The sequence below is a fragment of the Dermacentor albipictus genome, chromosome 5 (genome assembly GCF_038994185.2).
Source record: "Dermacentor albipictus isolate Rhodes 1998 colony chromosome 5, USDA_Dalb.pri_finalv2, whole genome shotgun sequence".
NCBI lineage: Eukaryota > Metazoa > Arthropoda > Arachnida > Ixodida > Ixodidae > Dermacentor > Dermacentor albipictus.
Window position 1 is genome coordinate 78,180,834 of NC_091825.1, and position 72,089 is coordinate 78,252,922.

Consider the following 72,089-nt stretch of genomic DNA (forward strand, 5'->3'; position numbering starts at 1 on the left):
TCATAACCGGCATTTACTCATTTCCAAGCAGCATCTCAGAAATAAAACGGCACATATGTTTGGAAGATCTTTCAATACGCCGCGTTGTTTCCCGCCTCCCTTTCCTTCGAGATACCGTCTTCAGCCGCACAACACTAAACAAAGAGACTTATCTACAACCACCAACATACATATCCGGGCGCCGCAACCACTTACTTAAAGGGCCCCTGAAACAGTTTGGACAAATTTTGTAGGCGCGTAGGGTACAGCTTAAATAGAACATTCGCACCACAATTTAAGTGAAGCGTTAGGTAATAATGGAGCTACAAGCGATTAGAAGCTACCCTCCTCCCCAGCCATGCTTTTCCTCCTCAACTTGTTCGTCGAGCGAGCGGGGCTAAGCTCCGCCTTCACTGGTCCTGCGTCACGATGCGACGTCACATTGTCCACTTCCGGTTGTTTTGGAGCCCGCCCCCGCCCGCACGAAACCTCTCCGCTAGCCGCTTGGCTGTCGACCCCAAGCGAGAGCTATAGAAGCAGCGTGCGTTGCGAGCATTCTGTCGTAGCGCCGAACGTGTCTGGTATTCCGATAACCACAGGCAAGCTGGTCATTTCGGCAAATTACTGGAGGCATAAACTCAAGCTGATGAAGGAACTTTGGCGTAGACGTACGTGAGTGTCCTGATCGGTCTGCACGGGCCAGACACTTGTTGGCGCAGCGCTTAACCAGCCAAACAAAGCGCTAATATTGCTCTAACCAAGTGTAAAACATTTTAAACATTTATAAAAAAACGTGTTGATGATTACACTCCTGCGAAAAATACGCACCAGCAGCAAAAAAGAATACGCTTCGTTGCTGCTACTGTGTGTGGTTGAGCTCTATGCCACCAGGTGGCTGCACCATGCAGACCATTCACATTTGCCCTTCTGCTCATCTCGGCTCATCCCGTTACGGCACAGTCAAGCGGCCAGACCCTGTCCCCTTGCGCTTACGTTTGCCCTAATACGGAACTCGCGAAACGCTATTGCGTTAGTAATCTTCCGGTGTGAAGTGACGGCCACAAACGCGCAAATCCTGGCGCCGATCGGATAGCGGCAGTCCGATGCGCAGCAGCCAGTTCGCTCGTACGCTGCCTTGCAGAGGGACACGATGTCGCAGCTTGACATATTACCAGTCACTACGTTGTAGTCCACAAGGCAACAAAGTCGAATCATAGTGCTCGCGAAAAGACTGAGACCAACTCTGAACGCGGAGCTCTCGTCAAAATGGAGTATGTTGTAACACAAGCAGACGACACTTGCTGTGTGCCGGAAGTGCTTAAGTGTACTGAAAAATTGTTCTGGTGCGTTCTCTTTATGTTACTTTCTTTTTATAGAAACAAATTAACTAACATTTCAACTATTACGAATATAATTTGTTAACCATGAAGTTGGAAAAATTATCGATCACGTGCCCTGGTCAGCCAATCGGATAGCTCGCCCCGCTGACGTCGTATGGGTGATTTCGGTCATATGGGTAGGGGCGGCTTAAAATTCCGCCGAGCAGCGCGCTGCGATCGGCAGCGATGTGCATTTTTAAAACCTTATAATAAATTACACGCTTTACGCAGAGCACTTAGATGTGTCAATTAATGATCAGAAGGACCTACTCTAACGACTCAGTGCGTTTGTAGAAAATCGTCAAAAGCGTTTCAGGGTCCCTTTAAGATAAAAGAAATATGCGCGCGCACAACAACATATCAAAACTCCTTTTTCCCCCGTACAATACACGAATGGAACCTGCTGCCTCCGGAACTAATTGAAGTTGCTTCTGATGTCACATTCACCATTGCTCTTCAAGCATATGTTTGTAGATAAAAAAGCACTCGCCATTTGAAACTTTCTTTGATGTTTATGTTTATGTTAGCCAGCGTGCTGTGTTAATGAGTGTATCTTGTTACCTGGGCGAAACTTGTTCTTAGTGCTGTCTCATGCGCTCCCTCAGAATGTAACACATGTATGATTAGTATTGTACCCATTGTCTGAAGTGTTTAACCTTTTTAAGAGTGTGCAATTTTGTATTATATATTGGTTATCTGTCCTCCCTACTGTAATGCCCAATGGGCGAAGTAGGTATGTAAATACATATGGGTCACAAGACAATTAGCTAAAAAGGTAAATGTTGTTAATTAGTCGATTTTGCATATCAAATTATTGTGCAAGTAGTGTCCGCCGCTTCAAGTATACCGTCTCATAAAATAGAATTGAACTATCTGCCACAGACAACCATTGAAAAAATTTTGAGTATGTTCGCTGAAGAACTCCATATATTTTGTTTCCTTTATTCATCAAGCCATAGATTCTTTCAAATGGTGCATAGTGCCAGAAGGCGGAGGGAGACACAGCTTGAAAAATAAATAGTAAACGGTGAAAAAAATAGAATAACATAAAAAATATATACAATGCGGCGTTACGCCACTCAAGAAAACTACAGCACTGCAATCATAACACGCTTTCAAAAGCAACTTAAAGACAAGATGAGACTACGGTATGCGACATATATTTATATATAAGGAAACAAGCTTGTTCACGCATGTACCTAGGGATGCAACGTTGTAGTGCGTTCTCCAAAATCACACGTGCAAAATAACACTCGGATGGCCCGAGCGTCACCATGATATGGTGTTTAATGAATCTCAGTTTTGCTGATAGTGTTTGTAGCGCCTCCTTGAACAAAGAGAGATAGAATTGTTTATAGCGAGGCTCGGGTGTGGCCCTCGGGCTCTGACCTGCTGCTCTGCATCGATGAAGGGGTAAGCGATGATCATGACTCATTTTCTTCTTTCCACAAGCACAATGTCGGACACACTTAAACGTGCTACATACGGCCACAAACGCCTCTTTTGTATGATACCGATGAATTCTGATGACCCGCACACACGGACGAATAAGGATCCTTTATGTGACGCTCAAGGACACCTTACCAGATGAAGCTTCGCCACTCACACAAGGTGCGCCACAATTCACTGCTTATGTTTTCAATGATTAACACAGCCAAACACATGGCGCGTCTTCTTTAAACTGAAACAGACAAAACGATAAAAAATAGTGCATATTGCTGCACGCGTGTGGTATTTGATTGTTTGGACGAGGCGCGTGGGCGCCATCACTCGAGAAAAGAGGAGGAAAAACTAATAGGGCTCGCGCGGCGAATCTAACCGGTCAGCGCTACAACCGCTGTTGCAAACATAACCTGTAAATAGTTGCTCGTCTTACTGACTCCCTTTTTCGCGTGACAATATTGTCATCATCATCATCATCAGCCTGGTCACGCCCACTGCAGGGCAAAGGCCTCTCCCATTTTTCTCCAACAACCCCGGTCATGTACTAATTGTGGCCATGCCGTCCCTGCAAACTTCTTAATCTCATCTGCCCACATAACTTTCTGCCGCCCCCTGCTACGCTTCCCTTCCCTTGGAATCCAGTCCGTAACCCTTAATGACCATCGGTTATCTTCCCTCCTCATTACATGTCCTGCCCATGCCCATTTCTTTTCCTTGATTTCAACTACGATGTCATTAACTCGCGTTTGTACCCTCACCCAATCTGCTCTTTTCTTATCCCTTAACGTTACACCTATCATTCTTCTTTCCATAGCTCGTTGCGTCGTCCTCAATTTGAGTAGAACCCTTTTCGTAAGCCTCCAGGTTTCTGCCCCGTAGGTGAGTACTGGTAAGACACAGCTATTATACACTTTTCTCTTGAGGGATAATGGCAACCTGCTGTTCATCATCTGAGAATGCCTGCCAAACGCACCCCAGCCCATTCTTATTCTTCTGATGATTTCCGTCTCATGATCCGGATCCGCAGTCACTACCTGCCCTATTGTCAATGCAAAGTAAATAGAAAAACAAGGAGTACCAAGTTCTAGTGTTGTCAGCATTAGACACCTTTAGGGTTTACATCGCTCATGGTGCATTCCGCTCGCGTTTAATTCTTTCGGATGTTGTGGAGAACTGCCGTTATTTCGCTTTCTTTGTTATGAGCGCGTCTATCAGACACCAACGGCGCACAGTCGGCTACGACTGCACAGGCTCAATCGACTCGCAGGCACCGCGTTTTTTGAAAGTGGTTATGCCTTACTGTGTCGCGGTGGTGTAGCGGTGGGAACACGGGCAGACGTTCCTGTATTGCGGCGGCGCGCTTGTTCTTAGGATATGCCGGTTTTAAGAAAATAAACGTCCAACCAATAAAAGATGCACGATGTTGCGAAACCCTGACAAAATTTAGACCTTGCAAATCACGCACCGTATAGGTCGGATAGGGACGAAGCCACAGACCAAACAAACTGCAAGGAATAAAAATGACGGTGGGGGTCGTAACTGTGGCAACGACAGCAACAGTTTCAGGTTATCATACCGTGAGATCTCGCACACAGACAGGTACGTGATTGCTATGCACAAAAATGTTTTTGCAAGCACTAAAATTATAAACAAGTCAGCGTTGGCGTTTGTAAAGTTTTCTTTTTATTATTATCGAAGAGTTGCGAACGAGATTACCCTTTTAAGACTAGAAATGAGTGCCGATATGTGTCCTTCCACTGGGGACTTTCACGAAATAAGACACTCCTTTGTCCTGTGTCACCCCAGGTGTACGCCTTTCACATATGTGGCCGTACACCCGTGTGTACGGAATGAGAGTGGCTCACACGGAGCTCACGGTGTCGGCGACGCTGCTCCATCACCCATGCGTTGAGTTAGTTCTTCACCCGTCTGCAGCACGATTATTGTATATGTTATCAGAGCGCCGGCGATCTGCAAAAAAAAAAGGAAAAATTCGGCGAAACACATGTCACGATGACTATAAACGGCAGTGTGTTTGGCATTGAATAAATAATGTGGCACAAGGTTTTGCCACGATCGAAACAAGTTATGTAAGAGGCGTACGTGTACTACAGCGGGACTCCAGTTTAGCGCTTCGGTAAGAACACTCGGTGACATCGAGCGGCGCCGCCAGGGAGCCTACGCATGGCCTCCGAAATGCGCGGCACACCAGCCTGTGCGAACGCTCAGAGACGCCTCATGCTTTCCTTTCTCGCGCTTCTTTCTGGGCACGCTGCGTCATACAGTGGAGTTGCCGAGAAATCCATGCGTGGCCTCCGAGACTCAAAGCATGGTGCGCCGGCGCCTAGGAACGCTGGGAACTGTTTCCTCGCTTACTCAATAGCACACCCACTAGCACTTTACTGAGTGATCCACGTACGACCACCAACTCGTCCAACCGAACCTAACATGTTTCAGCACAATGCGTTGGCGGGCTAGTTAGTGCGAATCCATGAATACTTTGTTTGTCCATGTACTTGTAATCCATGTACTTTGTAGGTCCGTGAATACATTGTTTAGCGCAAAACGACACACACAAGAAAGACGACAGGACAAGGCGCTACTCTCAACTGACATCATTTTATTGCGTCACTCCTTTGTAGACCGCTCAAACCAGAGGAACATGCGCAGTGAGCACCATGCGGTGGAGCCACCAAAAACATCCGATCCAAAGAGCGCACTCATGCGACAGAATCCTCCGCTCTTTGGATCGAATGTTGTTGGTGGCTCCACCGCATGGTGCTCACTGCGCATGTTCCTCTGGTTTGAACGGTCTACAAAGGAGTGACGCAGTAAAATGAGGTCAGTTGAGAGTAGCGCCTTGTCCTGTCGTCTTTCTTGTGTGTGTCGTTTTGCGCTAAACAATGTATTCACGGACCTAACATGGAGGATCAAGAATCGTATAGTGCTACCCAGCCTGTTGCGCAGACTCTCCTGCCTTCTTCGATCGTCCAAGGACTGTTTGAATCGACCTCTGGGACCACAATGCAAAGGGAAAAAACTCTGCGCACCTCGCCGCTCAACCATATGGTTAGGCCTGGCGATACAACCGGCATGGCTAGGCCCGACGAGAAAACCGGCGCGGGGCCACCGCTCAACATCAAAGGTGCGTCCGTCCCACTGCCGAAATTCAGTGGCTACCAGAACCGACACTCGCCGCAAGACTTTCTGGAGAAGTACTCAGAGCACTGCGATATTGCGGGGATCCAGCATGACCGCCGTTTGCAGTTGCTTCCAGCAGCGTTGGAGGGGTCAGCCAAACAATGGTGGCGCTTCTCAGGTGCGCATCCCGACTGGCAATCCGTCGCGTCCGAATTTACGGCGGAGTTTACCACCGTTGATGAATACAAGTTTGAACTAAAAGCAGAGCTAGATAAGCGCAATCAGAATCCGGCAGAAACCTCAAGCAATTCATTCACGTCATTGCCGAATACTACGACCGTATAGCGGAACCTGTTTCAGATGCCGAAAAGGTGGAACGCGTGCGGAGACAAATGCATCCGACATTCCAAGACCTAACAGCCAGCATGAGCTTTGCAAACCTGTCAGAAATGGCGAAGGCGGCCGGCCCAATCATGGAACACGCTTGGCATCGCCTGCGCTACGCGCCACCGCCACCATCGCGTATTGCTCAAGCAGCAGCTGATTTGTCCTTCGCCTGCTCACCTCCGCCCCCACAACACTGCAACGCCCAACCAAACCCTCCCGGCTCAACAATGAGAGAGGCAGCTGCAGCCTGCAGCAGTTTCGGCTTTTCAGTGTCCGCGGTCAACGACGCTGCTTCACGCTGGAGCCCCGAAGTGGAAGCCCTCACCTGTGCCGTTCCCTCCCGCGCCGAACACACGGGGCAACTACACTTCGGCACCGCAACAACTCGGGGGAGCGCCTCAGAACTTCGGGTTTCAAGCGACACAAGTAATCTCGCGATTCGAGCTGCCAAACCGCAGTATCACGTGTCGGCGTTGTGGCGATTTTGGCCACATTGAGAGTCAATGCGCTACTGCTAGACCACACAGCAAACCCCGTGGTTTTCACTGCGATTCCCCTGGACACCTACAAGCAGATTGCCCGGGAAATGGACGAGCGTAGCCGCTTCTCTTGCCGGCGGATACGCAGCGTCCCTGCAAGTGCTCGCAACAGCCTGAAATGAAGAGCCACTGCTTGAATTGTCAATTGGTAACAGTGTCCTTTATGCACTCACGGACACTGGGGCAAGCGTGAGCTTAATAGGTAGCCTTGCCATCGCAGCGGCGAAGTGCGCGATGGCATGGGGAACAAGCACGAACCCAGAGGCTTGCTCAGGGCTGGTCACAAACTGCACAATCGGTTCACTGTCGTATTCGTTGGCAAGGTTGGTTCAGGAAGCTGCGTTTTCTTCTTTTGCCAGGGTTGTGTCACGATATTCTCCTCGGGCGGAATTTTCTTGAGCTGAAAGGTATTTCTCTCCCCATGGGTCTTGGCGGATGGTCACTGCACTCTGACCGATATCTGCTCGTCAAATGTAAAATGGCACCAAACCGGCCATGGGCGTCGGATGTGGACACCGACCCCATTCTGTCTGTAAGACAACGATGCAATGCGACAAACGAGGTCAAGAGCCCGATAAAAATGTGGCCAGCTCTCTACAGGCACTTTTGCAGATGCGCAGGATATATACCCCAATACCGGTGATTGGCGAGTGTAGTCTAGAGAACCTTCGCGAGGAGCAAAATCAGAACCTTAACAACGTCCTTGCAGACCATAACCACATTTTCACCTCTCTTCCAGGTTGCACGTCCCTGGTGGTTCCCAATATAGACACAGGCAGCCACCCACCAGTTAAATGCAAGTTTCGCCCGGTTAACAGCCAAAAGAAACAAATATTTATGGGTGTATCCTAGATTTGCTGGACCAAGACCTCATTGAGCCCTGCTCCGGTTTCTGGGCCAGTGCTCCAGTATTAGTAAATATGAAAACTAGAGGATATCGCTTTGCTGTCGCCTACAGACCGTTAAATGCAATCACAACTGTGGCAGTATATCCCACGCACGCACAGACGGGGTACTGGCTAACTCGGCCGCGCTATGTGGCTCACGAGCCTCGACCTTGCTCAGGACTTCCTTCAAGAGTCGGTTGCTCCCGAAAATGTACCGAAGACTGCATTGCTGTGCCATGCAGGAGTGTTTTAATTTAAGCGAATGCCATTTGGGGTAGCAGGTGAACTGGCAACATTTCAGCCTCTCAAGGACAAGATGTTAGCAGGCATAAAACACAACTACTGCACGGCATTTCTTGATGAGGTGCTCATTTATTCGGAAGCGTTTGAGGACCACCTACAACAAATCGATGAGGTACTGCGAAGAATTGACTCTGCAGGTCTGACTATCAATCCCAGCAAAGTTACATACTGTGAACAGGCATTAAAGTTTCTTAGACATGTAGTCTCTCCAGGCAACTGTCAACCTGACCCGGACAAGGTGCGAGCGGTTGCAGAGTTCCTGTGCCCTAAAACTGTCAAGGAGCTCCAGATGTTATTAGGCCTTTTGGGATACAACAGAAATTTTATCCCCTGGTTTTCTGACAAAGCCAGACCCCTGACAGCTCACCTCAAGAAAGGAGCCCATTGGGTTAGGGGTGCCGAGCAACAAAAAAATTCGAGACTCTGAGGCTAACGCTGGCAGGAGAGGTGGCTGTGGTGTCGCCTGACCTGAGCAAGCCCTTTGGGGTTGAAACAGATGCCAGTGGCACTGGCATATCGGCAATGTTGTTGCAGGAAGTCGAAGGTGAACTCAAGCCTGTGTCATTTATAAGCAATACCCTCAGCGCTGCTGAACAGAACTATACTGTCCAAGAATGAGAAAGCCTCGCTGGGGTGTGGGCTGTCGATATATTACAACCGTACGTAGAATTCGCATCATATGAGATGCATTGCGACCATGCATCATTGGCTTGGATGTTTACAACTGAAAAGACATCGCGCAGAGTGCGGCGTTGGGTGTTGAGATTACAAGGGTTCAAGTGTACCACAATGCATCGCAAAGGAGAGGCCAACATCCCAGCGGACGCACTAAGCAGGTTCCCCATCTCCGCTGCCGAATCTGTTCAGCCTTCTTTGGCGGGAGACTGGTTTCCAATCGAAGTACAAGAGCCACAATAAACCATTCCTTTTGAACTAGCAGCCCCTGTTGACGTGACTCATGTGTCCCTGCTCGCCGATACCGCAAAGTTCCAGTTGGAAGAGCGCAAGGATTCACAGCTGCTGCAGCTGCTGCAATACTTAAAGTCTGGCCTGCTACCTGGTGACGCTAAAGAGTCCACAAGGGTACAGGACCTAGATGATCACAGCCGAATCTCGAACAGTGGTATGCTTGTGTACACAGTCGGTGAACATAACGTCACCTGGCTTCCACAGCACTTCCGAGACACGGCACTAAAAATGAAGCATGAAGTGGGCATTTACGCTTTATTAAAAATTTGAAACATGTGACGAGCCAGTTCACATGGCTCGGTATCCACTCCCATATCTCCCGTTATATTTGTAGCAGCCAGCAGTGCCAGGCTTTTAAACCTCACCGGCAAAAACCAAAAGGACTGATGGACAGTTCATGAGCCATCCACCTAATGCAGCAGGTAAGTGTGGATCTTATTGGGCCTCTGCCTACAACGCCTCGCCACCACAAGTACATCCTGGTGATGCTGGACAGGTTCACGAAGGTTCTGTAGCTTTTCCCATTACGTGCACCTACCTCCAAATTGATCATCGGTAAAATGATCGATGTTTTTTTTTTGGCCGACATGGTGTGCCTAGCACTATCTGTAGCGACAATGGCAAACCATTCATAAACAAAAGGTCGAAAGGCACTCTTCAGCACTGGGGAATCAAGGAGAGCCACACAGTCCAATGCAGACCAGCAGGACACACTGTGGAACGCCATAACGCAACGCCTAAACAATGCCTGGTGGGCTACTGCACTTCCCACAGGGACTGGGACAAAAATCTGCCCCAAGTGGCGTTTGCATTGCGCACGCCTGAAAGTGAAGTGACTGGCTTTACGGCTGCCTTCTTGTGCTATGGGCGGGAACTACGGAACCCGTGGAGCCATCACAATAAGGCAGCTGGCACCAAGGTGCCCTCTTCTGCGCCTCATGCCCTAACTGCTATACTAGACGTGCACCTTAGAGATGCCTGTTCCTTTGCACAGGACCACCAAACTTTGGCAAAAGCGAGCCAGGCAAAGTATTACAACAAAAAGCGCACTCTAGCTACCTTCCAAGTTGGAGACTTGGAGACTTGGTTCTCCAGGACACGCACCCGCTAAATGAGACAGCCATTGGATTCATGGCCAAGTTTGCCCCCTCGGCATACAAGGCCATTTAGAGTGACTGCAAACATTGGACACAATACCTACAGACTCGGAGACCCGGGCACAGGAAAACAGAAATGCCTCGCTAATGCACACCAGTTGAGCTCTTATCATGCGCCTTGGAAGCCCTCTTCACAGGATAAAGGGGGAGGGGGGACCTGTGAGGGTACCGGACTGACGGCAGGTGGCGAAGAGTAGCAGGTACAAGACGGTAGGCAACAGTGTAGAGTAGCACGCACGGGACGGTAGGCAACGCTGGGTGGCGGGCATGCAGAACATGGAAGGCGTGTGTGCGCGGTCGGCATGCGGGGAGCGCGCGACAACGAACTGAGTGAGTGAAGCAGTCGGCGGAGCAAGCCGCGTGCGGTGCGGAAGAACGGAACGCAGATTGCGGGTATTAGCGTGCGCCGAGGATTTCCCGAAATAAAGAACGTACTTGACACACTTCAAGGATGACTCTCGAATTGCAGCGTGCAGTATTTCCTGACATGGTTCGATTGCGAACCTATTGAACTCTGGGAACAATGCGAACGAGCAGCTTTTTTTAGCGGCACATCTTTATTATCTGACGCCAGATACATAATTAGCCTAGTTCATTTCAGCCCCTGGTAGTTCCCCGATCGCTGCTTTTTTGTCGTACGCCCTGTTCTTTTTGTCTCGCATAGCAAATGTGACACAAGCATATACATTATTTCACTGGTATTTTATCTCACTCGAATGCTACAAAAATGGCACGGATTACAGAGGCAGCACACCACTGCAATCCTACATTTCATAAACTACATTTTCATAAACACTTGAAGTGAAAACTACCTTGACTTCGCGTGCCAATGTGTTTAGTTTGCGTGTTTATGTGCGCTTGTGTGGCGTTTTCTTTTATTGTACCAACGATCTTGGGGCACTCCATGCACTTCCCAGTGGCTATCTATCTATCTATCTATCTATCTATCTATCTATCTATCTATCTATCTATCTATCTATCTATCTATCTATCTATCTATCTATCTATCTATCTATCTATCTATCTATCTATCTATATATCTATCTATCTATCTATCTATCTATCTATCTATCTATCTATCTATCTATCTATCTATCTATCTATCTATCTATCTATCTATCTATGTTTGAAAGTGTGTATCTAATGCTTTTCCCGCCTCCTAGGTAACTAGTAGTCAGTGCTCGAATGGTTAACGCATCGGGCTGCAGTTTAGCTCTAAGGGTTCTAAACCAATCATCTGTCTTGGGTATGTGCCAATGTGCACATACGTGTGTGTATAGGCAGGCACCACTGTTCGAAGAAACTCGTTGACACCGAATTAAAGCGCTGCATATGTGTGACTTGGTTTGTGCTTGCCTTCTCTTAATCTGTTTGCTGACAACGTGGGTCACTGGGTGTCTGCCTGTATGTGCCGCTCTTCTATGAAAGTCTCTTCAACTTAGGTAACTAAGCATGCACCACTGCGAAAGTGCCGCTCTACAATGATATAAAGAATCCCTCGGTGTTCTCCGATACAGAGCAGAATTGAACCGACGTCACAAGAATTTCTCAAGGACAGTAACCGGACACATTAGCCGCCCGCGCCACAAATTTACTGCGTATGTGCCGCTTTCCGATGAGCATTCCGCCAACTTGGGTCACTGAGTATGTGCCACTGAGTGTGCGACAAGCGAAGAAATAATTCTCAGAGTTCGCAGGCACCTGCCTGCCACGTTTCTCGTCTTGGATGCAACGGACGGAGTTCTCGGCAGTGCCATTAGATGACGCAGCATGTCAAAAAAAAAGAAGAGCGAGAGAAGTCGGTTGCTACATGAGGTTATGCGGGTTGCAGAATCAAGCGTCTTTCCTTTCTTTAGATCACTGTCACTATCTCAGCCTCCACATGCGCCGGCGCACATGCATTTCGGGAACCACGTGCAGTCTTCGTGGCGGCGACGCTAGATGGTGCTGAATGCTCTTAGGTAAGTCCGAAAGAGAAATCGCTTGGCGGTACAGGCCTCATAACTCGTTTCAACGGTGGCAACACGTCATTTCGCTCTGTTGATTTCATCCTAAACTCATTGCCGTCGTAGTCATCGTGAGATATGTTTCGCCGCAACTTTTTGCAGCTCTTAGACGCCCGTTGCTGCGCTGAGCGTCGGCGTGAATCGTCGGCGTAATAGAGCAAACTCGGGGCGCAGCGAGGAAAGAAAGAAGGCAATAGCGAAGAAAGCGCGAGAAAGATAGCAGAAGATTGCATAGTGAGAGCACGTGGCAGAAAGCGGAGGAGGAGAGTGTGGTGAAAGAGTGAGGACAAATGTAGAAGACTGCGATAGCAAAGAAGGCGCGAGGAGGAAAGCGGAAGAAGCCACCTTAAAGCGCTACCAGATGGCGCCCTTCTGGCACATCCACTGGCAACGCCTCCTCTAGAAAGGTGCCTGCGGCGTCGCTCACTTACCCATTGTAGCCGTCGCGCCTTGAATTGCGGTCGGTTGTCAAGACATGGCGCAACCTACTTCCCTATTTCCGCCAAGGAGGCTGGGGTGGGGTGGTGTCGCGGCGGCAGCGCAGGCCGCGCTGCCATGCGGAGATGTGCGCATGCGCGCGTGCTGCAAGCAACCACCGCAAAGATCGCTAGCTACCACCTCAAGTGGAAAGGATGAAAAGGAGAAAGGTAAGAGCAGCAGGTTTTCGGCGCACGCGGCGAGCATCTTTTTAAAGGAGGTGTTGCCACTGGTGCATTGGTGGAAGAAAAGTAGGGAAACGACAACAAATGGAGACGTACAAAACCAAAGTTCGCAATCGGGGTTCAGAAAATTTGGTTGTGGGAGTTCATAGTGCTTTTTTTTCTTTCTTAATTTAGGTAGGACATCAAGCAGTATAATAGCAAGAGCTTGGTGGCGCAACCCACCACGCCGTTCCAAAGGGTACGCTCATAACCTCCATCCCCCCATGCACTGCAGCGGCGGCGCTGGCCGTCCGGGAGAAAGAAATAAAAGAACCAGAAAGCTCATTTTCGCGCACAGCATTCGCCGCAAGCATTTCCCCGAAAAGATTACGGTTGCATAAGCTGCAGTTGCCGGGAAGTTTGTGGCCCGTCTATATACAACCACACGCGTCGCAGTCGCAGAGTATCTTAATCATCGGTGATATTTCTAAATTTTATACAAACGACTAAACATACGCCAACCATAAACAATCACCGGGGTCTGGTGGTCATGTCTTCAGCAAGCAGAAACCCGATAATTCGAACAAGTGTGTCGTTACTAATGTTGAAAACTTGCTATATGTGGCAAGTTCCATGAGCTGGCCAGTGTGCTTTGTGCGATGCCAGCATGTCACCTCGCTTAGACGTACCGAGAGAATAAGCGGCTTGTCTAGAGGAAAAAAGCCTGCTCCACTAAAGCGCATCCCGTCGGGGTCCATGGTATAATGCAAGAACTCCACCTGCGCAAAAGAAAGGGTAATTCAGATTGCGATGCATTGGGTCCAGCATCGACCATGACCGGTCGAGGCTGTGTTCCGCAAGGCAGAACCGGCCACAGCCACGCCCAGTAGTCGCCGCCAGCTATACGTGCAAGCAGCGGCAAAGCTGATAGTGAGAGGAATTGCAGGACATTTTACCCTTTCGCATGCTGAGCTCGAAAACTCACAAGCTGTAAGCGTCTCACTAGGCTTACTGATTGACTGTCGGTAAAGTGTGCACTATGTCACAAAGGAAATTGTGTTGTGTGTTCCCCTTTACTGCAGACCTGGTCGGTTATTGAATAACCGAGCCGGCATGCAGACCCGTCACGTCTGTTTGACGTGACGTCGTATGGGGCACTGTCGTCCTCTGCGCACGTCAGCTATCTGATCTTGTGAGGAGGTTTCCAGTATCCGCTAGATACGTACGTCTGTATAATGCGCTGAAAATTTTTTCGCTCGCATTTGTACACCTACAGCTCTGCTACGTCCCTTTCAATCTCATTAGCGTACAAAGAAGTCAAGACCAGTTTGATACAAGTGACGCACTCAGTCAAATACAAATTGTTCTTCTTCTCCTTGTCGATGTGGGCGGACTAGCAAGCTAACAAGATGGACATAAACCTAATAAGCAAAGAAGCAAGAAGAAATGTTAAAAATGTAACCAAAATGCAGTGGAAAGATAACAAACGTACGACAATGCTTTCGGAACTGTAAACTCTCAGCACGGATACAGATCCCAAGCACATGCATGAGACGCACGCACAAGCTCGAATGGCACTGCGAAGGTCGAGGCGCTTCCCGATTGGCGGAAATGGCCATGGTCCTACTTGTGGAATATTTTGACGCTTACAGTACTGCCCGTCATTCCGAATCTTTACCGGTGCAAAAGGAAACTAGGGATAAATTTTTTCCTAGTGACCTACAGTAAATGGTTCTGTCAAAAAATATACGCAATCCTTCCTTCGCATTTTATTGTATTACGCTAGTAATTTGCATGCTACGTGCAAGACTCATCTCACCTGTCTGAAGTACGAATCTGTCGCCTTGATAGTCGATGACCTCCGGGCAGCTTCCTTGAGCTTTTGTGCCTAAGACAAACCCACAAATGAAATTATTGACCCTCTCTTCGTGATATTTGTTACGGCATCATGTAATAGCTTCCCAATTTCTTAGCCTTTTCTGGCAGGCGAAGAAAGCTGCGTTCTAAAAACTAACAAATTCTGCGTCATTCGAGTGCACTCTCAGTGACAGAATTACGCGATATCGAAATTTCATGATTATTTTCAACATTCGTATAACTACGTCTACTTTTTCATAGTTACCTGTGAGTTAGTGTGACATGACTCTCTCTTCCTGCTGCCTACAAGTTTACAAGGTCCCCTGTGGCCAGCCGAAACAAAACACATTACAACGACTGCTTTATGTTGTCGTTGTTAATTACCGCACGCATGTACTACAGCAACTTGAAGACAAGGTAGCGTGAAGCTACTGAACTATGTGAACCACGGCTATCGCAGTGTTACAACGGCCCCCATAGTAAGCAGTGAGGTTGCTGGATATCCCAGTACATTGGAGCGCGCCCTTCGTGCATCCGCGCAGCACCGCCTTTCCACATGTCACGTGCCACTCTACGTCACTCCACTTGGCTGCTACTGCTTCCCTTCTACGACACTCTAACCTCGCCAGTCAACTCACCGAGGACACACCTTCCATCGCTGTGTCGTTAACAAAGAGCGCCAGGTGTACCTGGTCCCTTTAAGTGGATCGCTTCGCTGGTTGAAAGCGCACAGGTACAGCATTGCGCAGTTGCTTTACTTAAATGCTCCGATTGGTACCATTACGCTACTTCTTTTATTTTTCCTCAAAAGATGCTACAGCGCACGTCAACGGCGGCGATGCCACTCACGATATTTTGATTTTGATACAACAGTAGTGGCGCCATCTGTCACCGCTCTGCTTTAACGCGCCTTTCACCAGAGCGGCGATAAGAGGCACCGCAGTTCCGGTGCGTAAAATGCGTCACCACCTTAGCGAAATTTGGGCGTAGTTTAAGCAACGATTTAGCTGGAAGAGTCGCCTGGTGGCGCTCCTTTTTACGGGTATCAGTTAATTCTGCTCTGGCATTGTGACCGGCCCAGCCACGATTTTGAGTACATTCACCAGCATCGGCCCAGTCACACCACCTAGCGTTACAAACGCTGATTGCTGTCAAACCAAAAATATACCAAGAATAAGCTTCGTCTGCTTGAAGATTAGGAAAGAATTAAGTCACAAAGAATTTCGATAACGAATTCACATCAATAGTAAATGATGACTGTGTCGTTTGAGATTCTGGATATGTAATTATGTTATTGACTTCCGTACTCACTTCATCACACAATGTCTGACTAATGCATGTCAGTTCCAAGAAGCTCAGAAAGATGTAGGTGGCATAGCAGAGGCTCAGGCACACGTCAGGACGACGGTACACGCCGTTCTTCAATACTGCGTAGAAGGCAATGCATTCCATCCACAGCAATGTTACAGACGATATGCTGATGGCCGTGTTCCAGGTGCCATTGATTAAACCTTTTAGCTCCCGAACTTTGCACACGTTCTGCCGCACCGACTCAACCTTCACAGATGCCCACTGTCCACCTCGCAGAGTTGCCATTGGCATTCCGCTTGTGACGGCCTTACTGCACTTTTCGAACTCTTGCGTCTGTGCACACATGTACCAGACGAGTACTTCGCCAACCGACCTCAATACGAGGTACATCAACGAGTCGTAAAAGAAGAAAGCCGACATGGAAAGGAACCTGGCAACCAGTTTGGCCACAGCCCAAGGTTCGGATGAGCTGCTTCTAGTGGAGAATATGACCATAATGCAGGCCATTGAAACGGCTGCAGTGAATATGCACAACCTCATCACACCCAAAATCCACCCACGTTTCCATGCCTCGCGTACAGTGGGACGCTTGAAAGCTGAGCGTGTTTCGTATTCATCACAGATGCGAAAAAATTCGAGCAGTTGGCCAGAACGGAACACCATGCAGCCGAAGTTTACGAAAACCTTCGCCATCAAGGCCACATTCAGGAATGTCGAAACAGCGTCGGAAAATTTATGAGTGAGGTCAAGTCGCCCTAACTTGGCAATAATCGATCCGCCTTCGAAGTAAAGGCACACGCAAAGCCAAGCAAGAGCGTAGGCTGTGTACGCTGTTTTCAACGTTGCCTTGGCGCTGTCCAGGTGTCTTTCGCTGAAGTTGAAAATGAAGAAGCATCCAAAGAACCGGCACAGCAAACGACAAGAGGTGAAACTTTTCACCATAAAGCAGCCACTGCTCCTGCTCTTTGACGGATTCTCCATTGCGTGGTAGTTGTCAGGAGGCATGCGATGACTTGGGTTATCGCAATGGCCTGAAATGACAAATAAAGTATTAAATGCATATCGGGGGCCACCGCTCACAAACGCTACGTCATGAGAGCAAGACAACACAAGACAATCTGTGTGTGTGTGTGCGATTGTGTGTGTGTGTGTGTGTGTGTGCGTGTGCGTGTGTGTGTGTGTTTGTGTGTGTGCGTGTGTGTGTGTGTGTGCGTGCGCGCGTGCGTGTGTGATATTTGCATCACTTACTATAACCTCAAGAAAACGGCTACTAAATTACTGCCAAAAGCACGTTAATGCATATTACAGTATATAATATAGAAACTTGGCAACACTTCAGACATTTCCCAGCACTGAAGATACTGCTTCTATAGAACTCCCAATATTTGCTTGAGGTGTTTGCACAGCCGGTGAACTGACTCTTGAAAGATCTCACTCAGACCCGAAGACACTCGTGAGTCCAGACCTTTCTTGGAGTTGTTTTAATTTAATAAACAGTTTGTTACGTAAAACGGGCCATCTGGCTATATAATCATTCGGCAATGACAGGAATTATAAGAAGCACGTCAATTTTTTGTATGATTTGGCATGAATCCGTGCACTAAGCACGCTGCAGCATCTTCATTCCGTTCCATGAAAGGCCTAAAATGTTTATCTTGAGCACCTAAAGGTTTCCTCGTGACAATTTATTGTCAAATTGTGGTGACGGTGAAGAACAAGGCAATGCAGAAACTGTAAATCACGAACTTAACGCTTTATTGAACGAATTAGTGCCCAGAAAAACAAGCGACACTCAAACACCAAGACAGCGGTGAGCCAAGTCATTGGAATCTGATCTACAAATCAAGGGCATTGGCTATTTCTATAAATGATTCCTTGGACATTCCTTATATTCTGGTGCCTGCGTGTGTTCCATGAAGTACAACACTATGCCTTTCGCTCACACAATCTGATTGTGCAAGATTTTATCTCGATAAAATCGGCAACAGCATTGGTCAAGATATCGATACATCAAGGCGCATCTTTCGACGAACGGTAGCGTTCCATGAGCACCTGCTCATAAATAGTTTTTTCTCCAATATAGTCGACGATTATTTTTGTTTGCTGTGTTTCGAAGACATACACAGGTTAGGGGCTTACTGGGTCTGACTGTCACCATACAAGCATAAATTTCCCTCTCGCATTCTTGATACGAAGCACTACTTTTGCAAGTGTAAAACTAGCGGCTTGAAAAAAGATCTATCCTTATCGGTCACCATATTATTTGATGGGGGCTGAAAGATGAAGGCATTCCTTGGAAGGCTCGATATACCGCTGCCTGGCGTCACCTGATGCAGTCTTATCCCTGCAAATGTAGTAATGTCCTCTCTACTGATACGCAGCTGTCGAGTGCGTTACGCTTACCTTGGCCTCCATTTTATTGGCATCATTTCTGTGACAAAGCACTGATGCATGCGCACATCACTTAGTTGTAATGTTAGATGCCCAGCACCTGCGACTGTCGCGATGTCAACAGGTGTGCGCTTTATGTAGCAAGTCTTATAGTGATTGGCGCACGTTTCAAAAAGTGAGATTCAAAGGTAATTAATACGCATTCGCCCAATACAACTTTCTTTCTCCAGCTGTTGTTTGAGTTATGTGTTATTTATGGGGAAGCTTTTGCTCAAAGCCTAGGATTTTCGCGAATATTTCTCGCTATTCTTGCTCTCCGTTGCCTAAAATATCACAGTGCTGCCCAAAATGAGGTGTACAAGCCCATTTAGAAATCTCGCCTCCCCTCCCAGTCCTGCGTTTGTGCTTACCAGTCTGCAGGCAAACCTTTCAACACAAACCTCGTATGCTGTGTCAATTTGCGAGGCTCCGAAAAAGCAGAAGTCGACTGCTTGCGTGAGCGTGAGGCGATTCTCTGTAACTCGACGTGATCTATACACACGAAAGGCCCCTTAGATTCTACGGCAGCAAGACACCGAGTGCACGAAAGAACAAGAACGCATAGGTGGTTTTTGTTGTGCCATTGCCTCCTTGAGAGTCTAGCACGACAGAGATCGCTCGAACCACATAGAAATATGCACAGCTCGAAATCACTGCTGAAGACCAATGCGCTTCATGGCATCGTTTATTCATTCCCATCAACGCCCACGCCCGATTTATTTCGTGCACGTTTCAAGGTGTTTTTCGGAAACTTGCATTTTTTATAGCTGGTGGCAGTTTGCGCGCAGTGTCTGCGCATAGTCAGTATATGTGAGAGCCACCGTACAGAGTGAGCCATTCAACCATAAAGTTTTTCGTAAGGAGCTGCATACACTCACCAACAGCGTTCATAAAGAAGAAAACTTTTGATCGCTGGTAGCTCTGCTTATTGATCGCCCTGCCGAGAATCAAGTCACAGACATTTTGCTTTTGTTGTAAACAGAATGCTTGGCCTTAACAGCTTCAGTGATCGCATTCGCTTGCGCGCAATGAAGAATGTGCGCGCTCGCAGCTGAGAATTAATTCGGCCAGAAAAGTTCAAGTTCGAATAATTCAAGCCACGTAGCCTCAGCGCTTGAGTAAGTGATTGTCTGGACGTGAAATGTTCGTGCTTTTTCGCTCACTCCTAATTTTTCTTACAGTTTTAGTACTATCTTTCTTGTGCCGTTCATATGTAAAGAAACCGTGACACAGTCGTTCGACCATTCTCGGTTTATACCGTTTAACCTGTGTGTAGAGGAGCCCCAAAATATATTTACACAAAGACACACAAAATGATATTCCGGCGAAATTCACATCCCAGCGAATGTGGACGTTATTCCGATTACCATTCAAGACATGAATAAAGGGAAAATCAGACATCCACCCGTTCGTAGCAATTGCTACAAAGGAAACCCATACGGGTTCCTCGAAAGAAAAACCTCATAGTTGAAGAAAAATTCGTCCTGGTCCGGGACTCGAACCCGGGGCCACCGCCTTTCCGGGGCAGCCGCACTACCATCTGAGCTAACCAGGCGGCTAGCAGATGGCAGGGCGAAGTCGAATTTGTCGACAACACGAAGCAAAGGCAAGAGTTTGACATAGTAGTTCTGCGGAAACCCGCAAGGTGGAGAGAATTCAAGACAGCTATCGACAACGTATTGCCCACGCCGAGATGTGTGTGCAGCCAGGCTGCTCTCGCGCCCCACTGCACACGCTGCGCCCCGTAGCGGTGCCGCCGCGAAGTCCGCGCACTGCGCGGGCGTGATTCGGCAATGCACCTGCAAATTTTCAAGGATCTTTTTTTGTTATTGAAAAGCGGTACATGCGCAATTACGTATGCTCATTTACCCAATTTTACCGCAAGAAGCTCCATTGAAGAACAGTACGTATCTTGTGGCGCCTACAGAATGGGCCGAGTTGGCGTCAGGTTAGTTGAAGAGCGGCACAGACGAAGTGAAACATACCCAGTGCCACATACCCAGTAGCCCAAGTTGATGGGGCGACTGGTTTCAGACCCTGTTTAATTAGCACAGCATTCCGCTGCGCTATCCATTCGTCCATGGACTCCCAGTAACCCAAGTTGGCGGGAAAATGGTTAGGCACATAGATAGATAGGCAGATAGTCAGTCCCCAAACAATGCCTGAAGTAAGTTACTAAAGAGGAATGAGCGGCGTCACATAACGTCCGAAGCCGTATGGACGAAGATGATACAAAATAATGTACTGTACTCATTTATCCATGATGTAATACCGACCGCAGCGGCAGGGTAAATAAACTCTAGGAATTTTTGCATGTAACTCGAAGTTATCGACGGGCTGCCGCAGTAATTACGGCATGTCCGACAGAACTTCGTGTTGATAAAGCACGTAATTAATCGCAACGACAAAGCCACGATGAAGGAAGTCACTGGCGTTACGAGGCTCGGCGTGTCTATGTTGTCTTTCGTCGTGCTTGTGCCTGCAGTGTGCGATGACCTTGGAGCAAGCGCAACAAGATATCCTTCTGCAGAGGTCCTGTTTACGCCACCATGGTGCTGTTGCTACTTACGCCACTGCTGCCGGTCGAGCCTTGTCAGGCAACTCACACGACGCTAGCGCTTTGGCTATGGATACGTCCTTTTATATCGAACAACGGTACGTACCCAGCGGCAAGCACATACCAAGTGACTCACGTTGGCGTCAATGAAGTTCATTGCATACGCAGCGGCACATATAGCAGTGGCACATTCCCATTGACCCAAGATGGACGGAATGAAATTGATTGAACAGTAGCGCATGCTGGCTCTCACCTACCCATCCCCCATGTTGACGTCAAACAGGTTCTTGAAGCGCAGCACATACCCAGTTGCACCCACCCAATGACCCAAGTTGGGGCGTATGAGATTCATTGTAGAGCGGCACATACCCAGTGCCACGTGACCCGTGACGTGAGTTGACGAGGAAGTGGTTACATGCAGACGGACAGACGGACGGGCCCCGAAAAGTACTTAAGTATCCTAAAACATCAGGACGGCAAGTTGGGCCACTTGGTTGGGATTCAGAGTAATACAGGAACAAAAGAAAGGTATAAAACGACGACACGGCGCTGACTCTTAACTGATATTTTATTGAACATATGTCTAGCATATATATAGGTGCCAGTTGATAACGCTGGCATGCATGAGACACAGAGATGCATCGTGGCAACTGTGACAAACTGGCGCATAATGAAAATTGACATCGGTAACACAGTTCCTTGTCATGAAGAGCCATAGACGGTTCGGTTGTTCCTAACCTTTATATTGTAGGCCTCGGCGGCTTCCCTTGTGAATTGGCTGGCGTGCTTCAAAATGACAATAGTTTCTTTACTCCCTTCGAGATGCCCAGGTTAAGAAATGTGGTAAAGACTGCATAGTACGTGGCAATGATGAAGAAGCCTTCATCAATGGTTGCGGTATCTCAGTAGAAGCCTTTCTTGAACTTCTTTCCTTTTACTTGAGATCTATCTTTGTTTCATGGAGAGGGGGTCTGTATATACAAAAATTGGGTGTATACATTGGCTCGTGCGTAGCTCCTATCATTACTGACATTTTTCTAGGTTATATTGATAGGCAACTAGAGCGCCACCTTGCTATGCTTTCCAATATGGTTTTTTGCTATGTTGATGATTTAGTTATATTTTTTACCAGTGACATTCACGCCCAGCGTGTTGATGAAATTTTAATGTCATTCAGGCAGCACGGCAAAAGCCTTCATTTTACTTTCGAAGTCCCTAAGGACCATCAACTGCAGTTCCCAGACATGAGATTACGCTTTGGTAAAAATCATGTGTGCTGGAAGTATGATCCCAGGTCGGTTAAGCCCATTTTAAACTATATATCCGGTAATTCTAATGTAGTGAAGCGGGCTATAGCGAAGACTATCCTAAATGCCGCATTAAAGAAGTCGTGTTTTCATATGTCGAAGGCTGCTTTTTCTGATCAGGTAAATCGTTTACTGGACGCCGGTTACCCCAAAGTGATTATTTCATCTGTGAGTGAAAGTATGGTCCGCGGCGTCAAGAGCATAAATGACCAAGGTATTAAAACTAAATTAAAAGAAAGAAAGGAAAAACGCAGTAGTACCATATGTACACAAGTTGGCGCATACGCTTAAAAACGTTGGTTCAGGGTACAGCATTGATGTTCGTTTTTCTGCGAAACATAAGACAGGTCGCATATGCCCTTTAGTTGATGATTTGCTGAAGTAAAATCAAGTGAAGGGAAAACGCACTGTCAAACATGTGAACAGGTACATCACTTGTGCTAAGCAGGTTGAGTATGTCATTCCATTATATTGTGGTAGAGAGTAAGCGGGACAAACGAAGCGCTGTGTGAATGTTCGACTTAGGTAGCATGATCTATCTCTTCAAGGGGTTGCGCCACTTCAACTGCCGGAGCATTGCAAGTCGTGCGGTTGTCGCCCCGAACTTAACAAAGCTAGTGTCATTTTTAAACACGCGAGCCATTTGACAAGGAGAATCGCCGAGGCCTACAATATAAAGATTAGGGACAAGGCATGCATCAGCGAACCGTCTATCGCTCTTCATGACAAGGAATTGCGTTACCTATGTCAATTTTGATTATGCGTCAGTTCGTCACAGTTATCTCGATGCATCTCTGTGTCTCGTGCATGTCGTGCTTATCAACTGGCACCTATATATATGTTAGATATATTTTCAATAAAATATCAGTTGAGAGTGAGCGCCGTGTCGTCGTTTTATACCTTCTTTTGTCCTTCTCTTGTGCTGCGCTGTAACCAACCTTACTACAAATCCTAAAACATGTTTTCTTTCCGGTGTCTTCTTGTTACCCAAATTTCGCCCGAAAATCGCATTATGTGGCCCGGATGGTCCACCACTTGGCACTGTTACTCACCTGGTTTGTCTACACTTAAAAAAGTGTACACCCTTTGGGGCTTATCTTGTTCCACAACAATAATCGTCATCTGCCTTGCCCGCATTTCCTTCAACGCTACGAGCCCGGTACTTCCAAGTCACGAGCAGCTTGCGCGTTGTCAGCGTGACACAGCATTGTCGACAGGAAAGTAGCGAGCGCCGAGTTTTCCAGAAAAGGAACGCAAGCAAGACAAATGCCGATTATTGTTGTGGGATATACATACAACCTTAAGGGTGCAACCGTTTTGAGAGTGTAAAGAAAAGCTAATATTGCCTCTGTTCACGCTTCTAAATAATGTCTAAAACATGGCGGCTATGACGTTACCTGATCGCTTTCGGAGTATGCAGTCCACGAGGCTTCTTCCGTTTCGTAGCTGTGGCTACGATGTGAACACATAAAAATACAACTTACAACTAAACATATCGCGGCTGCATCCATCTCACCATGACTGTTAGCGGTAATACATTAGGATTGAATCAATATAGGTAAGCAATGTATTGCCACCTTCAAAACGAGTGTGTGACACGTGTACTGCAGTGAAACTGCTCTTCCGCGCTTCCCTAAGAACACTCACCGCCATCTAGCGCCGCCACCTCGAAGCCTGCGCGTGGCGTCCGAAATGCATGGCGTGCCAAAGCGTGCGAGCGCCGAGAAACGCGTCATACGACAACCGGGCTTCTTCATGGACACGCTGCGTCAGCTAGTAGCACTGCCCTGAATTCCGCGCGCGCACTCCGAGACGAGAAGCGTTGCGCGCCGTTACCTATCAACGCTGATCATTGTTCTCTTTCCGCCCACTCAGTGGTACATGCTCAGTTACTCAAACTGGCGGGAGGTTCATTGAACAGCGCCGCATATCCAGTGCATTCATGACGCAGCTCGCTGAAGCGTTGGCATGAAAGGCGTTTATTGAGAAATGGCAAACACCCGTTGTAGAATACGTTGTTGTTCCTTTTGATGCATATAAGCTCAGTGCAATTTCTGTAGAAAACGCGTATCAGTACTTCAACGCCAGGCGGATGCTTTTAGGCTACACCGCCTTTCCATATTTGGTAGGACCGCGACTTGTAACGTATTCCTGGCTATAAGAGTATTTATGTACTGCAGATATTTCATTGTGTCCGGGCTTATATTCAATGTTCTGATAAAATATTTGCTACATTAATGTGGTCTTCTATCTATGAGCCTATGATGCGGGATAACATCTTTAGACCCATATGTGCTGGTGGACTTGGTCTAATGGATATGTTTATGCGACAGAGTGTTTGTCGTCCCTTCTTTTTTTCTTTAGATATTTCACACCGAACACTACGATCATTCAAACAAGTTAACTTAGTCAATGTTTTACCCAGCCTGGTAGTTTCATCCCAACATTCTGAACGACATTGTTTGCGGGGTTTTATTCATGAAGTATATTTCGCTCTGCAGTTAATGTTGGATTTTGCGCAATATGTCTGAACAGTGTCCAGAAAACAATTAACTTTAAAAATAGTTGAAATCAATGATTTCCTCACTTCCTTTTTACCGTTCTACACTTTCCAGTCTGCCATGGGATGACATACTTCAACGAGTCCGCAAGATCCCTTTATACCGATGTACAAAAACATTTGTCTTTAAATTACGCAGTGAAACGCTACCTGTGAGAACTTGATTGCACAATAAAGGCACTTTTGTATGCACTCTTAACTGTCGTCTTTGCGACGCACCCGAAACTATAGAACAATCCTTCATAAGTTGTAAAGATGCAATAGTTTTTGAGGATGTGCTTCAAAGGACTCTTAATAAAGACTTCGTTTTGAATCAGCATACCACCCGATAGTTGATTGCACCCTACGGACAAGACCAGAAATTAGATGTGTGCTTCCTAATTCGACTACATAGCGTATGCAAGACACGCATGTTGGACCGAGGCGCTGAACTCGTGGGTTCGTAGAAATTTAACAGAGTTTCAGCCAAACTGGTGCCACCTCTTGGTAAGTTTCCTTTCGTTGACGCTTTTTTAATTTAGAAACTAATGGTACTTTTCGTGTGGTGCATGGTGTGCACAGTGTGATTTATAGGTCCTTTCTAGGCCATTAGTATGAGATGTTGTGAAGCGAAGAGACTTCGTCGCGAAGACACTGCAGTGCGTGGTGCCGAAAATGGAGCTCCTATGGAGCCGCTCTTCGAGCTTACGCTGCAACTGTGATGAGTGTGCCGCGCTGTGCCTTTGTTTTTTGAAGAACCCTTGTTACGGGGGCTCGATCCCGTTCAGCATCGGAGAAATTTAAGGGATCATTTTCGTCATTGTGGGGCGTTGCTTTCCCAGTGCCACATAACTAGTTACCCAAGTTGACGGCAAAGACGTTAATTGAAGAGCGGCACACACCTGCTGGCACGCAATCAGTAATTCATAGACACAAGTTGCTCTGAGGCTGGTTTTTAACCCTGTTCCGTCGGCACAGCAGCCCGACGCGCTACCCATTCCACCATGAACGGCACAGCGATCCAGGTGGGCGGTACTATGGGTACAAACAAGCTTACGTAGATGCAAATATATATAGAAGCATACATGCAAAGTACCTGGAAAGTACGTGAAGTTCCATAGTAATACTGATGCTGTGAAAAGAGAGATGTGGAAGAAAGGAAAAGGCAGAGCGCGCCGCTTATTTCCAACGATTTTACGTGACCTCATGGCGTCAGCAGTGACAGTTCAGTGCGAAGTATAACAGGCGAATTTTTTATACACAAAGGTGTTTGAATCAACGCTGAAACTACGCGCACCCCTTTTACTGCGACTAGCATTCTTTGGGAACTTCATCCTGTTTGCGGAATTTACATATCTTTCACATACCGGGGGATCCAAGATGTCTTCTACCTTGTGCCACCAGGTCTGTGCTGTCCGCTGTTCTTCCGAGGAGACAACAACGGCCACTGCGTGCGTTCCCGGATAGACAACTTGCTGCTGGCTGTCGGCTGGTTTATAGTAGACAATTTGAGTCACGTGGTATTCCGCATCAGTATGCGTACATTCTTGGCCAGTCCTCCAGAACGGGTGTTCCAAGTGACCGATAGTGTACGTAGCCCTAAGAAGTTCGGCAACATGTCACACTCCTGTAACACGTGAAGGCGAAAGCCCGCTGCACACTTGGCAATGCACCGCCTCGCATCATCGCTTTGCTGCTTTGGCAGTTCGGCTTCTTCGGCTCGCTTTCGACGCTGAGCTGCGGCGTCGCGCGCTCGTATAGCGGGGTCATACTCGTGCCAACGACGTTTCTCTTCGACATTACGTTGCATCCTCTCAGCAGAGCATTGAAACGTATGCTGTTCTGTGTGTTGTGTGGGTGATTTCAATGAATATATGCCCTGTTCGCTTCACTTTGCTGAGCGCTTGTAGCCTCAGCCTTACGAGGGTACGAGCCATTGCATTTATTCCTTACTTACGGGAGTATGAGCCATTGCTTACGGTGTATATGAGCCATTCAGAAGGCAACGTTTTTTTTTTTGTACCAACCTGCTAAACATCGCGTTTCTGTACGTTGTATGTGTGATTCCAATGAATGTATGCATTGTACGATTCGCTTTGCTGAGTGTTTGAAGCCTCTGCATTACGAGAGGGGTGAGCCATTGCACTTTTTGCTTCCTTAGAATGGGGTGGGGGGAGCGAGAGGGGTTGTACCATTGGACCGGATGACGCGTTCTTTTCTTTTTCAAGGTCTTCGCGGATATGAGCCACTTAAGGCTTTCGCATTAATATATTAAAGAAATAGCGCGCCGTTCAAAAGAGATACCTCCGCGTCGAACACGACTACTTGATCGACAGCCATTGTAACAATGCAGTCACTGGCATACCAGGCACCCTGCGAAGCTCTAGCTGGGTTGTAGTGATTACAAGATTACAATACTCTGTCGCGGTATCCATTCGGTATTGTAATTACCACCAAGATTGCCCCTTCGTGTGTCTGCTGATGCGCCGCAAAGGGTTTAGACATTCACAGATAGGATGAGGGTATCACATGGGGTACAATAATTATCATAATAATCATCATAACAGATAAAGAACATCACTGATTACACATACCTCTAAAGAAAGATTGCTAACCACTTTAACTTTCTGAATGACTTCAAAGCATGGATTCGCCGACGATATATTTTCTTTCCTCAATGCACTGAAACGCACTTCAGTCATCCTGCGGCGGTATCCGAGCGTGAAGTATTCACAAGGTGGTAGGACATTCGTACAACACCTACGCAGTTTTTAAATTGCTGATAATCTGATGTACAGACATGAGGGGTGTAGTTTTTAGATACCGTACAAGGAAGATCCATTTCTGTTCTACCGAGAGGGTGTCTGATCTTTAGTGAGGGTCAGTGGGCCTCCCAAATTTCGTCGCAGTTGGAATAATATAGACGCCAGGAGCTCTCGTCAGTACTCGTGTTCTTTTGATGTTTCAGGGGGGTTTCAGGATGAGCTTTAGCTCGGGGGCTACTATCAAAATACAGGAAAACAAAAAAAGCATTTTCCACGGCCACCACCAGGGGCGTAGCCAGGCGGAAAGGGGGGGGGGGGGCTTATGAGGCGTCAGCCTCCCCCGAAATTTTTTCGTGCTGTCATGCACCGTCGACCAAAACAACACCCGGCGCCGGAAATCATTCTGGATTTTGTCTAGAATGTCTATTTCACGCTCGAAAAGACATTTCAGCGCGAACATGGTGAAATTGCGTCGGATTTCGCAGCAACGCCCATGCACCGGGAGTCACATAACGCAAGGAGCCCCATCCGAGCACAAAGTTTCAAGGGCGTTTTGATGGCGATCGGGCTCGTCGCGGCATCTCGCGGAGGCCGCGGAACCTACGGAGCGTATTAATTTCAATTCCGAAACATTATGGTTATAAAGTTCTCATAAACGTTTTATGCGAAAAGTGCACTAACATTTCGAAAGTCGTGCTTTAGATCTTCAATTCTGGAACATTGTGGGTTTAAGGTTCTTATAAATATTCAACGCCAAAGGCGCATTGACTTCTCTAAAGTTGTAGATCAGACCCTATAACGAGAAAAGCCAAATCAACACACTATCAGACAAGCGAGGTCCGATTAGCCAAAGCGTTGTGATGGTTCATTTGTGCCGTCATGTCAGAGAAAAGAATATCAACATTTTTTTATTGAGCGCCAAAGCATCCATGTCAAACCAGCAAAGGTAACTACGTTATACTTATTTTTTTTTGTAGTTTGACTTTTATTCGCGAAGACACACTGAGCTTCTTTAATTTTTTTGTTCTCGCTATCCGCGGGCTGCCAGAGCCAGCCAGAGCGCATGCGTTTTTCTCGTGTTGCCCCGACCACCACGCAGCGCCCTTCGGTGAGCGTTCGGTTTTGTCTGGCCGAGTGGATTTTCGCCTGGCAGAGTTTTCAATGCTTTCTGTCTAGGAGACGAGAAAAAGAGACAATCGTCGCTCGCCGGCATCACTGTGTGGACTCGACGGATTGCAACGCGTTCGCTTGAGCGCAACCTCTCCGGAAAGTCTTGTCTCGCCGGTGTATGATGCCGAGCAGTATGCGTATGCTTCTCTGTGGACCGATCTTCTCACGCTTTCTTCGATATTCCATCGGTAGCTACAACATAGGCGCCCGAAGTAAACATTCGATTGTGGCCAACATGCTTTCCTTCGCGTTTTTCTTTTTTTTTTGGTGCTCCCGCACCGCAAAAGAAAGAAAAAGACATTGTTGTGACTTGGCGAATTGGCGCATGTTTAAAGGTCAACTTTGTTACTACTTCTTTTGCGGAAAGTAATGGACCACGGAACACTTCAGTTGCCGGCTACTCTTTTTATATTATTGTGATAGCAATGATATGGACACTCTAGGCCCATTTCTGCCATCTACGTTGCACTCATGTTCCGTATAACTTAAGTCCTATGCGATAAGATCGTGACTGCGCACCGCATGCTGTATGTGCAAGTGAAAGCGTTGGGGGGTGGTGGTGGCATGGGTGGGCCGAGGCTGGCGGCTCAGTCATGCGTGAGCAAGGAAGAAAAGCCGGAAAGAAGCGCGCCGCCTTCCGTCGCGCGCGATTCATCTGGGGCAGTAGAGGGTGGGTGGTTGGGCGCGGGCTTTAGGATTCTTTGATCTGTGAATCTATATGATTGCTCAACATGTTTATTTGCCTGGTTTGATGCATTATATACAGTGACTTTTCCTTAGACACGTAGATTTATTGGAGACTTATACCTATATTTAAATATCTTTTTGCGAGGTCTTGTGTATACGTGCAGTGAACTTTGTTTCCATTGACACTTTTTTGCCATTTATCAAGCTGCATCTTCGCATTTCTAATGCACGAGGGCGAGTCAAATGAAAGTGAGCCAACCCACCCTGCGCAATAATGGTTCCATTTATTACGTGCGACCCATGCGCGTAGCACACAGGCATCTCTCATTTACAAAAGAGACACGCAGGTGTGGGGATAAATGTTCTTTAATGCTCTCATGCAGTGAGTTGAACATATTTGTGTGACATAATGGATGCTCCAAAAGTTGAACAGCTTGGCGTCGTGAGGTATTTGACAGCTCAAGGTGTTTTACAAAATAAATTAGACCCCGTATGTTTGCCGTCTACGCTTAACATTCCATTTCAATGGCCTCTGTGAAGCGTTAAAGCAAAATGTTCAAAGAAGGCCTTGAAAGTTGTAAAGATGATCCCAGAACGGACCAAAGCCGCCATGCAATCACCCCCAACACAATTGCAAAGGTTGATGAACTGACTAGACAATAACGGGGGATAAGCATCGATGAACTGGCAGTGCGTGTGAACATCAGTCACGGTTCGGTTCACACCATAATTCACGAACATCTCGGTTATCAGCTCTTGATGCCCAAGATTTTGAACCACCGCCAGAAGACGGAGAGGTTCGGCGCTGCCTTGGGTCATTTGATCCGGTATCACAATGAAAGGGACGACTTCTTGTTTGCATTTGTGACCAGGAACGAATCATGCTGCCACTACTATGAGCCTGAAACACGACGGCAATGCTTACAGTGGAAACATTCGAATTCCTACTCCCCAAAGAAACCAAAGGCCATCATTTCCGCCGGAAAGGTGTTGACTTTTTTTTTCAATTGTTGGGGGCCATAACTGATCGAATTGTTAAACTTGGAGAGACTATCAATCATTTCCGATATTGTGAAACGCCGGATCGGCTGTGTGTCGCAATCAAAAACAAAAGACGTGGAAAATAGACGAATGGGGCCATCTTGCTCCACGACAATACCTGTCCCCACGTCCCCGATGTGGTTAACACAAAACAGGCAACGTTCAAGTGGGAAACGTTGCAGCATCCGCCATACAGCCGACACCTGTCGCCTTTAGACTTCCACATTTTGGGTCAATTGAAAAAAATACAGCTCAGGGGAACCAGATTCGCGTCGGACGATGATGTGAAAGAGTCAGTTACAGACATTTTGAAACAGCAACCCAAGGTGTTTTATCAGACGGTAACTACGAGACTCGTTAATCAGTGGGACAAATGTCTAAATGCTCATGAAGACTACTGTTAAATAAAGTACCTCGTTTGTCATATATTCGCATGTACTCACTTTTATTTTACTCGCGCCCTCGTATATTTCGCAGAACTCCTGCTTTTTATATGTGCTCTGCCTATAATTTCGGTGCAATTACTCACAATACACGACGGATGACAGCTGCTCCTGCGCAGCACATTGGAACAAAGGACAGCGTAATTGAGATTTTCCCCTGGCGATTACGTATGTATAAAAATATAAACGTGGTTCTCGAATGAGGAAGTTTCGTTAAAATATTTGTCCTCAACTTATTAATGCCATGGCCTTTACATTTTTTATATCAGCAGCATGCACTGCTTTTCTGGTTTCGAACTGATGTAGTTCTAAAGTTCGTGTGATATTTTCTTTGCTTAGTAAATAGACAAAAAACATGGAAGCATAGATATAAGTTATTTTGGGCAAAATTTTTGGGACATACGAATATATTGTTTTATGAAAAAATACACATTTTACTTGTCTTGACGGTGCGTAACGTTTAATAATTCGTGCAGCATTTTTTTGGGAATGGCAATGCAGTTATTATTCATATATTTGATCCCTTGACAAATTTTACAAGGAGGAGGCCGAGCTGAAGCTCCAAATTCATATATCGAATTTGTCCGCTTTACACAAACTGCGATATTCATGTAATCCGCTCAGATAATGTCCAGTTTTGAGACTTCTGAGGTAGGATGAATAAATTCTTTTGATGCAAAATTACGGATTTGCAAAGTTTGTGCTTCTGTTTTCTAGAACTTACCAATTTTCCGCAAATCTTGCAGAAACCGTCAATTCATAAATATTTTCTGGTTGTCTCAGTGACTAGAATATTACTTTTTCTCTCAAGTGGTGATATCCTCATTCAAATCGGTACAGCGATTGTCTCGTAAAAGCATTTCTTCACTTTACATGTATTTGAGCAGTCGGCCTCAGAGTTGGCCCCCAGCAAATGAAGTCTTTTTAAGAGGGCGTGTAATCGATCTTGTTGCTATGGGTTCATTACGAGAAACAGCGCGAGAAATAATGTGACAAGATAGAAAGGCCATACAGGCGCTGCCTATAGTCACATTAAAGTGCCTGTGCAGTTTTTTTTTTTATCGCGATATCTATCGCACTGTTTCCCGCAAAAAAAAAAATGGATCTTAAGGCCGAACATGTTAGTAGCTGACTGAAGATATAGCCGCCTGGAGTAGAATTCTAACTCCGATCATGAGCATATAAATTCGATTTACTGCTTCTACTTCCTATCACCCATGGCAACTGCTGTATAAGAATACGCTTATCAAAGCCAGTTAGCCACAGGGCACGAAAACAGTTAAAATAGGTTGGAGTGCATCCATCAGGTGTACCAAGTCATCTCTGGCCCTTTGCTGCTATCCTGGAAACGTGTAAAATCAGTGCTTAGTATCGGTACTAACATATAGGGTAGAAACTTGGGAGGTTAAAAACGAGGCATGACAATATTATAAGGACCACGTAACGAGCGATAGCAAGAAAAATATTATAGGCCGGACGTTAAGCAAAATGAATACAGGGGCATTGCACAGAGAACAAACGGGGATAGCCGATATTGTAGTTGAGATCAAGAGGAAGAAAGAAAATGGATTTGGGCACGCCGTGTATTACGTATATGGCAGATAAGCGGTGACCCATTAGAGTTACATAATGGGTGTCAAGAGAAAAAAAAAGCGTAGTCGGGGGCGGCAGGGCACTATGGCTTGGTGAATTAAGAAAATTCGCAGGCGTAAGATGGTGTCAGGTAGCACAAGACAAAAGTAATAATCAAAAGTAAATACTCGGGGGATATCTTCCTGGTTGAGAACTGGAAAAAAGAACATAGAAGAATCCAACCGCAATGCATTTTAATTTTAGAAACCCACCGTCTGCACTAAATTGTGCCTGGAGGTTCCTTCTTCTTTGATTCAAAAGTAAGAATTATTGGCGATTGCTGGGACAGGCCTTCGCACTGCGATGGAAGTTAATAGAATTATTATTATTATTATTATTATTATTATTATTATTATTATTATTATTATTATTATTATTATTATTATTATTATTATTATTATTATTATTATTATTATTATTATTATTATTATTATTATGAATTCACTTTCTAACTCATTTTATTCCTCACAAATCCCTCCTAGCCCTCATAAGGCATACACAGTGGCGGTAAATTTCACCAACTCATTAGGAGCTGCTCCGTTTGAAAAGCCTTGATGAGATCGCTGGACGAAGGTCTTCGCCCAGCAGTCAACAATAAATAGGTTCAGGGTGACGATAGATGATACTCGTATACACTGATCTGTAGCGACCGTTCTTTCCTTCATTATCCCCACTCCTCGAAAATCCACTTTTTTCTCGCCGTGCGGGTCATTGCCCCTTAGTCCCCTCACCGTCCCTCGACATGGGGGTCATTGCCCCCTGCTCGCCCGACGGAGGCACCGCCACAGCCACTCGGCAAACCAGCTTTTACACTTTAATGAAGCCAGTCGACTCTCCGTTCTCGAACAGTCATAACGTGTGTAACTTGCCTCGGCTAAACCGAGCTCCCAACATTTGTACGGGGCGACCCGAGATCATAAGATGAAGGAGTGGGGCCCAAGCCGACACTTGCCGTGTGCGTTTGCCCAGAGCTCGCGGGTGACTAGATAAAAAAAACTGCATTCTGAAGCTTCCCGTATCGCTACGGGCGGCGAGTATTCGGCAGCGAATAAGGCCGAGTACGAAACCATGGCGCCGAAAACGCACGCGTGCGATTGACTGCCGACAAATTTTTACTCTCCTCTTGTTTTTTTTTCCTTTTCCTGGTGCAAGGTATCCGACCGAGTTCAGCTGGAATAACATACCTGCCTTTCGATTTGTCACTTCGTATGCGAAATTAAACGCGGACGTGACTGAATAGGTTATGCTTACAAGCACTCAATTCCTCGAGAAAAACTTGCGAACATTATTGCTTATATTCGCGTTCGGCTTCCTGCGTCTCTTGCACAGAATGCACAGGTCATAAGAGCCCGGGCATAGAGCCAAGAAACAAACTGAAAAGAAAATGAGGCATTAAAAATTTTTTGAGCACTTCATTTTTTCACAGGGGTATGCGCAATTTTTGGCAGAGGCTCGTAAAATATGCGCACGTAATTTATGGCAGAGGTAGTAATTACCTAATACACTTCGAGATATGCCTACACAAGCATCAGCCATAACGTGCCCCTCATTCTCGACCAAGTATAAACGAGATTCCTCATTTAGGTCTCCGAAGACAACGGAACAATCAACATAACTCTAAAAACGCATGAATGTGAGCAAAAACGAGGGCTTGAAGTTATTTGCCATGGCTCTAATCAGGCCAGAGTCGTTCAGGTTTCGCCGCACACTGAACTCTACACATTCTGAAAATTGGGCGCATGTTAAATAATTACGACAGTGTTCTTTCCGGACATTGGGAAACATGGCCGATAACGGACGCATGACGCTTTCGAACGCAAGCTCTGTAAATAAATGACACTCGATCTCTACGCTTGGTGCACTCGTCACACCGAAGGCGCTCGCAATTTTCTCAAAGCCTAAATTTTCTGGTCCTTTGAGTTCTTTCATGACGTCCAGCAAACTTTCCACGCAGTTCTTATTATACGCCTGTAAAGCTCTGGAACACTTGCATAAGTAAGGTTCGGGGAAGATTATCTAACCCATACGTTTAATCGACACCGTTAACCTGTGCATAACGTGATTCATAACATGGCGCCCACTGCCAGCAAACATGGAATTTGCTGGCACCTCTGGTTCTTCCAGAGCAGCGGGGAAACCTTGGGACCATATTATAGAATGCCTTCAAACACGCAGAAACGACGGCTTAGGAATACTCATTTAGTCCCTAACTGACCCACGCACTTCATAACAATACCTATATTCCCTCTAAATATATACTTGACACATGATCTCGTTCTTTCTGGACAGTGTGAAACTTCCATATAACGTTTTCAAGTACTTCTAGTCACCCAGTCAGTAAACAATACAAATAAAACAAAAGCACTTCTATTTACAGCATAAATGTAGCTAAAACTAAACGGCCCGGTCGGCATTTTGCAGCCGCAGCACACCTTGACCGGGGCCTCTAGCAGAGCTGTACGAAACGGTACCATCGTCTTCGACCACCAACAAACAGTTCAGCGAGGAGTTGTAAGTAACTTGACGTCCCTCCGGGGTGGGCGCCACCTGTAGGTCAACAGAGAAACGGTGGAAATTCTTTTGCCTGCAAGTTTTGGAGCGTACGTCGACGCGACATCTGAGAGCCTATGAGCGAAGGAAAATTTCCCTGCTGCAAATAGAACATACAATTGCAGTCGCACATGCAAACACACCGTCAGCAGCCGTACTGCTCAGATGCACGGCTGTTTGTGCGAACGTCAATTTGTATTTTTCCTACGCTTTTCTTCTTTCTTTATTGCTTGTCGAGTGATTTCATTTTCATTAAATTTACACCCATAGTATCATTCAAAAGGTTCCACCGAAAAGAAAAACAGTTAACTGCAGAAATGCTCCAATTTCTAAGCGGCACCTCTGTTCAACTATAGTCCTAGACGATCCCCGATTTTTCCTCGGGCACGGGCTCGTGCCACTATTACCGTGTATCAGTCTCAATATTAATCCAGGCAAGCTTAACTAAGTTAAACAGCCCAATATATTTTCACATAAGTGCCATCAACTAAGTTAGATATATTTGCAGAAAATGTCCCCCTTACTTAATGCAACTTATGCGCAACGAGATTAGGAGGAATCAGAGGAATGCGGCGACGGGGTACTAGCTATGTGAGTGGAGCCATGTTGCGTGGCGAGCGGGCTGCCACTTTGCAAGGCTATACAACATCGATGATACGGAAGCTCAGGCTGTAAGTGATGCTACATAATAAGTTAATCAGAGCCATTAGACGAGCGGCTACCCCAGGTGCAAGGCACACAGAGCACCGACTCCCGACAGATTTCCTGGAAAGAAACACGCGAGCTTTTGGGCACATATTTCACAGGATGGAAAAGAGGAATTAAGAGCAGAGCAACCTTAGTCAAATCACTAACGCATGCGCAGAAACCAAACAGTAAAAAGGCACAAAAAGTGATACCCTTCTTGGAGTAACCTTGTGTTGACACACTTTTGCGATACATTCCTTCAAGATAAAGGCAATCTATAAACGACTCGTTCCGAGCAGGAAACCAGCAGCTATCTTTGCGCAGTCTCGATTACATAGCTTGCGCTTCTTGGACAGCGTTTCTAGCGCCAAAAGAAAGGCACGAACGTTTCCTTTTTGCGCGACCTCCTTCAAATTATGAGATTGAAATGTCGTGACCTGAGTAAGCTCCGCGGTTTGCTTATCGTGAGTTTAAGTCATATTAAACTGGGTTATGTTAATGTGATATTAAGCAATATGAAGGCAATGAACAGTTATGTACTTTGTAGTACTTATATAAAGAGATAAAACGTTAAAATCTGAGTCATTCGCCGTGGTGGCTCGGTTGCTATGGTCTGCTGCTACTGAGCTTCTAAGTCGCGAGTAAGATTTCTCTTGTGTGACAAGAACGAGGTGCTGGTTAAAGAATCCCATGTTGACCAAATTATTGGGGGAACCCCACTGCGGCGAAACTTTTTTGTACCTTGGGATGTAAACTCGATCACTTTTACTGAAACTATTCCTTAAAAAACCGCTGTGGTTAACTTATCCATATTCATTATGGGTGACATTCGCGGCTTCAATTTAACAATATTTGTTTGAAAATCAACAAGCTAGTCTAATGGATTAAGTCCACCTAGTTCGGCTATCAGTTGTGTTGTGAAGATGAAATTAGGCGGGGGAATATATATTTTTTTTCATTTGTTTCATCCTGGTTTGCATGTTTCAAATAAACACGAATCTGAGAAGAAAAAAAGAAAATTGGAACACGAAACGAAGAAATACTGGAGGTCAAATAGTTTTGTTTATCTCTAAGTTTATGTGGAGAATATCAGAAATGCAGGGGTTCTACAATTTCAGTACAGCGCATACACACGGGATGTTTCAGCTAACTTGCGCCAAGCCTTAAAAAGTCCACATGCGGGCTACGCAAATGCAGCCAACTAAGTATTTTAACTGTGCTCTTGAGCAACACAATGTAGCTTTTACTGAAACCTTAGATATTTATTTCCAAACAATTAATTACACAGCTTTTAATTAATTACTTTAAGCGCAATATCTGCCGCGTGGAAATTGGGGAGCGTTGTTATTGAAAGATGTACAAATAATTCATTGCCGAGGAGATGTCTGATGTTGTTTCAGTTCGTTCGGAGTGCAAAGAAATCTCGCGGGTATTTCAAAAACTACAATTTGAGAAAAAGCCGCCTACGCGCAGCAAAATTATTGCCTCAGACGTGCTATTAACGGAGGCTATACATGGTGCAACATTTGTGTCGCTGAGATATGCCAGCTCTTGTTTCACCATACACGAAAAAGCCCAGATAGCTCCACGCGGTGTGGCGTACGCTATTCGAAAACGTCTAAAGTTAGCGCAACTTCGACGCCACCAAGAAGAGAGAGCCATTGGCTACTGGACACACCGCGTCCACCCTTAATCATAGTCAAATGACCACTTGGATGTTTTCGAACGCTCACAGAATTATCGCTACTGTGGCAGGGGCTTTACAGAGTAAAACATTTTTGTGTGAACCCGAAGAAAACATTTATCTGTGGTGACGCTGTGGTGACCTCTACGCTCTGTAGAGGTCCACGGCGTTGCCTGCTCAACTCGAGCTCTTTAATAAGCGTTATCATCAGATATAACAAACTCAAGCACTCAGTGCTATTCTTCGCCTCCTTGATTAACATTTAGTTTGTGCGTTTCCCTCGTTTTATTTTTTTTGCCCGTTGTTCAGTGCGCCGTTCCATTGTGGAAGCCCTCTTCCATCTGGTCGCTATTTCCTCTCGCAGTCGTACTCGCAGCGAACAAAATGGAGGAAGGATAAAGCTACGAGGGAGGTCTAGTCATAAAATAATTATATAAAGCGCCATGCGTGAGAGGAGAGTTTTCTATAATTATTAAACGTATAGAAATACAAGATGTACTAGAAAAAGAACGAACAAAACATTAAGTTGCAAGGCCTCAAAGCTAGACGTTAGGTCCAATTTTTTTCAAGGTCAACGCCCCGACGGACCACAGATGCAAGCAGGAAAAAGGGACGAGGCAGTCAAGGGAGACAGTTGCCTTGACGATACGTCACGTCATCCTCCCTTCTAAGATTTTTTACCCTCCTCAATCGTTATGAGCGACGTGGCAAAAACACCATAACCTGCGCCCAAGAGGTCTAGGAGTGTAATTCATTTCCAAGCAAAAACGTCACGTCACTTTTACCCGACCTGGTGTGCTGGTGGCGTCCTGTCCTGGTGCAGGCTCTGCCGCGGAGTGCAGGCTGCTGTCACTGACACGAAAAGAAGGAAGGGAGGAAGACGCATTGCAACTCAGAAAGCAAAAAGTAACAAGGAAACAAACGGTCGCCACTACATGTACTGATGTCGTTATAACAAAAATTTTGCAGCGTAATCCGACAGCGTGCAGCCACGCCAGTTAGCGTCTTACTAACGAGAGCCCCTTCCGTTGTATTAGGCTCCAAATCAGGGCAAGTGTTGCCATCGGTGGACGCCGCGTTTGACTTGTTTGACCGTTTCTCCGCCTTCTCAACAGTCCCTGCCACGTGGCTGCCGCGAAAAAAAAAAGACAACTGCATGTTGTCAGGAAGCGGAACGTGCAGAGAGTGCCGAGATGGGAAGCATATGGATGAGAAGCAAATGGGCAAAAACTATCTTAATGCGTCAGCATTCTTGTGGTACTTCACACACTTTCCGGGGGCCCACTATCCATTTATCTTTCTATCTATGTAAGTAAGTTGGTATCCAACCGTTTTACCGTTAACCTGGGACTCTCGGTAGTCCGTGGCCGAATGGGCAGCGCATCGGTATACTGTGCTGAGGTGAAAGGGTTCAAAGCGAACCAGCGGAATAACTTGGGTCGCTCAGTACGTGGATATGTGAGCATACGTGCCGCTCTCCTACAAACCGCTTTGACGCCGGACATGGGTCACTGTAGACACCGGACTGGGTAGGTACCGCTGTTCGAAGAAACTCTGACGCCAACTTGGAGCACTCGGTACGTGCCGTTCTTCATTGAATGTCTTAGACGCCGACTATACGTGACTAAGTATGTCTCACGGGGAATGCGCCATTCTATACAATGACGGAAAAGATCCCTTGAATTTCTCCGACGCTGAGCGCAATCGAACCCCAAGGACAGCAAACCGAGGCAGTAGCAGATTGCACCACAAAATGCAATCGGCATGTGCCGCTTTTCAACAAACGCCTTCCACGCCAACACTTTAGCGAGCTGCGCCATGAATGCATAGTGTTTGTGCGGCGCTTGAATGAGCCTCTCGACAACGTGTTTCACTATGTGCCACTGAGTGTGTGGCAAGCGAGGGAGCAATTCTCACCGGCGCGCGACGCTTCTCGTATCGGAGGCCACTCGCGCACTGCTCGGCAGTGGTACTAGACAGCGCAGCGTGTCCAGCAATAATCGCTAGAGAGCGGCCCGGTTGCCGCATGACACGTTTCTCAGCGTGCCCACGCACCGGCGCGCCATGGATTTCGGAGGCTACGCGCCGGCTTGGCGGTGGTGGCGGTAGATGGCGCCGAGTGTTCTTGTGGAAGCGCGAAAGTAAAATCCCGCTGCAGTACACGCCCCATGCATAACTCGTTCCGACGGTGGCAATACGTTGCTTCGCTGTATTGATTCAAAGCCAGGGCCGGTTCACCTAACTCGGCAAGAAGCTGATCGAGAATACGCGCCCAGACCGGGGAAGAAGTATACAGAAAGCTTCGCTTTATGAAAGGAATTACGAGCTTCAAGTAGTAAATCTTTTACACTAATATCTAGCTAAGGTTTATTTACTGTTTCACCGTGTAATTCTGCATAGAACACAGCTGGCAACTGGCACAACAGTAGTACAGATGGTTATACAAGTTCTCAACATGAGTGCTGTCCTTTGTATTGCCTATTCGGCAAGACAGCAGCGGCAGCCACGTTGAGCAAAGCCCAGCACCGTTCATCTGGGAAGCTACCTTCACTTCGTAGGGAAGAGTGCTGTGTAAGTGCGATGAATTATAATACACACAATGGAGGACAGTATATAATAAAACAGAACTGCTTAGTGCAATGGTAACTTTGGGCATTCACAATGATCAGATATGTGTTGCCTTTGTCGCAAAGTGACATTCATCCCCCAGCGACTTCCTGATTCTTATTTGATGTGTGCCTCGATTGCTGCTGTTCGCGTCTGCTCGCGAAACCATGACCCTGTCAAATAAACCTTAAGCCTATTCCAACGTCCTGTTCCGGCGCTGCTGATTTGTTCAGTAGCTTTGGGACTCCTTGTCACCTAGCTGAAATAATCGAGCAGTTTCTGTCAAGGCGACTATCTGTGAACACCTCACCTCGGTTGCGCGATCTCCTGGGTTCGCGGGTGCGAACGCCACCAATGAGAGGAGACTCACCGGTTCCCTGCCCAGACACGCTCGCATCAACGCTGCGATCCTGCAAACACGGCACAGGTGCTTGTTTAAACGACGATAGAAGAAGCAGACAATGTCGAAAAGTTGACAATCATTTACAATTCGAAAATTTTAAAGAAGGTGTTACATCGAGACGGATGGCTCGACTATATAGCTACGATTATTTTACAAATTAGCTCAGTTTGTTTATTATCTTTAATATTCGATTTAAGGCATACGTACTGATTCCAACAGTTGCACATTATAACACCGAAATAATTAATGAAGTATTTTGATTACGCTCTCCTTTATGCACCTCCCATTTTCCGGTGCCACAAGAAAATCCCACGAAACATGAGAGAAAGAATGTGACTTCACTGCAGACTTACGCGTCTCGTTTTCGGCGATGCCAATCGTGTGTGTCTCCAAAGAACGAAGCGCGATCACGCACCGCAACAAAACGCGTACGTTTCGATGCGGACGAGCATGTTTCGCCCCGGTATTAGAGAGCTTTAGATTATAGGGACGCAGGCGTGTGGGGCGCCCTAGCGCATGGGGTCACACTACTGAGCATGCGCAGACCTTCTGCGCATGCGCAGTCCTGTGGGCCCAAGCACTAATGTGCCCCAAACGCTTGCGTCCCCCTAATCTAAAACTCTCTATTTACAATGACGGTTTTTACGTGGCTTGCATTAACGAAGCCAATTGTTCTTGGCGTTAGTTTCTGTTTTTTTTCTTCGGGCGTGAAACCTTTCGCGGTTAGGAAACACTGTTGAGAGCGTCGTTAACCAGGCGCTGCAGTGCGTAGTAACCTCTTCTCTTTTTTTTTGCTGCTATTTCGCGGGGTATCCCCAAAATTAAATAGAAAGAACTCACTTAAAAGATAGCGTCACAGGAACAAATAATCCATAATTGACATTAGTTGCTTGCCTAATCGCACATCGCAAGAAGAATCTGCACGACTCCAGCATTTCAGAACAATTTGGAATTGTTATCAATCGAATTAAGACATGCCATTAACCTTACTGTACTGCTATCATCATCATCATTATCAGCCTGGTTACGCCCACTGCACGGCAAAGGCCTTTCCCATACTTCTCCAACAACCCCGGTCATGTACTAATTGTGGCCATGCCGTCCCTGCAAACTTCTTTATCTCATCCGCCCACCTAACTTTCTGGCGCCCCCTGCTACGCTTCCCTTCCCTTGGAATCCAATCCGTAACCCTTAATGATCATCGCTTATCTTCCCTCCTCATTACATGTCCTGCCCATGCCCATTTCTTTTTCTTGATTTCAACTAAGATGTCATTAACTCGCGTTTGTTCCCTCACCCAATCTGCTCTTTTCTTATCCCTTAACGTTACACCTATCATTCTTCTTTCCATAGCTCGTTGCGTCGTCCTCAGTTTGAGTAGAACCCTTTTCGTAAGCCTCCAGGTTTCTGCCCCGTAGGTGAGTACTGGTAAGACACAGCTATTATACACTTTCCTCTTGAGGGATAATGGCAACCTGCTGTTCATGATCTGAGAATGCCTGCCAAACGCACCCCAGCCCATTCTTATTCTTCTGATTATTTCTGGCTCATGATCCGGATCTGCCGTCACTACCTGCCCTAAGTAGATGTATTCCCTTACTACTTCCAGTGCCTCGCTGCCTATTGTAAATTGCTGTTCTCTTCCGAGACTGTTAAACATTACTTTAGTTTTCTGCAGATTAATTTTTAAACCCACTCTTCTGCTTTGCCTCTCCAGGTCAGTGAGCATGCATTGCAATTGGTCCCCTGAGTTACTAAGCAAGGCAATATCATCAGCGAATCGCAAGTTACTAAGGTATTCTCCATTAACTTTTATCCCCAATTCTTCCCAATCCAGGTCTCTGAATACCACCTGTAAACACGCGGTGAATAGCATTGGAGAGATCGTATCTCCCTGTCTGACGCCTTTCTTTATTGGGATTTTGTTGCTTTCTTTATGGAGGACTATGGTGGCTGTGGAGCCGCTATAGATATCTTTCAGTATTTTTACATACGGCTCGTCTACACCCTGATTCCGTAATGCCTCCATGACTGCTGAGGTTTCGACAGAATCAAACGCTTTCTCGTAATCAATGAAAGCTATATATAAGGGTTGGTTATATTCCGCACATTTCTCTATCCCCCTGATTGATAGTGTGAATATGATCTATTGTTGAGTAGCCTTTACGGAATCCTGCCTGGTCCTTTGCTTGACAGAAGTCTAAGGTGTTCCTGATTCTATTTGCGATTACCTTAGTGAATAGTTTGTAGGCAACGGACAGTAAGCTGATCGGTCTATAATTTTTCAAGTCTTTGGCGTCCCCTTTCTTATGGATTAGGATAATTTTAGCGTTCTTCCAAGATTCCGGTACGCTCGAGGTCATGAGGCATTGCGTATACAGGGTGGCCAGTTTCTCTAGAACAATCTGCCCACCATCCTTCAACAAATCTGCTGTTACCTGATCTTCCCCAGCTGCCTTCCCCCTTTGCATATCTCCTAAGGCTTTCTTTACTTCTTCCGGCGTTACCTTTGGGATTTCGAATTCCTCTAGACTATTTTCTCTTCCATTATCGTCGTGGGTGCCACTGGTACTGTATAAATCTCTATAGAACTCCTCAGCCACTTGAACTATCTCATCCATATTAGTTATGATATTGCCGGCTTTGTCTCTTAACGCATACATCTGATTCTTGCCAATTCCTAGTTTCTTCTTCACTGTTTTTAGGCTTCCTCCGTTCCTGAGAGCATGTTCAATTCTATCCATATTATACTTCCTGATGTCAGCTGTCTTACGCTTGTTGATTAACTTCGAAAGTTCTGCCAGTTCTATTCTAGCTGTAGGGTTAGAGGCTTTCATACATTGGCGTTTCTTGATCAGATCTTTCGTCTCCTGTGATAGTTTACTGGTATCCTGCCTAATGGAGTTGCCACCGACTTCCATTGCACACTCCTTAATGATGCCCACAAGATTGTCGTTCATTGCTTCAACACTAACTTCCTCTTCCTGAGTTAAAGCCGAGTACCTGTTCTGTAGCTTGATCTGGAATTCCTCTATTTTCCTTCTTACCGCTAACTCATTGATCGGCTTCTTATGTACCAGTTTCTTCCGTTCCCTTCTCAGGTCCAGGCTAATTCGAGTTCTTACCATCCTGTGGTCACTGCAGCGCACCTTGACGAGCACGTCCACATCTTGTATGATGCCAGGGTTAGCGCAGAGTATGAAGTCTATTTCATTTGTAGTCTCGCCGTTCGGGCTCCTCCACGTCCACTTTCGGCTATCCCGCTTGCGGAAGAAGGTATTCATTATCCTCATATTATTCTGTTCCGCAAACTCTACTAATAACTCTCCCCTGTTATTCCTAGTGCCTATGCCATATTCCCCCACTGCTTTGTCTCCAGCCTGCTTCTTGCCTACCTTGGCATTAAAGTCGCTCATTAGTATAGTGTATTTGGTTTTCACTCTACCCATCGCCGATTCCACGTCTTCATAGAAGCTTTCGACTTCCTGGTCATTATGACTGGATGTAGCGGCGTAGACCTGTACAATCTTCATTTTGTACCTCTTATTAAGTTTCACAACAAGACCTGCCACCCTCTCGTTAATGCTATAGAATTCCTGTATGTTACCAGCTATATTCTTATTAATCAGGAATCCGACTCCTAGTTCCCTTCTCTCCGCTAAGCCCCGGTAGCACAGGACGTGCCCGCTTTTTAGCACTGTATATGCTTCTTTTGGCCTCCTAACTTCACTGAGCCCTATTATATCCCATTTACTGCCCTCTAATTCCTCCAATAGCACGGCTAGACTCGCTTCACTAGATAACGTTCTAGCGTTAAACGTTGCCAGGTTCGTATTCCAATGGCGGCCTGTCCGGTGTACTGCTATGTATACTCCTATGTTTCACTGCCATCATTGAACTTTTTTGTCTCCAATGCTCATCCAGTTTGTTTGCTTACTAATCATTTGCGGCCTTTGTTTCTTTTTTTCTAGCTTTCTTGTAAATATTTGATCCGTGCTTGTATCTATATGTTCACCCTGCGAAAATCCCTTCCTGGGATTGCAGTAAAAATAAATAAATAAATAAATAAATATTTTGTATAGGCTGTCACACGCGTGCTTACCTTGCAAGCATTTCCAATGTGTGGGTTCTGGATATGGAGCCTGAAAGCAACGAACGCATTAATCGTAAACTGATCACCTCGCGACATCGTTTCCAGATGTGCAGTATACCACACACGGGCTAGAAACAATATATATGTATATGAGCACATGCACAAAGTTTCAAACTCACTTTGAGAGGAAAAGAAAGCGAACTGAAAACCTGCAGTCACTTCCCGTTCGGTCACCCATCAATGTACAGTTAAGTAACGAAGAAATTAGGTTAATCAGCACATTCATTCTTTTTTTGTTTGTTTATGTATCAATGTACACTGGTTATTCCTTCCTCGCACTCAAGTAACATTTGTACGAAGTTGGCCTGCACCTATCATTTGTAATTTGTACAGTGAATCAATGCTGTATTGCAGCGCTGCGGGCCATCACGTCCCAACGAAGTGATTTATTTGACTTCAACTTATCTCTGCCCCTTACTAGGACAAGCTTTACCTGCATGGCAGTCAGTGCGAAATAAACTTTCAAGCAGCTCACCCGAAATATTGGAGGCCCTATACAATATCGACGCGAAACGCGATTCGCTAATTGTTAACATGAGTGTGCGGAATACATGCGGATCGGCGTATACGCATACGTGGTTCCCACATGCTCCGGTTGAATTTCTTACAGGCGCACAGAATGCCTGCGATGCCGGGTGAAATGTGCGCAATGTTGCGAGAATCCCCATGAGTACGAGACTATTCCACCTAAATCACCGGAATACTTCAGCTCAAATGTTGGTTTAATTCATTACGTTCAGTTTATCACCACATTTGCTAGCATAACCTGCCAGTTTTTTTTTTCTTCACAGTACCACGCCTTGTGCAGCGATGCCACTCGAAAAGAAAAACGAAAGCATGCCCATTTTGGTGCAACGGAACGACGGCGCCATCTGTCATCGCGACGATGAAATTCTTCTTAACACTGCGTAACAGAAGCGGCACCAGCAATACAAAATAGATTGCACAAGGCGCTGCCATTTTGAATAATTAAAGCGGTGTAGACACCAAATTCGGAGAGAGAGAGAACTAAACTTTTATTTTACGAAACGGTAAACCGAGTCAGAACCCGGTTCACCCTAGGTGGGAGGATTCCTTATTCCAAGAACCCTCTGGCTTGGGCTGCCTCCTTGGCCCGGGCGACGAGACTGCCTTGGTCGTGCAGGTCATTGGAGGAAAGCTTGGCCTCTCACGTTTCAGTTATATTGATCTGAGGTGAGTTGGGGCGCTCTTTTATTGCTTCTATGGGGCGGCTTTCTTTGGAGTCGTCTTGTGTAACTTGTGAGGTAGGGTCTGCGGCTTCGTCACGCAGTGGGCAATCCTGGACCATATGTTAGTTGCAGGGTGTCTGGAACGTCGCAATGGGGGTATGTGTACGAGTACTGCGTAGGATACAGTCTGTGCATGATTATTCCATGCACGTAGGTGTTGGTCTGTAGGCGGCGCAGGATGACTTCTTCCTCTTTGCTCAGATTCTTGTGTGGTGAAGCGTATGCTCTTCTGCCGAGTCGGTGGTGTTGCAGAAGCCCCGAGTACTTCAGGGTGATGTCATCAACGTTGGTGGCCGGCCTAGTGTGGGATGGCAGGAAAGCCCGGCTGGTGTGCTCGCAGGCAGCGGTGTGTGCCACCTCATTTCCTGTCATGCCCTGACGGCCTGGGACCCAGTTGATGTGGGTGTCGGGGAGCGGGGCGCGTGCGATGTGATTTCTTAGTATTTTGAGCGCGGTTTCTGATACGCGTCCTTTTTGATAGTTGCGCGCTGCTGCTTGGGAGTCTGTTAGTATTACTGCTACTTCAGGGCAAGTTGTCATTGCCAGAGCGATTGCCGCTTCCTCTGCAGTCTCGGAGGCTCTTGCTCGGATGGTGACAGCTGCAAGTTCTTTGCCTTGGTGATCCGTGACGCTTAGGGCAAAGGCGTTTCGTTTAATATACCGGGCAGCATCAGTGTACCTTGTATCAGGGTCTCTCCCGTATTTCTTGCTGAGTGCGCGCATTCTGCTTTGCCGACGCTCCTGATGATAAGTTGGATGCATATTGCGCGGTATACTTGCAACGCTGATACAGTCCCGGACTGCAGGTGGGATTCTTGCTTTCTGGTCTGTGTCTGCAATGAAGCTTTCACTGTAGTTGGGGTAGCGCAAAACTGCACGTCCGGTGGGTGTGAGCTTGAGCCGCTCTAGTTGGCTGATCTTATGAGCCTCTACAAGCTCTTCCCCCGTATTGTGGACGCCGAGCTTGAGGAGTTTCTCCGTTGATGCCATGGGTGGGAGGGTCAAGGCTACTTTGATTGCCTTTCCAATGACAACATTGAGTTTCTTCATTTCTGCTGGCTTGACCGTCAAGTAGGGAGTTCCGTAGGTGATACGGCTAGTTATGAGAGCTTGAATTATGCCTAGTGTGTCGCGCTCCTTAAGTCCGCTTCTTTGGTTTGTGATCCTCTTGACGAGGTGCGTAACTTGTGACAGTGTGCGTTGGAGACGCGGGAGAGTGGCCGCCCCTGATCCGTCCTTGTGGATGTGAAGTCCGAGTACGCGAAGAGAGTCGGCTGTAGGGATCTGGGTTCCGTTGAGCGAGACGCTAGGATCGGGTTCGATATATTTAGGTGGTCTTCCTCGCGTCCGTGCTCTCAGGACGAGAAGCTCCGACTTTTCGGGTGCGCATTGGAGACCGCAGTGTCGGAAGTATCTTTCGATAGTATCGACGGCTTCTTGTAGATTGCGTTCTTGTTGTCCAGTAGTACATGCTTTGGTCCAGAGCGTGACGTCGTCAGCGTAAAGGGCATGGCATAGGTTTGGTATGGCGTTCAGTTGTTTCGGTAGCTTGATCATTGCGATATTGAAAAAAAGGGGTGAAATAACTTATCCTTGTGGGGTTCCTTTGTTGGGTAGCCGAAATTTATCGCTGCGGAGGTTGCAGACGCCTACTGTTGCTGTTCGGTGTGTCAAAAGGCTGCTGATGTAGTTATAGATCCGGGCTCCGCAGCCTGTATCTTCGAGGTTGCGGAGAATGGCTTCGTGGCTCACGTAGTCGAATGCGCCCTTTACGTCGATTGCCAGGATTGATGATTTGCGTCTGTGATCGAGGTAATCAAGCAAGTCTTTGAGGAGCAGGAGTACGTCCTGCGTGGACAGATGCTCTCGGAATCCGAACATGGTGTGCGGCAAGTGTCCGTTGTCCTCGAGGTATGTTGTTAACCGGTTGTGCACCATGTGCCCGAGGAGTTTGCCCACGCAAGATGTGAGGAAAATGGGACGTAGGTTTTTGATGAGAAGGGGTTTGTTGGGTTTGGGGATCATGGTGACCTCCGAATGCTTCCAGGCTGTTGGTAGGTCCTCCTTTCCCCAGCAGTCGTCGTAGTACTGTAGCAGTGCTGTAGTGGCAGATTGCGGGAGGTAGCGTAGGAGCTTATTGGTTATTCTGTCCTTGCCGGGACTGGTGGTTCTAGTGAGTTTGGCTAATGCTGCGTGGAGCTCTGCCTGGGTGAATGGTCGATCGAGATCTGGGTTTGGTGCACCGTCGTACGTCTTTCCTCTCGCTGATGAAGTGGGCTTGTCGCTGCTAAGTTTTTGCTGAAGCTCACGAAGGAGATCATGCTCCGATCCAGCATGATTGTGGATCAGTATGCGCAGATCTTGCCTCTGTTGCGTTTTGGTGCGATCGGTAGCAAAGAGAGCGCGTAGGAGATGCCAGGTTTTCTTGGTGATGAGTGTCCCTTGTATGCTGTCACAAAAGGTGTGCCAATTTCGCCTGCTAAGTTGCTCCGCGTAATCTTGGGCCTGTATAAATTCGGAGGATAAATTTACTATTGTACAAGCTGGGGTCGGTTACGAGAAACACAAGGGCGGCATAGTGGACAAGTTGGCACGGCATGAACTCGTCTTGTATTTAACGCAACTCAGGTTGAGTGTGAAGAAAAAGAAAAACAAGGAAAAGAGGGATGGAAGGCACCGAGCTAGGCGCACGCGCTTTATCTGGTGCGCGTTGTTGTTTAGGAGGAAACAGTGCAGATAACCGGTGACTGATGTGTGGTGGAAAGAGCGCGCTCACTAACGCCTATGGAGCGCGTTTGAGGGCGCTGCGTTGTGATGCGGGCGGACGGTTAGTCACGTGATATTTTCCGTTTTTCGCGGGCTTTCTTTAGCAGCCGGAAAAAAAATATACGCGCAAAAGGCACCCATGGTTGAAAACATGCCAGTTTAAGTTTCTTTACATTTTCTACATGTTCTTCATTGCCACTCCAGAGTAGGATCTCTAAAAAAAATTGCCAGTTGCAATCAGTAAAGTGAATGGCATAACAAATTTATTACTGGCCTGGCGGCTGCTCAGCTCACCTGAGCAATACGCGATTGGCTATCTTCACACAGAATGGCCCATGTATTTAAAAACCACGACGCATGTTAGCTAGGACGGCCTTTACTTGATAGAGGCGTTCAATCTGTCTCCTACTGCGCAAAAAGCCACATGCACACACAAACGCATCCTGACGCGTACACATAGAGCATATTGTAGAGTCACTCAGGCCCTAAGTGATGGCCAACGACAAAAACGACATGTCCTAAACAACTCCCCCTACGCCTAGCGTGCCTACGACGCGGTAAACATAAGCCGAACGCGGTTGTCCTCAGCGAGCCGCAGTGCGCTTAGCCAGTGGACTTGTGGTGGAACCCCGCGGTATCTAAGCAACGTAGCCGTAGCTTGATGTCGGCTATCGGCTAATAGCAGCCGCCTAAAGGAATGGCGAAATAAAGCGCCCAATGGCGAAATAAAGCGTTCAATGACGAAATAAAGCGTCCAGAAACGAGAGGAGAGGGCCTTCTGTTGGAAAGAGAGCGTTTGAGAGAAAGGTAGCTTCGCGATCCGCTTGCGAGCTCCACGCACCACGTACGACATCAAAGCTTGGCTGAGATGTTTGCAGCAGCGTATGCTACCCGTGGGCTATGTTATTTCACGAAGCCCGAGGGGTGGTTCAGGGCCTCTTTAATTTCAAAACCCACATTACAACTGCTGAGAGGGGTATGCAATGCATTACTGATGGTTTGAACGATTGTTTTGAGCTTCTGTATGAAAACGTACCCTGTTCTGTGTGTTCTATGGGTGGTTTCAATGAGTGTGTGCACTGTTTGTTTCACTCTGCTGAGAGCTTGTAGCCTCTGCCTTGGGAAACGTGAGCCATTGGATTTTTTTTTTTGCTTACGGTGGTATGAGTCATTGCATTTTTGCTCGCTTACGGGGGTATGAACCGTTGCTGATGATGATAGCTTTTGTACCACACGGCTAGAGGCCGCGTTTTTTCCAAGGCCATCGCGCAACGAGCCCTCAAGGGTTTTGCCTCAATAAAAACAGTCCATCCGAATTAGCTTTATCATCACATCTTCCCAATTAGGGAATTTCGAACGAAATTCCTGAAACATCCAAAAAGTGGATGCATGACAATTCTTCCTCGTCTTCGACACATTTTTCAGGATGCGTACAAGAGAGCGCCGTAAAGCACCACGCCCGAGCCTCGACACGCCTGCGCAGATATCTGAACGAAGTGCCAGGTGGCGATAAGTTTGAGCTGGCAGAACTCGCGGAGAAACGGATCGCTTATCACATGCTCACATTTTCGACAGGTAGTGCTGCTTCAGAAGTTCAGCGTAGTGATGTCGTCGCTCGGAGCGACTCATTCCAGTCGTTGATTTGAAGATGGGCGCAGCACGCGGCACGTAACCTGGCTGGCCAGGAACGATCTCTGTAAATGAGAAATAGAGTGAAACAGTGATGAGAATCGTCTACAGGGGGATATATGCCCCGGTATGCATAAACTGGCTGGCTACCACTTGAAAGGACACTAAAAAACCACCTGAACACCATCTTTGAACCTTATCGTTATTCTTCAGAAACGTATGTTCATTCTTTTCTAACGCTGCTATATCGTGGGACAGAACGTGGGGGATAAACTTTCGCCAGTATCGCCCGAAGGGCGAAGCACTGCCAGCGATAGCAAGGATTAGCGTGGCCAGAGTCCTTCCATTTTTTTTTTGGCAAGAGTCCATTTCCATTTTTGTGGCCAGAGTCCTTCCAAACATGGAAGGACTCTGGCGTGGCGCTCGAGCTCCTCGGACGGTGTTCTAACTATGTATACGCGGTTGCGACATGTGGGCGCGACGCAGAACGCAAGGCAACTACTCATGTGCACAAGGAACAGCGCCCTGGAGTCGTCCCCAGGTGCCTTACAACGGTGGCGGGAATAAGAGCGCCACTAGTGGCGTTGCCAGCTCCGCACCTCGATGTTGCACGAGGTGAGACCGGCGGCTGGGAAACCGACGGCGTTACAGTCAGCGGCAAATGAAACGTCCGACAACGTTAGCCTGACGTTTACGGCTCAGACCATGGTATCGAACCGGCACTGAACCGAAAACTGATCTTTAGAAAAGTCGCAGTTTCGCCCTCAAGGTGAAGCGTGGACTGCGATAGCAAATTAATCAACAGCTAGCTGTACGAGGTAAGGATAGCCGTTTTATTTGCCGTATGAACATGTAAACGTAGGCATACTAACTAAATTAACAAGCATGGTGCCACGCGCGCACAAACATGGGCACATCTAACTCGATGACAGCGGAAACTCGCTGTCAAAACGCTGGAGTGAGGAATCATGGCAGCAGCAGCGAGCGAATTGACATTCGTAGTGCCTCTCGCATCAACGCGAACTAAGCCGCGAAAACGCAGTGCGCGGCCGGACTCTGTCTCCGCCGCAGATGGCATTCAAGATACAGCGACCCAGAGTACAGCGCGCCCACCCTCCCTAATATCTCATTATTTGCGTCTCTGGCACTAGCTTGAAAACGTCTGTATCCCTGTACAATGAAGGTAAGGTAGCAAGTTCAATTGGCACTCTACATCACCAACTGAGGCATACATGTCCATTTATTTTCTTTCTTTTTTTATTTGCTATGAAACACAAACAGTTATTGAGTTCAGTCAAGAAAGCTAGGCCACTGTTACGGACAGTACGTTACTGGGACCATGAGGTTGCTGGAAACCAGATTATTTTGTCGCTAGTACACGGTTACGCGCACGACAGCGATGCGGCAGAAATCCGCCGACAATTGCGATCCTCCCTAAAGGCCAGAATACATGGAGCGAATATGCGACGAATAGTCGGCGTTCGACGCCCGGCGGCGTACGCGCGACGCGCGGCGGCGGAGAAATCCTCGTTCGCCGCCGATCTAGCTGGCGCAGAAAAGTTCGTCGGGCGTCGACGATACCGGAAGCGGCAAACGAGTGGCGCCCCAAAGCGAGCCAATCAGGCCTCACTATCCGCCCCGACTTCCGACTAGGCTTCCCGCCCAGTGTTGCGACAACGCATAGCATCGCCGCTTTCTTTAAACTACATCGGTACATGAATGCCTCAAACACATAAAAAATACTAGAAATCATTTCTAAACAAAATTTTACGCGTTTTAGAGTATTCTGCAATTCAAAAGCGATAATAGTTGTCGTTAAAGGTGTTTTTTTTGTGTCATGTGTTTCACTACAGCGCATTTGCCTCGCCTAGCCCCACTGATAACAGCGCCGCGAATCGCCGGCGGCGGCCGCCGTGTCTTCGTTCCATGTAGCGCAGCCCGACGAACATACGGCGTCGCGCCGCGGCAGATTTTCTGCCGCCCGAACTTCGTCGTGAAAGTTCGCTCCATGTATTCTGGCCTTAATGCGAATTTTGAGCTACAGCTGCTAAGGTGTTTTGAATTCGCGATATATTGAGGCACATAATTTGATTCTCAACGACAGCGTCCTCTCGGCGGCTGCGCTTAGCCTCTGCTCGGCGAGCTAGTTCAGCAGCAGCGGCACACGGAGCACTTCCACCGGTTGCGCATGGTTGCGTTGCTCATTGTTCATGAAGCGTGAACACGGGAACGCGCGCCTGGAGTGGAGCGCATTATCTAGCGGTGGCGCCGCAGGCGAAGTGGCGCATGCGCCGTGGGTCCGTATCCCACGCCGGCACTTCAACGAAGCTTCATTTCATTTGCCTGCGCATTGTAGGTCCCGTCCCCGTAAGCCAATTCTTTCCGGTATATAGGCCTGTGCCTCGGGAGCGAAGGGGAAAGACAGCTGAGCCGAATCCACGCCGGAAAAGAACCGCAAGCCGTGGCTTCGCGTGCCCTCGACCAGGCGCCATCTTTGTTTTCTTCTCCTGCGGGCGCGCGCTATACGGGTTCCGAGCGCCGCCCAAGGGAGGGTGCTACCAGCGGTGTTCGAATTCCGGGCAGGAGCGTCAATGCTTCGGCCACAGTAATCGCGGAGGGATTTCATGTTAGAAAGAAAGAGGGCGCCTGTGTTAGCGACACGTCGGTTGTTTCGCGTAGCAAGAAAAAGTCATTTTTAGAAATGGTGCTGTAATCTGTACGCTCTTTGATATAACGCATTATTTGGCTTGATGCACAGAGCGCTTACGCGATCCTAGTCCGCTGTGTATTTAGGTAGGCGAAATCTTCACAATAAAATTTAGTTGCGAGTTAGCGCTGGTCCTGCGCGTTGGTGTCTTTCTCTTAATCGCCCCGCCTTGAACCTGCGCTTATACCAGTATCCATTTATTAGCCGCGTGCCTGTTCGCCGCCGGCATTCCGCTTTCGTCATAAGCCTTTCGCCATACTCTCCTCCTCCACTCTCCCCTTCGCTATCGTCATCTTCAATCTACGCTCCGCGTTCGTTCTTTCCTCATTCACAGGGTTCGTTCGCTCGGTTACGTAGGGGCAACGCCGACGTTCGTCGCGGGAACGGCCACCTAAGAGCTGCGCTCTAAGATTATCTCAGGTGCTAAAATCACTTCGCCGTTGCGTCAAACTAACGCCTCCATGAAGAGCGAAAGGAAATTGCAAGCCGCATTTTAAATTACTCCTATGACGTCTTGCTTCGAGAGAGAGCCAATTTTTGGCAGTTCTACGGGACTCTCTTCTTCAACCACGCGAACGCCGTAGGCGCGGTAGCCGCGGACGCGGCACCAGACGCGGCCTCCATGGCTCTCGTACGGGGCTATGACCCAGACAGCATGCGAGAAATGGAGCTTTCGACCGCGGAGACGCCAGTTTTTGATGAAACTACGGAGTACACCATCCAGAAAAAGTTAGAACAATGGGAGCGAGCAACCTCGACGCGCGCCCGTTCCGAACATCAACGCAGCCATGGTGGCGGCAGTGACGGCCACGTCAACACTCTGGCTCTTGGCAAGCACGCTCAAAGTAAACGCTGAAAGCCACAAGTCATGCCGAAATTCGGAGCGGAAGACGCTGTAGTCGTCATCAAGCCAAAGGGAACGCTGAACCTCGCACAATTTAAGGGCAGCAACCAGATCGGGGAAGCAACGTACGCTGCTGCCGGCATTCCGCGGGCGTCGCAGGATCTCGCAATTTGGCCGGCCTGGGACCAGAATATAATTATTATTGGCATCAAGAACGCCCAACTTATTCGTCAGGTCCTTGCGATCGGACAGCTCCAACTCGGAGGACAGGCCCGAGCGGTTCAAGCCTACCTCAAGTCATCGGACAACACAAGCCGTGGTGTTATTCAAGTGGACCCCACAGCCACTGAAGCGGATATTACTCAAGCCATTTATTCGCCAGAGGCTCCAGTAGTAGGAGTCCGAAAATTAGGAGAGACCAACGTAGCAGCGATCACGTTCGAGGGCCGGAGGGTGCCTTTCAACGTTTATTATTGGGGCGAAGCTGTGCCGGTTCGCCTCTACCGCAAGACGACGCCAGCCTGTCTCCGCTGCGGCACGATCGGACATCGCGCCGATGTTTGCCCTAATCCACAGGCCGGTCGATGCCAGGCTTGCGGCGAGACGGATCTAGAAGAGGGCCACGAGTGTCAACCCAGCTGCCTCATTTGCGGGGGCCCTCATGCCACGGGATCAATTCAGTGCACGCAAAAGTGCAGGAGAGGCGGTGCTGGAACTGGGACCAAGCGGAAGCCCGTCCATGGAAAAGCCAGTCAACATCACTCCAGGAACGCTGGAGGGAGCGAAGCCCCCGACCTGCAAGCTCGGACGCAGGGGGCGACCCCTTCGCCTCGACCGCATGCAGGAGCCTTCAGAGGAGGCCCCAAAGGAGGCGGTCGTCCAGCAGACAAGCACGATGGGCCAGAGCCAGAACACAGTCCCGGGAACAAAACGAGCAGCAACAAGGTGGGCTGGGCCAGTGTGGTTGCCTCCCCTCCCCTCACGTTGGCTAATGAGAGACTTAGGGCTGAAAACGAAAGGCTCAAACAAGATATACAACAACTTAGAGAGAAGACGGCAGCGAACGATACAGGAAACTCTAGAGCACTTCAGGTACCCTCAGCTCAGGCGATGGAGGAGGACAACCCTCCCCCGCTGCCGTCAGGTAGTGCGACTAAGTCACCCCCTCGTATGTCAGAATTCGGCCGAGGAGCGTCGGGCGGCAGCGTAGCGTTGGCGGCTGCACCCTCGACAGAGGAGTGTACCACACGCGCAGATGTGGACGCAATTACAAATAAATTCAGTTCATGGATGGAAAGCATGGAAAAGCGCATGCGAGAGGAAATCGAGAAAATGGAATGTCGCATGCTACCAAGCCTACAGGCTAGCGTAGAAAGAATTGAAGAGACGCTAAGCAAAAAAATTGAGCAGAACTTACAAGGAATGACAGAGCAGACAATTCAAAAAATGTTAGAGCCGCATCTCTCAAAACTCCATGCTTACGAGATTAGGATTGACCGTAAGTTACAAGAATTCGCTGAATGCTCGCGCACTAAGACACCCAGATTGACAGGAAAAATGGGCACCAGGCAGATAGCGTCTGATGATGCGCTTGACCTGAGTAAAGAACAAGGACTGACCTCTTCCAGTTTGCAATATGGCTCGTCAAACTAAGTTAACAATATTACAATGGAACTGCAGGGGTTTTAAACGTAAGCGGGAATCTCTGCAACACTATGTGGACTGTCTAGATGAGAGACCGGATGTAATCGAGTTACAGGACGTTAATGCCGCAGTTAAACTCAGGTCGTACAGTACACATCAAACTAACACTTCGACTTGCATACTTGTACATAAAGACAGTACGACTTCAACTGTAGACCTCGAACTTAATGCTGAAATAGAACATGTGTTTATTCGTATCCTCCCTAACACTCGTTCCAGTAAAGGGGCGTACGTACTTAACATATACAGCCGCCCTAAACACAGGACAGCAGTCTTTGACGAAATTTTTCGAAAAGCAATGCAGGCTGCAAAAACTGCGCCTCTCATTATAGTGGGGGATTTTAACGCGCAAAGCTTTCTTTGGGGTTACAACAACGAAAACGTAAAAGGCAGGAAACTGGCAGCAGCAATATCGAATATGGCTCTTACTATTCTGACGGACCCGCAGCATCCTACAAGAATAGGCAATAGCGTTTCAAGGGACACATGCCCAGATTTAACGCTAGTCAAAAATGTTAAAAATTGCGAGTGGCAAAATACGCACGAAACCTTAGGCAGTGATCATTACATACTCCGAATTTGCCTAGACCACAACAAGCATCGTAAACACAGGGGGCAAGCTCGGCTTACGAATTGGTCGCTTTTTCGAGAGTTCGAGGGTCCTCAGCTCGACTCGCCTATTGAGGATTATGAGCAATGGGCTGAGTCACTTCTAGCTGCCAGAGAGAAAGTCACGAGAACGCTGCACACCTCAGAGGATGTCCCGGCAGTCGACAACCACCTTCTCCACCTCTGGGAGGCCAGGAGAGGCCTCACCAGAAGGTGGAAAAAGCAAAAACACAATCGCAAGCTTAAAATCAAGATTGCTGAAATTACACGACAAGCGGAGGAATACGCGTGGACCTTAGCCAAAAACAACTGGCTAATCAAGTGCGACTCATTAAGAGGTGGGCTTGGCGTCAAGTCTACGTGGAGCCTACTGCGATGCCTCATCGAACCCAGCAAGACGAGTGGAGAGCAGCAGCGGAACCTCAAGAGAGCCCTCCACGGCTATGAGGGTACGGATGAGCAGCTGGTGGCAGCCCTGACGAGAAAATACCTCTGTACGACCAAAGATGACGAGCCTGTATTGCAGTATGAAGGCAAAGATAATCCAGAACTCGACAGAGACTTCGAAGTAGAAGAAATACAGGCGGTGCTACTAACCATGAGAAGAGGTACGACGCCAGGACAGGACAAAGTTACAGTCGGCTTGCTCGCCAACATGAACAAGAAGATGCTAGGCCAGCTGACGGATTATATCAATGAGTGCTGGAGAGCTGGCAAGCTGCCCCTGGCGTGGAAATCGGCAGACGTCAGCTTTATCCCTAAGCCGGGCAAAGAGGTAAATATTAACAACCTCCGTCCGATTTCGCTCTCGTCATGTGCCGGCAAGCTGATGGAGAAAGCAGTGCATGCCAGACTTTCAGCGTATTTGGAGGAAAACGATTACATGCCCCACACCATGTTTGGCTTCAGAGAGCGCCTATCCACGCAAGACGTACTGCTGCAGCTCAAGATGGAAGTTATTGACCCACCCAACAAACGCAGTAGCAGAGCCATCTTAGCCCTAGATCTCAAGGGCGCTTTCGATAATGTGAAGCACTCAAAGATCCTGGAGAACCTGCGGAAGACACAGTGTGGAAGAAGGACTTTTGAATACATCAGAGACTTCCTACTAGACAGACAGTCTCATGTGAAAATTGGAGATTTTAGGTCCCAGCCAATCCCTATGGGCACCAGGGGTACGCCACAAGGAGCCGTCCTCTCCCCCCTGCTCTTCAATATTGCTCTTATAAATTTGCCTGAGGAACTCGATCGCATAGAGGGAATTCGGCACGCCCTCTATGCAGATGACATCACTGTCTGGGTGACGAAGGGCAGTCTGGGGCAGATGGAAGAGGTGCTCCAAGAGGCTGCTTCGACAGTCTAAAAATATGCCGAGGAGTGCGGACTGCGCTGCTCTCCGGAAAAATCGGCACTTTTAATCATGCGCAGACGAGAAGATGAAGCCCCGGTCAAAATTAGGGTGCACGACGCTGCGATCCCTGAGGTGGAGACGGTGCGTATCCTGGGATTATTGGTTAACAACAAGGGTGTCAACGCAGCAATGATCACTCAACTCCGTACATCATGCGAACAAGTACTACGAATGATCACACGTATCACCAATAAAACGAGAGGGATGATGGAGAACGACACTCTTCGGTTGGTCAAAGCCTTTATACTCAGCAGAATTGTGTACGTAGCTCCGTACCTTCGAATGAGGAAGTGTGATTTAAAACATTTCGATGTCATGATCAGAACAGCATATAAGAAGGCACTAGGACTGTCGGTCAAAACATCTACAGAGCGCTTATTGCAGTTGGGGGTGCACAATACAATAGATGAGATAATTGAGGCCCACCTATCAAGTCAATATGCCAGATTGGCAGGAACAAAAACAGGACGCAAGGTACTAGAGGACCTAAATATCGGCTGTCCTTACTATACGGCAACACGACAAGACATTCCGAAAGAGTGGAGGTACAAATTCGCGACCCTGCCCCTTCCTAAAAACATGCACCCAGAATATCATCAAGCAAGGAGGAGGGCAAGAGCCAAAAAGATGGACCAGATCTATTCTAAATTAGAGGGGGCCTTCTTCGTGGATGCTGCAGGTCCGGTGGGAGGAGTCTCCACAATATCGGTGGTGCATCAAGGGCAGACGGTCAATGGACTTTCTGTTCGGCACGGGGAAATCGCAGAATTGGAAGAGGCGGCGATCGCTATGGCGGCTTCGCATCCTAGTTCAGAATACATCATTACAGACTCGCAAACTGCCTATAGAAATTACACGCGGGGCCGAATTGCACCGCTAGCTTGCAGGATCCTCAAACAATCTGGGGTCTTCGCTTCGCGCAAAGAGCTGATCTGGGTGCCAGGTCATGAGGGTGTAGAGGGAAACGAGCGTGCACACGCTGCCGCCCGAGCTTTTCTCCCCCGGGGTCCCTCCTCCTCCCTCCCCGAAGACTCGGACTTCCCAGTGCCATTAATAACTTATGCAGACGTATTACAACACTTGCGCTTATCGCGACGAAAATACCCGGGCCCAGCTAAGGGATTGGACAAATCAGAGGAATGCCATTTACGAAGGTTACAAACCCTGTCATTTAATAATCCAGTGAAGCTGCATGCTATTGAGCTACAATCTTTTTCAGCCGAATGTAAATTCTGCGGGCAAAAAGCAGATCTCTACCATATGGTATGGGCCTGCCAGGCTAATAGTGCCTTAGAAACTATAAAACAGCCAACGTGGGAAGGATGGGAGGCAGCCCTGTCCAGCTCAACCCTCAAGGACCAGCGAGCCCTCGTGGAAGGAGCTAGGGTGGCGGCCTTAGCCAACGGAATTCCGGAATAGGAAACCGACCACCCTTCTCCTAACTCCCCTCTCCCTTTTTTTTCCTTTGAATAAAACGTTTTCATCATCATCATCTTAGAGTACCCCATTTTAGCTTTCATTCGTAGCAGCGCAGCAAAGTACAAGAGCCCAATAAATTGCGAGGCAAAATGAGTTCACCGCAGTGGCATCAGAACCACATATTAAAAGAATTCCACCTTGGTTTGCGTTACCACTAAGTTATGTGATTTAATTATCAATTATCGTAATGCAGTTATAAAATCGATATCAGTGCATGCTTCCGATTCTTTTTTTCCTCCTGGTGAGTGATGTTCATGCCACTCCTTTCATGTTTCACGGTATCAGAGATTGCAGAGTGCACATCGTGAAAATGTCGTTAAAGCACGGCTTTCACGTCTCCCTGTTAGCACTTCGTTTGTTTAAAACAAGATAAATTGATTTTTTATGTGTGCGCGTGTACGTGACTTAAACGAAACACGAAGCGATAAGAAAATGACTGATTGTGGCGAGTGGATGGGGAAACAATCACACATCGCGCTATCGACGCGGGCAGTAACTGACCTCAGCACAACGCAATGACGACTGCGCAAGGCTTCTGCGCACCTTCAAACAATGCCGACCGCCATTTACGACTGTACTAGAACCGACGAAGAAACGGTCTTTAACTATATTCACGCCGTACACGCACATGTAAACACGTAGCGCCCTGCAGACAACGAGTGGCGCATTCCAGTCTCTGTGATTCAGCCAGTGCCCGGCCAGAGAGCCACTCTGATCAATCTCGCGGCAAATAGCGACAATTCGCAGTTCTAGCGACATTGCAGGAAATTTAGGCGAGGACACCCTGCCCCTAAGCTCACCGCTTTCCCAGTCCTCCTCCTCCATGATCCGTTCGATCCAAGCACACATTGATGTAACAGTACCACACAGGCCTTACGCTGTTTATCGCACAGAAAGAAAATGAACCGTAATACCCACGCAAGTGGTTCGATGCATTTGTGTTAAAATGTTCATAGCAATTTATTAAGAACATATATAAAAAAGTCACGTTCTATCAAAATGGTTGGCTAAACGCAAGCCTGTTAGTTAAGCTTACTTGTAAAACTGACTGAGAGACGGTTACTCCCGGTAAAGTGGTCTAAAGTATCAGTTATCAAAGTGGAATGGGAATACATTCTCTTTCACGGATGAGAGAAGAAGGTAGACGAGGTGCCTGTCCATTTGGCTGCCGCCACTTTCCTCCTCTCACTCGACTGTTTGTCTTTCGCCCCCTCCATGCTCCACACATAGAGAAGGACATATAAGCAGCGGACACTCGGCGAAAAGTGGAAACAGGAAATACGTCACGCTACAGTATTAACGCTGACCGTTTGCTGCCGCGATCATCGAAAAAAAAAGAATGTGAAATGAGGTTAACAGAAATTATTTTATTTTTTTATTCTTCTCCGGAAAAAGTAAAAATATCTGCGTATAAATTAAATCGAAACTTTGCGGCTTACTTTCGCTGCCTAGCGACAGGCAAATTGGCGAATCACGAGCCAGCCAGGTGCATGCGTCATTCTTCAGACACCGCCGAAGCGAGCGAGACCGGCCGCGCATCTGGGCGTTGGCCTGTTCAGTCAACCGTCTGCCTGCTTTTCTCTGTTTGGATTTAGCCTGGTTTGGTGGGCTCCCGCCGAATTCTTGCGTTCCTTGTGAACTTCGTCGTGGCACCACTGCACTATTGGACTACGGCAAGGTGAAAAATTTTGTTCGGCAGTCTACGGCGCATTTGAAGCAATTAGGCTTACGGCACGGCACCTGGTTAGACTTGTGACGCAGTTAACGAAAAACAGCGCGGCCGCCGTGGCGCACTTAATCGGAAGCTTTAGCTCGGGCCCAACTCCGACGCGGCCTATTCAAATACATGTAAAAACGCGAAACCGTTTTTCTGAGATAACCCCTGGACCGATTTTAATGAAATTTGTTGCATTTGAGAGACAAAGTTAAATTCTAGTGACTGTTGGAAGCGGAATTTTGATTTAGGGCTTGAATTTTGTTAAATGCATTTTCAAAAATTCAGACGTTTGAAGAAAGTAGAAGAACGAAGTTTACAAGCTAATAGCTCTGCATCAAGAACAGATATCGCGATTCTGTAAACGGCATCCATTAGACCATTCAAAGCGGACAAATTTGATATGTCAGTTTACATCTTACGTGAATTTGTTACGTTGTTTACAAAGGTTCTGCAAAAGTTGTAATTACACATTACTCCATTTTTCGAGGCTCATGTGTAACATATCAATTTTGTCCGCTTTAGATGTGCTATCAGGTACAATTCACAGAATTGCGATATCATTTTTTCTTGCTGAGTTACAGAATCGTAAACTTGATAGTTTCGTTTTCTGAAAATTGCGGTTTTCGCCAAATTTTTATAAAAATTTGACGACTGAAATCGAAAATTCGAAACCAACAGGCACTAGATTTTAAGCTCTTCTTTTAAATTCAGCAAACCCCGTCAAATTTGGTGCAGTGGTTGCCGAGAAAAACGAATTCTCCTTTTACATGTATTTAGATAGGAGCACCCGAGCTAAAGCTTCCTCTTAATTTGAATTAATAAATGGTAATGGATGTTTGCGGCGCTTTCTATGAGCCTCAATATTATTTTAACTTATTTTGGCAGTTTTTGGGCACGCTAGTCGCACGGGGCGCTGTAACGCAGTTTCGCGTGTACTGAATCTTGCTGCGACACGTTTTGGAGCTTTATCTGACCGCCTACATTATTGTAACTAATTTCGTTACTTTTTGGGGTACTTTTCAAGCGCAGTGGGCGCGCCTGGCGCTGTGACGCGGTTAGCAAAAAGCAGCTCGAATGTGAAGCGCATTTTCGCGTCTACTGAATCTTACTGAGACAAGTTCGTGACGCTTTCTCTGACTCCCAACATGATTGTAATTGATTTCGTTGCATTTTTATGCGAAGCATATTACTAGAGCTCAACCCAGCTCCTCAGGCGGGGCGGTGTCGCCTTCAATGACCTTTGAACCCCATGCCATACCACGTGACACCGTGACGTCACGACAGAGGAGAAACGGGGCTCCAACTCGCGCCGTCGCTCGCGGCGTCGCGGCGGTATATAAGCAGCTGCGCTTGTTTCTAGGTGGCTTTGGCTCAACTCTTGCAAGATTGGCTGGGTGGGAATCGAACCAGGGTCTCCGGAGTGTGAGACGGAGACGCTACCACTGAGCCACGAGTTTTTTTTTTTTCTTTATTGTCCACTGAGCCACGAGTACGATGCTTCAAAGCAGTACAAAAGCGCCTCTAGTGAATGCGGTGTTGCCTTAGAAACTAGCTGTTTCTAAGGCTCAGGCGTGCGTCGCTTGCTCAGGCGCACATTTCGTTGCCGCGCCGAACGCTGCGTTGCTCGACGCTCACCGCGTCCAATGCGGGGCGCGTATAGTCGCTGCGCCGTAGCCCATTGTCTTACACCCCTTGGCGGGTCGACGGGAACGCTGTCGCGTTCCACTCTTGAAGGCGAAGCAGAGTAACGCATGAGTTGTTTCTTCGTCTAGCCGAACCAAGTATAGCCAAGCAACAGCAGTTCACCAGGCTAAACAGTAGTTCAACAACTAAAATAAAGGCTAGTATGCTTCGCATCCTGGGCTTAACTTTAGCTAAGCCACAGCCATTTTTTGATAACCTTTAGGCAACACGCCGCGCCTGTCGTCACTCAGCGAAAGGCAGCTCGGCCATGGTGACAAAATTAGTTAGGCGTGTACTGAATTTTACTGCGACATGTTTGTGACAGTTTTTATGGCCCTGCAACAACTAGAACCTTTCGGCACTAACACTTGTCGAAAATGCAACGAGCGATTGCCAAGAGTGATAATACGGGAGTGTTTCTTGCGCCGACGGAACGCGCAAAAGATAACGCCAAGGGGATAAAACGCCAGGAACTAGTAACTCAAAAATTCTGTCTTCTGAACAGCACCCACGCATTTGTCGTGAGTTCGAGTACAAGGAATTCTGCGAGCGTCCAGCATAGTCTGATTGAGAGCCTGTGTTGTGGCCAACTCTGTGTATTCGTGGCGTACTATCGCGTCGATTGTGGCCAAGCTCTGGAAACGCGCAGTTGCCCGTGTATTCGTGCTATTTAAGTGCAGGAAGTAAGGTCCGGGAAGAGGGGAATGCTTGGAAATAGAATGTTTTCGTGGTATGTGCGGTATTCTTTGGGATGAGTCGGGCATTTTCTACGCCGTGCGTGTAAAAGCGAACTGCTTTTGTTCGTAATGCCGCCCATTCATCACTTTCACACGCTTCGCCTCTACAGGCATTATTCACATGGTAATATCAACTGACATTTGCTTGTAATTTAATTTTTTCAGCTGACGTCGTCTGGCGCAGCTCCCTACGATACTGCTGCTTACCTGGTGTCACAACGTTGGATGAATGCCTCAAAAAAGCCGCAACGAGCATTTATATCGAATAAACATTCCCACATTTCACAAGCGGTCTTGCGTCTCTATGAAATTGCGCGTGGCACATATTCGATGTAGGCTTGTAAAGATCGATCGCAATCTGCTTAATAAAATGCTTTCGCACGAAGACCGAGTGCGGTTGAGCTGTAGAAGAAAAAAAAAAGTGCAGCCGGCGTGACACGTACCAGCTAGTATTCTAAGCGCGCACACGAAACCGAACCCGGAAGTGTGGTTCCGGTATTAACGCCGACAGCTTGGTGCGCTGCAGTCAATTCGGCCTCTAGGCTCTATGGGAGTGTCCGCTCTTGTTTTATTTCTTTCGTTCCCCTCTGAAACACCCCCTATAACGGACTGTAAATGAATGATGTATTGGCAGGACGATTCATTAGCCTAAGTGGGTGAAAGGATGGCAAGAGTATCAAGAAAAATAAATAATAAAGAAGAGCGGTGGGCTGCAATTTAAAGATACAATAAGCACTTGGTTGATAAGTCTATCAAAGGAATTGGCCATGACACGGAAGTGACACGTGTAGACCAGGAAGCCCTGGCAGCTTTCATGCACGTTTTTGACCCGCCGTGGTTGCTCAGTGGATATGGTGTTGTGCTGCTGAGCACGAATGTCGCGGGATCGAATCCCGGCCATGGTGGCCGCATTTCGATGGGGGCGAGATGCGAAAACACCCGGGTACTTAGATTTAGGTGCACGTTACAGAACCCCAGGTGGTCGAAATTTCCGGAGTCCTCCACTACGGCGTGCCACATAATCAGAAAGTGCTTTTGGCACGTAAAACGCCATAATTTAATTTTGAATGATGCACATTCACAAATACATGAGTGTGCGCAGTCTATTATTATTTGCAGTTTCACTGGAACCAATGACAGCGATAGCAAGTACGCGATGATGATGAAAACGTTTTATTTAAAGAAAAAAGAAAGGGAGAGGGGAGTTAGGAGAAGGGTGGTCGGATTCCTATTCCGGAATTCCGTTGGCTAAGGCCGCCGCCCTAGCTCTTTCCACGAGGGCTCGCTGGTCCTTGAGGGTTGAGCTGGACAGGGCTGACTCCCATCCTTCCCACGTTGGCTGTTTTATAGTTTCTAAGGCACTATTAGCCTGGCAGGCCCATACCATATGGTACAAATCTGCTTTCTGCCCGCAGAATTTACACTCGGCCGAAAACGATTGTGACTCAATAGCTCGTAGCTTCACTGGGTTATTAAATGACAAGTACGCGAGGCCTGTGCTGCTGAGCACCCCGGGGGCTATCAGAGCAGCCCGGGGGCTATCAGGCGGCGTATGTGTTTATGTTCGACGCAACGGTGAGTGCGTATGGGACGTCGTTAAGGCCCGGCCTCACGGAGCACGGGGTGTTCCGTCTCGCTACAAGCGTATATGTGAGCGTACGGGTCTCCGAGTCCGTAGGGTTGCGGTTAAGGGGAGGCCGAGCAGTCGCACGATACGCGCACACTTGAGCTATTGGGCGGCGAGCTCCACCACTGGAAAAGCTGACGCCACCGTCGGCGTGACGTGACACGAGGGATCACGTGGACACAGCGGCCGCGTCGGCTGCTTCGGAAGCGCCGAACCAAACTGAAAACGAAAGTTTAAAGTCCCACCTGTGCTGCGGTTCTGATTAAGTGGTGAGGTTTTACCGCCTTGGGGGTATCTGCTTGACAGCATTTGAAAGCCCTATAATAGGCAGTGGCTGCTTTAGGAGGCGTGCAGCATGGTAGGCTACTGCTCGGTGCCGCAGTGCCGGACGTACGCAAGGGAGCCCGGTGTCAGCCTTATTCACACTTAGCGACAGGACACGAAGCTGCGTGAAGCTTGGCTCGCGAGACCGGCAAACAGCCACCCGCTGCAACTGGGATATGCAGGAAAAACACAGACACGAGGAAGATTTCTGCTACGGCGTCGGGAGTGCGATGTTCGGCGAGTAGCAGAAAGCGCGCACCGAGACGCTCGCCTGCGCCCGCTGCTCGGCCAATGTCATGACGCTTTATTTCGTCTATGAATTAGTTGATGCAAGATTCTGGCAAGTTCACTGGAATGGAAAGGGAACGGCAAAAAGCACATAAAAAAAAGAAATTGCACGTGGTCATGTTTGTGTTATGAGTTAATGTACTGGATTATGAAAAAGAAGCAGCGGAAAATCGCACGCTAAGAAGAACGATAAACATAGAGTGCGACGCAACTTGAGAAATAATATTGAAAAGTCCAACAATTTAGAAAAAAAAAAGATTGAATCATCGCGACGGCACATCACAGTCGCCGTATGCGTCGAAGTCTCTATAACGAAATTATTTTTGAATAGCTCTGATAGCGTCCACGGAACAATGGTTGTTTGTGTAATGTCACGTGCTCACAACCTGCACCCCTAAACCTCATGGCACGGTGCGAAAACGCGCTCGCAGCAGAAGCAAAACATTGTGCGCAGGCATGCATGCAGACGCGCAATCGGTCGCTGCGAACCAGTGCGGTAGCTGATTTGAGGATTCATTCAGTTATGCTCCATTCGGTTATACAGACAGTCCACTATAAAGACATATTTCACATAGTTTGCTCTTAGCGTTTGCCTACCTTTCACGCAAGAAGACGGTTTGGGAGACTCCATCGAGGCGACCGCACGCTGTGGCGTTCACTACATATTCGGTAAAGAGATGGCATCTGTAAACGATTCTGCGCTTCCAGTTTGCCCAAGATTATTATTTAGACAGTAAAAAATTTCCCGCGTTTTTGAGAATACTTACAGAAATTTCCAGGTGGTGTTTTTATTGACCGCCGTAAGCCAAACCTGTGAGGAGCGCAGCGCGTTATCCCTCTCGTTATCCCTCACGCAAGGGAGGCGCTTCCGACAGATGGCGACTACGCAAGTCCTCGCCCCCAATAGTGAACTAGAAGGCTTCTAGTTCCCTGCAGTTGAACCCTTCATTGCGCGTAGCACAGTGCTGCAAGATCACTTTCGGGGCAAACGTTCGTGCTTGGATTTGAAGAACGTTTATTCTTAGCTTGCGCAAAAGAGGCAATCAAGATCGAGAAGTCTGATCCCGATGGGGCTCGATCGCGATCGAAAGTACTCCGTATGACACCCGTATGACACCCGTATGACACCCGTGTGAAATTTTCTCTACTATTATAATCATAGAGAAAGCTGAAAACATGTACTCAGTTGACGTGTCCAAATAATCAATAAATAAAACTCTTCATATTTCGTATCTGTCAATAAAACTACATTACCTGGACTCATTCGCTCGTAATTGGACCATATTCGATTAATGACGACAACACAGAGTTGGTAATTATTGCACTACCCTTTTATTTAAAACACACAAAAACCATACCCCACAACTCCTCCTACGTGCCAAAAAGAAAGAAACAAGACATACGCACACATACGCCACCAGTAACGGTAAAGTCTTCAAGATCTAGCAAGTCCCTTTACATTGCCAGGCATTCTCTCAGAGCAACAATCTGTGTCCGAAAATTCTGCATAAATCTAACATTCTCCCGACTGTACCCGGCAGCCGAAAAAAAATCAACAAAATGTGTAAAAAAAAGGAAGGAATAGGTGGGGCAACCGACACTATATTCTTGTCGTCGTCCCACTTGAACGCAATCGTGAAGGTCACTTCCCACACGACAGCAATGGCCCGAACACGCTGTCCATGCCCGTTACCTATTCAGAAACGCAAAACCGCAAGCACATTCAACAGAAACAGCCTACGTCACACTATTCTTCCTCGCCGGCTCTGTGACGCTGTCCAACGTGATCTCTCATCAGGCGCAGAGCCAAACTACACCGCAGCCCAAGACAACCACGGCGAAAGACCAACGCTAAAAACGCCGTAGTGCATATTCCGTGGAGGCAGTGGCCGAGTCCTAAGCAACCTCGATCTGTTCCTTCAGCACAGCCATGCCTTAGCCGGTTCGACGAAACGCTCGGCTTTCAGCAGCACAAAGAGCGTTCACGTGTCCTCTACAACGTGGCAGCGACCCCACCATAAATGTATCACAGAGAATCCATATCTTCGCGATGAAGGCACCACAGGTAATCCAGAGATACGTATCACAGCCAGTTATCACAGAAGAGTAACAATTATCGGCATCATCACTCGAGAGGCCAAATAGAACTGTGAAAAAAAATTTGTAAACGCGGGTGACAAACAGTAGAGCGGTGACAAATGTTAGAGCAGGTACTATGTTTTGGGGATCACCAGTAAAGTTAGAACAGACTTAGCGAAGGGCCCAAGCTACGTTACGCATGATATCTTGAATAGATGCAACGAAACTCTAGGTCTCTAGGAATTTTTCACCCCTATTCACTTAACCAACAAACCTCTATGATATACGCAGGATGTTATTAGCAATTCCTTTAGAAAATACAAAACGCAGACGCGCTAGAACGAAAGCTCTAAGAACTCGTCACAAATGTGAGCACCGAAGGTCATTTTTTGATTACCTAGTGAGATTTCGTAATCATAAATTACAAAGGAAGGCGCATTGGTAGCGAACTTAGGCCATCGTAACAACCGCCAATCGTGTATACCAAGAGCTGCAGAAGCGCTTGACGCCGCTTCACACCGTAATGCTGACAAGCTTATTCCTCAAAACGGATCGGAACACCATATTCCCTAATATAAATTTACCAGTGTCGAACAGACCCTAAAGTAACGTGCCGCATGGCGCACCGTCACAGGGCGTCAGGCCATAAGGCTTCAACACGCGTACAATGGACGCTTGGAGCCGAAAGAACTCAAGAGTTCCAGGGATATATGCGAAGATATTGCCAGATGTCTGACCCGCAACACACTGCCACGATAGAACAAACTAAACCGGCAAGCAAAGGCGGTAACTGAAGGCGCTAGGTGAAAATAGAAATAACATGAACTTGCTTATTGTCGCCACACTGGGGAAGCAACAGATGAAGGCAGGCAAAGCTTCCTCGACAAAATTCTTCGCTTGGGAACTGCCGAAGTCTCTCGACGATGGCGGGACATACGACTAGATGCAGTTTCGTTCTTCTAAGAAAGCCACGCAGTTACAGAATTAGAGCATGGATTTTTTGGCAGTAGAGAATTGAATGAGCACCCGGTGACGCTCGCAGCACGGGCAGTTATCATCCGCACCATTAGTAAGTAGGCTGTAGGAGTCTTACAAGTTCTGCGTTGCACTTGCAATGCAAGGCGGAATCGGGAACCGACCGCTGACAAATGACCCGCCCGGATAATTTTTTAATGACTACAAAGGTTAAGTCTTCACCAAGAAAGGAAGCACCAGGAATCAAGGCACAGTGAATTCATTACATGAGTATTGTTCCGCGAGAGTGTCGGCCGGTGGAATGGACCTCGCACTCATGTACCGCAAAGCTCTTCTTGAACACACAAGTTTGAAGAAAAAAAAACCCTAGAAAGAACAATCACTCCGGGCGCTTTGGAGGTGGTTGCTGATGACCACGTCTCGCTCCTCATGCCAGTGGCCCTCCGGTGTTTCGCTTCGACTCGTAGAAGAGGCAGCCATCGCTGCCGGCGACTACGGTCCACGCGGCCTGCAGGAATGTTGCCACCTGCCAGGTCCCGTCTTCGGGCGCCACCTGGAGGACACACAGAGACACCGGTGTTCGGAGCTGCGAGGGCAAACGTTAAATTGCAAGGCTTAAGAGTAGGCCTTAACTCGGCGCCGGCCAGCTCCGATGCTGCCTATTCGTGTGCACGTAAAACGCACAAATGCTCTTATGAGGGAAGTTCACGACGGGTGTGAATGAAAGTTATTGCTTTCAAGAGAGAAAGTTAAATTCTAATGACTGTAGGAAGCGGAAGTTTCATTCAGGGCCTGGAGTTCTTTTTTTTTTTCAGAACTTACCAGAAATTGCTAAGCTCAAATACATAGAAGCGCTAAGCTTAAACATCCGCAACTCTGCACCAAAAATAGACATCTTAGTTCTGTAAACTACATCTGTAAGAGCATATAAAGCGTACAAGTTTGATATATCAGGTTATATGCTACGTGCACGTGCTCGTTACAATCTTTACGAGGGTTCCGCCAAAGCCCTAGTCATATAGTAATAATGAAATTGAGATGCATGTATATTACATGCATATTGTCCGCTTTAGGTGTACTATTAGTGCAGTTAACAGAATTGTGATACCGGTTTTTCTCAGCAGTTAATCACAAATTTACGAACCAATATCGTCATATATTACCAAAATATTTATAGACATGCGTCTTTGAGCCCCAATGTGCGTTCTTATTGTTCAAAAGGGTAAAAAAAAATATGGTAAGTTCAGTCTAACTTTTATAGAATACAATGTAGCCCATCACTGCCGATAAGTATGCAACTAAATTCTAGTAGACGGCGTTAAAATGCAGGAAGTCACGACAGATTGGTGCTCGTAGTTCCAGGCGTCGCGGCCACCCACCCTTCGTTTTTTTTTTGTTTTTTTTTTCTTTTTGCCTGTATTCTGGCTTACAAGAGAGTCTTCTCGCTGTGAGGGTGCCATGTTTCGCATGGCAGAAGAGTAATTTACTAATACAGGTGCAATCATTGTTCTCCTCGGTGGCTCTTTAAAAGCACTGAGTTATGATGCGTGACCAAAAGGGTTATATGAGCAATGGTTTACACCTGACCTGGACACCGGCTTGATCACCCGCCGCGGCTCGGTAAGACGCCTGGACAGTGGCCGGCGGCTGGGACGACGACGACGACGACTGGGCCGGTGGGGGCGCCGGCGACCGCACGACATCGGCCATGGTGCGCCGTTCCATGCGGTTCGCTGCAGCCGGGTTCGCCTGGCTGCCACGGCCCTGCAGCTCGTCTGGAAACATGCGTGCGAAGTAAAGAGTGCGGATGAGTGGGAAATGCGTCGCCGCCTGCGCTGCCACTGGAGTCCACCGAAATTTCAATAGCGTCTCGCGCGAATTAGAAATATCGAATGCGAATAAATCAAACACTGTAAAAAATGTTGGCACCCCGCCAACTGCAATGAAATTTCACTTTCGCCGAACTGGTATTAAATGAGTAGTATATACCACTGAAGCAATCTAGCCAAGGCTGTAGCGATGCTGACTGTCTAATTTTCTTATTAGCAGCCCTTAAATAGCCACTCGACACGTACACCTGGTGGTTAGCAGATATGACATAGCTATGACATATATATGGCATAGCAGGGCCTCCGAGATCTGCGTCGCGGGTGCCGACTGATCTCGGAGGCTGTGTAGAGGAGCCTCGCGTTTTGAGTTATGCGTCACTTCCGGTGAGCGTTAATGGTGACCTTTATTTTTTCAGTTTCGCAATACAAAAAAAAAACGTCTACTTTTGCAAGCGTTTCTTGAAGCGTACACTGGTATTTCAAACTTTAAACATTTTCACGGAGGCTGCTCTACATCTGCGCTACACGAAACTAAAGCTCTTGTGTTTCAAAATATCACTGCATTTGGCCTTTAAGGGTGCTGGTTTGTCCCACGTTAAACACACTTCTCCATGAAGCTGTGAACTAAGCGAGCTCAACTTACACCTTCGATGATAGAAGCCGCAGTTGAAAACGGCGTATTTCTGACCACCTTATGCGCACTGAAAAAGTTGACACGGAAGTTTGACAGCTAAAGGTGTTGAGGTTCATTTCATGCAGTTTTTCTCCGGTGTGTCACAACTCTCAAATGTTTGCTTGCGACAAAATGTCGTTAAAAAAGAGAAAGCTTCATGTCTCCATCAACGATTATATATTTCCCCTTAAGGGTAAGGGTGTTAGCCATGGGACAATCCAACACTCGTAAGGGTGCAAGAATTTATTTGATGTCGTTTATTCACCTCTAACTCGATTATAGATGGCCTCGAACATCAACTTTGCGTCACCATTCGCGCGCACTAATTTGCGCTCACTAATACGCGCGCCGCCGCGCGAGACAGCTGACGTGCCCAAGCTCAACGCATTGTGCTGCGGCAACACGAAGAGAAGTACTGGTTATCACGTCTGTCAAAACGATGATTGACGGCCGTCGTCTCGTTGCAAAAGTAGCCAGCTTCTTCGTTTCTGGGCGAAGTGGCGGTGTGGTCTCTGACGTCACAAACACAGGGTGGCCAGTGAAAAGTCATACATTCGTGGGCATTAGTTGGGAACACGTAAAGTTCATTTGCCGGAAAACTAAATGACTTAGCCATATCGCGTGACGCGTACACTCAAAATTACATTCAAAATTTTGTTAAGGTCAGTGGACATGGAACAATCAACGTAGTCGCCCTTTATTAATACGCGTATTTACTTAGTAAATAAATTTAGCTTTTATTCGCATCGGACATTGCAGTTTTCAACTGAAGTAATCGATGTAAAATTTCATAATCGATTTATTCGATTATGGTCGAATTTACGGAGCTACTGCAGTTACGAAGCTCTACCTGGCAAAAGGAAAATTCCACTCGTATTCGAATGGCCGATTTATGTGGTTGTAGTTAAGACAACCAGCGATCGTGGTGACGTCTCTTTTCTTACCAAATCTCAAGCTCAACCGGTAAAACAACTTCCAAATATATTTGCGTGTACCGAGGAAAATTGGTTCTTTCTTCTTGCAACCATTCCTACAGGGAATTTAGAGCCCCACAGGACGATTTAAGAAAGCGTCAAAGAAGACATCTTTCTCTGACAACTTCAA

At 47.4% G+C, this 72,089-nt stretch overlaps 2 protein-coding genes across 6 annotated transcripts in view; both read right to left on the reverse strand.

Moving 5' to 3' along the window:
- Positions 1–4,511: 4,511 nt before the first annotated feature.
- LOC135921189 (uncharacterized) lies at positions 4,512–59,906 on the reverse strand. 2 transcript variants are annotated; one of them, XM_070539662.1, is made up of 8 exons: positions 59,854–59,906; positions 50,235–50,364; positions 44,604–44,643; positions 40,469–40,508; positions 16,000–16,115; positions 14,651–14,719; positions 13,521–13,610; positions 4,512–4,772 (listed from the first exon to the last, which is right to left on the reverse strand). In XM_070539662.1, the coding sequence occupies exons 1-8, from the start codon at positions 59,900–59,902 to the stop codon at positions 4,674–4,676; spliced, it is 633 nt and encodes a 210-aa protein (XP_070395763.1). In that variant the 5' UTR covers positions 59,903–59,906; the 3' UTR covers positions 4,512–4,673. The 2 variants fall into 2 exon arrangements, with proteins under 2 accessions (XP_070395763.1, XP_065311573.1); XM_065455501.1 differs by lacking the exons at positions 4,512–4,772; positions 13,521–13,610; positions 14,651–14,719; positions 16,000–16,115 and adding exons at positions 33,478–35,117; positions 38,282–38,343 and having other exon boundaries at positions 40,409–40,508.
- Positions 59,907–68,657: 8,751 nt separating this feature from the next.
- LOC135921182 (uncharacterized) overlaps positions 68,658–72,089 on the reverse strand; it is a 72,153-nt gene continuing 68,721 nt past the window's right edge. For 2 of the 4 annotated variants that reach the window (XM_065455491.2, XM_065455490.2), the window contains 2 exons: positions 70,071–70,258; positions 68,658–69,036 (listed from right to left, as the gene is read on the reverse strand). In XM_065455491.2, the coding sequence (XP_065311563.1) occupies positions 68,911–69,036; positions 70,071–70,258 (314 nt within the window). In that variant the 3' untranslated portion in view covers positions 68,658–68,910. Of the gene's footprint in view, positions 69,037–70,070; positions 70,259–72,089 lie in introns of those variants that run through there. The other 2 variants (XR_011514494.1, XR_010570485.1) reach the window with 1 other exon arrangement.

What these genes read in the sequence shown, in the direction of transcription:
- LOC135921189 (XM_070539662.1), bottom strand. Translation starts at nt 59,902, where the DNA reads ATGTGTGCTTGGATCGAACGGATCATGGAGGAGGAGGACTGGGAAAGC. An exon ending in CGTGTCTGGGCAGGGAACCG is followed by an intron (nt 16,116 to 40,468) that starts GTGAGTCTCCTC and finishes CCTTCTACGCAG; the next exon opens with TATTGAAGAACGGCGTGTAC. An exon ending in ACAAGCCGCTTATTCTCTCG is followed by an intron (nt 4,773 to 13,520) that starts GTACGTCTAAGC and finishes TTTTTTTTGCAG; the next exon opens with ATCGCCGGCGCTCTGATAAC.